Source organism: Hyaena hyaena, unplaced genomic scaffold (genome assembly GCF_003009895.1).
Source record: "Hyaena hyaena isolate Hyena2069 unplaced genomic scaffold, ASM300989v1 scaffold_234, whole genome shotgun sequence".
Classification (NCBI taxonomy): Eukaryota; Metazoa; Chordata; class Mammalia; order Carnivora; family Hyaenidae; genus Hyaena; species Hyaena hyaena.
In genome coordinates this window covers 18,725-89,967 of record NW_024080865.1, presented here as the reverse complement: position 1 = coordinate 89,967, position 71,243 = coordinate 18,725, and the positions used below count along the sequence as shown (strand labels likewise).

The 71,243-nt window shown below is 49.0% G+C and overlaps 1 protein-coding gene across 1 annotated transcript; it reads left to right on the top strand.

Moving 5' to 3' along the window:
* Positions 1-27,821: 27,821 nt before the first annotated feature.
* Positions 27,822-54,149, top strand: LOC120239530 (ephrin type-B receptor 1-like; the record flags this gene model as incomplete). The annotated part of the gene is made up of 2 exons (XM_039243855.1): positions 27,822-27,878; positions 53,468-54,149. Coding segments are annotated over exons 1-2 (739 nt in total), but the record flags the coding sequence as incomplete, so codon positions are not given.
* Positions 54,150-71,243: the final 17,094 nt, after the last annotated feature.

The following is a 71,243-nucleotide window of genomic DNA, read 5'->3' as shown; positions in this document are numbered from 1 at the left end:
TTTTTCTTCTGCATTTTGAAACGGATGGGCAGGGGGAGGGGGAGTGCGTACAATTCAAATCCAAAATGAAAGGTATGCAGGTCCTTCCGTATGGTCACCCTCTACCTTCCTTTCTCAGTTCTGGTTTCTGCAGCCTTTGCCAGTCATCGCTGGAACAGCCAACAGGCTTGGGGATGGGGTAGGGGGTGGGGAGAAGCAAGGAACTGGAATCTTCTCTTGGACTCTTCCAACTTTCTTCCATGTAGCCAGTAGCAGGGAGTTGTAGGAAGAGGGTGATGTGGACATGAAAGCCTTTTAAATGGCTCACCAGGTCAGGTGTATGGCACATCGAGGCCATGGGAGGCATCTCTGAGATACCACTCAGACTGCCCAGACCTCCAGACCATTCACGGTCCCCGAGGGTCCTCCGAGGCCTCCTTGTGGGAAATGCCCCGTCTGTGTTTGCTGTGTATTTGCTGGATGTCCAGCTTCTTCTTCAGCCAGTTTTCTTCAGTCTTGATGTCCTGCTTCTCCTAACCTGTCACATTGGATGCACATTATCCAATTATCCTGTCAGTGAAGGGGGACAATCCCTGGCCCCCCTCATGGGGTCATTGAAGACTGACAGAAGCACTGAGAGCCTGCTTTGAGCATCCAGTAAGAGTTGATGCCGTGGCGGTGGATATTGCTATCATTACTCTGACAGTCATTATCTCCACCCACAGTGGCATGCCGCTGCTCACTTTTTCTTGCTGAGTGACTTGATGGTTTCTTCCTGTCCAAGGCCTGCTCCCAAGCTGGTTGACCTGTGCTGTAGATCTTTACAGAGTTGACTTTCTCCAGCCCGTGTCCTTGGTCCAGAAGCCTCTTGGGTGCTTTGCCTATCAGTGGTTCCCTGCAGTGTCAGGCTCAGAGGGCAGCCCTACTCGGGCAGACTAGATAGAAAGCACCATGGCTTTGGTGTTGACAGAGGTGGCAAAATGGCTGGAAGCTGTAGTTGTCCTCGGACCCCTGTCCCAAGGCCCCACAAGAGCCTTCTGATTCATGGGGGCAGAGGTTGGTGAAGGGTCAGCCTGGTAGTTCAGCTTCATGATGGGGTGTGGGAAGAGCTCAATGGAGAGTTCCCTCCTGGCGAATGTCTCGCTGCTCATGTGGTGTCTGTCTCATCACCAGTAGGACAGTGTGAGGGTGGAGGCCTGGGCCCACACAGGGTGTATGTGGATGGGGGAGGCTTCAGCCCTTTGGTGAAATGACTGTGCCTTGGAGAGCTGTCTTGAAAAGGTGAGGGATGGTTTGCTCTCTGATTCTTTCTCACAACCAGGTTTAAGTCAGGGGATCCTCGGCATGCCCCAGCCCCCTCACTATATTCATTCCTAAAGAGAGATTTTCTTCTTGGTCAGCTCCTCACTCTTAGGAGTCTGGAAGATTCCACCTTCCTTTGGCCTGGAGAACCATGAGGGGCATCTTTAAAGGAGGGATGCTGCAATCCTAGGGCAAATTGATGCTGTCTCCTGTGTCAGGGGCATCGATTGGCATGTCGGCGGGTTGGGCTGCCATGAGAAGGACTGTACCCTAGTGGGTTAGTGTGCCTGGGCTGCTGGCAGTCTCCATCATGGGTGAGGGGAGAGGTGTGGCTGTGCAAAGCCCAAGTGTTTGGTCATCTCTGCTATCCACTTCATGCCCAGCCTCCTCTAAGTTACGTTTTAACAGCCAGCACCTCCAAGTATCCTGTAAAGGGGCTTCATTAGCAGCCCCGCCCTCAGATGGGAAAGATGACTTGATCAGAGTGGCACTGAGTGCTAACGGCAGGACCAGGTGGAGAAGCTGAGTCTGCAGGATTTCCAGCCCAGTCTCTACTGGTTCCTCCTTCCTGCTGACCCCGTGGTCTCCTTTAGTGGCACAGATTGGCTTTCTCTGTGTCGCTGGTGGCAGGCCAGCTCTGATGCCCCAAACCCCTGGGGGACTGCAGGCAAGGTTCGGCAATCAGCATGTTGGCAGGTGATACGGCGCTTCAGCACAGTGTGTGGTTTGGAAGCGAGTGTGTGTTTTCTAGGCGCCCATCTGTGGAGGAGAGCAGTGTCTGTGCCGGTCTGTCTGCTTGCTGAGGAAACAGCTGATGCTCAGGAGTGGAACTGTTTGCCCTCTGCACGTGTCATTTCATTTCCAGGCTGAGAAGCTCCAGGCTTTCTCAGGAGGTGGGGCCGGCCTTCGGGAGCTCTACCTCCAGACCCCGGGAGCACCTGGTTTGGCTTCCTTGTGGGAATGAAATGTACGCAATGCCAGGTATGCAGCATCTGGCTGGGAGCTCAGCTCCAGTTTGCCTCCAGTTGTAATTCTGGCCACCCCTCTGAGGATAGTGTGCAGGGCAGCATGGCCTAGAGGGTGTCTTATGCCAGTTCTTAGTGGTCTCCTAACAGATGAGGTAGGTGCCCCTATGTAGTAGTTCCAATTTTCTTCATTTCCTAGTGTAGTGCTGATCAGTGGGGCGGAGAGCAAGAGGAGGGCTATGGGCTCTTCATACCATGGGCGTTTCCTGGGGGTTAGGAATAGAAAAGACACCTTGAACTCTTGATGCATGAAGGTCATTGTGATTGTCCTGGTCATCCTCTTTCTCATCATCCTCAGTCATAGGGACGTGGGGATTATGGAACATTGTTGCTGGATCTTCTAGGCAGAGAATGAGACAGCGCCTAACTGAGGTTGACCTCAGTGCTCATTTGTTCATGTCAGTGAGTCCAGGTCCTACACTGGGCAGCTTGCTGATCCCCCCAAACACATAGTGCTTGCATGCTTCGGTACTTTCACCCTTGCTCTTCCCTCTGCCTACAATTCCTTTCCGTGTTTCTTTGATTAGCACACTTGTACTCATGTGCTAAGCCCTTCCTGTCAGACAGAATAAATGTATTTCCAAGGATAATGCTTATCACATTCTAAAGTTTATCTCTTTCTTGTTTTCAAGTGCCCAGAACATACGTGGAACTTTGGGTTTTCTGAGGGGAGGGGCTTTCTAGGTAAGCACATGGCAGGGTAGTGGTAGGGAGTCATACCTGTACCTGGTGAGTTTGTGAGGTGATGGGGTGACTGATGGACCCAGAGCTCCTTTCCAGGCCCAGAGTGGCAGGATGCAGGCCAGGTGGGTCATGGATGTCATTGGCATATAAGCTGATAAAACCATCCTAGGAGAGTGGACTTCAGGGTTAGATAAGACCATGGGTGGAATCAGCCTCTGGTTGCAGTGTGTTCTGAGGCCTCATCTTTGAGCCCAGTTTCTCTTTCTGTAGAAATGGGATAATGTAGCCTGCCCCTTAGGCTTCTGTGAGAAGCATGGGGAGTGATGTAGGTAAAGCACACAGTAAGTACTCAGGCAGGGTGGCTGTAATTGTGACCATCTTGGCTGAGAAGCTGAGGCATTTAGGAGCAGGGATTTTAATCATGTACAACTTTAGATCTGCCAGTGGGCCTGGCATGGTGCATGTGCTTACTGGCAGCTCATTTTTTGTAATTGGTTGAGGAGCGATAACCCTAAGGAGGATTTTGAGCCAGGAGGAGGTTGGTGAAAGTGGCCGTTAAGGAAGAAGTCTCTGGCAATGGAGTGTGTGTAGGATGAGTTAGAGGTGAGCAGGGGTATTGGAAGGGAGAAGAAGAACCTTGAGCCTCAGAAGTGAGGAGATATCAAGCACACTCTGAAGGAGAAGACAGGTGGGTCATGGAGTCTCTTCTTCTGGTGTGGGTTCATTGGGCCCAGTGGGAAGGTAGCCTTGGCCAGAGAGGTGGGAGAGGCATGTGTGTGGGTAGAGGTGCTTGTGGGTGTGCTTAGGAGTTGGGGGGAATGTGTATGCGTGGGCGTACATGCATATGTGTCCAAAGGACCCAGCAGTGACCAAAAGACACATTTCTGCCCTCACATGGCTTACAGTTGCATGGGGAAGAATGATATTAATGAAATCGTTACTTGAAAGTGTGGTGATTGGTCTGACAGGAAAATTCAGGGATTCTTTGAGAATTCATACAAATACCTAATACTTGGGGACTTGGGGACAGCAACTTATTTTCAAAACAGCTTTTATCTTTTGGTCTTATTTATCATAATAAGCATAATGTAGTAATTTTTACATAGATAAATATGTTGATCTTTCTTTAACATAACCACAGTACCATTATCACATCTAAAAAGATTCACACTAACTTTTTTTGTGTTCTTCAGTGTCCAGTCAGTGTTGAAATTTCCCTGTGTGTCTCATAAAAGTTGTTATAGTTGGTTTATTCAGATCAGGATCTAGACAGGATCCACCTGTTACCTTTGACTGACTTGTCTCTTCTAATCCATAGGTTCTCCTGTACTATGTCTCAGTTTCCCACATAATTTGATTGTTGAATGACCAGGTTGTGTGTCCTGTAGAGGTTTGCGGAGTCTGGGTTTTGCTGATCACACCCCCATGGCATTGGTTAATTAGCATGCTGCTGGGGCTCTTGGACATCCCGTAACCTGAAAGTTAGAGCCGGAGGCTTGAGCAGGTTTGGCTTGACTTGGTTTCCCCACAGGCCTTTGACCTGCTTCAGCAGCTGTTGGTGGCTGTGGCCTAAGCGGGGAGACATGTCATTGATGCCAGCATCCATGCTAAAGCCAGCCGAGAAGTCACCCGGGGAAAGGGAAGGGGAGGGAGATAAGGCTTGGGTCTAGAGAGGACATGCCAGTGCTGAGAAGAGCTCTTGGTCACTGTTGTGAAAGAGGGCCAGGGTGGAGAGCAGAGGCAGCGCTGAGCTGTGGGAGCCTGGGAGGTCTTTTAAGCTCTTTAGGCCTCCTCTGCAGAGTGGGCAGAGCGCCTGTGATCATCTCTGAAAGGACTTGGAGATTCAGAAGGTAGCAGATGCAGGACATTTAGCAACGGTGCCTGGCAGTAGAAAGGGATTACTGGATGTTATTGGTGATGACGTTGATGATGATGATGACGTTGTGGAAGAAGAGGAGAAGGTAGCTTGGACTTTTCCCCCAGGTCCACGAAGCTGTTAAAAGCTTTTGGGCCAAAGGGTTATGATCAGATTTGCATTTTAGGGAGCCTGACCTGTCTGCAAGATGGAGGATGGGTTTGGGAGGGGGAAAAAGGGGTGAGACCGAAGTTAGATTGATGCCATTGTCCAGAAGGAGAAGGAGCTGGCATGGGTGGGTGATGGCAGTCGGGGTAGAGGCGAATGGACTTACTGGAAGGTACTCAGAGAGTAACACAGAGAAGAGGTGATAGACAAAACAGGTACGAGGAGGGAGCCGGGAATCCATGAGTGGGTAGAGCGCTTTGGCTTGAGTCACTGGCTGGAGCATGGTGGCAGCCCTCTGGGACTCTGGGTCTTGCGTGCACTGCGGTACTTGTACATTTCTGTGTTGTGTGAATGTGTGTGTGCTACTATACTAATATAGTCTGTGCATTTTAATATATACAGTAAAATAAAAATTATTTAAAAATCAGATAAAGATGAAAGAGACAATATTTTAAAATATCTTGCAATGATTAAAATGCCTCCTTAATTTCATTAGCCAGGAGAGCAAGGCAAAATATACACTCAGGGAAAGGTTCATCATTAGCAATAGCAGGTATATATCCACATCTCAAAGAGTCTTCTTGATTATTTGATGTTTTTTGGGCAATTTCTTTTCAGATCTGATGAGACTCGCATGGCTCTTAGCTCCTTGTGTGGCTGATGAAGAGCAATTACTAGATGTAGGGCAAGTGTCAGCAACCTCAGGCTCACTGGCTTTATTTACGCTTGCAGTGTGGAATGGTTCAGCTTGTGAGTTCTTTGCAGGAATCTTTTCGAGCCACTTAATTCTATTTTTATAAGGGTTCGTTTGGTCTAAACCAGATTATACGCTCTTTGCCGGGCATCTGTAAGCTGCGGTGTCACACTGAAAAAAACACAGGGTTAGGGCACTCTGGTCACCCTTCTGCACACTGCCCTTGCATGCTTCTCTCAGGACACCTCGGAAGCTGTTCCTGATGCATGACCTCTACCACAGCTGCAGGGGGGGGCACCAGGGGCTATCTGTACATGCAGTATGACTCGGCTTAACCTCTTCCTTTTATTGTCCTTTATGTATAAGGAAGAAATAGAAAAGGAAATGCCAGCACCATACTTAGAGCCCTGGGTTGCTCTGTGACAAGCCAAGGATGGCAGAGTGTCTTGTGCAAGGTGGTTAAGGCAGATGAGGCCCTGAGCAACCTGTTAGTATGTGGCTCCAGCCTGGGCTCTTGCATTCCAGGTACCCCTGCAGCTCGTGGAGCCTGGCTGTTGAAGGGGGGTCCCCTTTGTGCTGGACAAACCAGGGTGGACAGAGGAAGGAGGGTGCAGGGAGGAGCTGGAGTTTCACATGTACCATCTCTGGCCTCTTCAGCAGTCTGCCCAGGAGCGAAGCCTCAGCTTGCCCCAAGGCCCAGTGTGTGGGCATGCACAGGGAAACTGGCACACTTAACGGCATCACTTGTCATTAAAAATGAATTTGCATAGGATCACCTTCTTAGCGGGTCCTGGGGGCTGGGGTCCAGGGTCCTCTCCCTCACTACCTGCATAGACATTCCCTTCCCACCCAGCCAGAGCCATGTGTATGTTTCTAGGCATGGCAGTGGTGAGGCCTCTGCAAAGGGATGGGCCCGGGTAGCCACCAGATAATGGATTAACCAGGCAGAGTTGGCAGAAAAGAGTTTTGTGAGATTGTTTAAAAACATTCAGTGTTCTACAGGCTGGTTGTTACTCTGTTGCTGCTAATCCTGGATCCTGATGAATCCACAGGAGACCGATGGACTCGGATGTCATTCCTGTGATGAGCAGTTACGCCGCAGCCCCACTGCAGCCAAATGTGCCTGGGAGGGAAAGTGGCTGGAGGAACGTGGGCCCTGGTTGGTTGCTGCTGTAACATGGCTTCCTGAGCATGTGCAGAGGCAGTTCAGGCATCTACCCTGGCCCCAGAGCCCCTGCGATTCTTGGGAGAGGGGCAGGCACATGGGCACTTGGAAGAGAGTGCCTCCACCTCACTGGGACTGGCCGCTGCCTCTGAAGGGAGCTGATTGGAGTCAGCTCCATAGTCACCCTGTGGTGTTCCCAGCCCTGGAAAGGAGCCCCGGTGTGAGAAGGCAGTGTTCCTGACCAATTAGGAGCCCAGGCGCTTTCCTCCACTGAATGATCATTTCCTTCTGAGGCTTGGTTCTGCCCTCTGATTATCGCAACGCGTTGCCTGTTTGGTTTTTCTCTGCTCAACTCCCACACTCATTTTGTGCATGAATGAGTACAATGAAACCAGTTTAATTTGCTGTTAATTCTCTGTTCAAAATATTCTCTTGTGTTTAAGGGACATAGTCACTTTCATCTTTCTGCAGCAGTTCTGGAAAGAAGGCAGATGCTGGGCTGGCAGAAGGAGTGGTGGGAGTGAGGGGCTGTGGGAGACAGGTGCAGTTCTTTGGCAGGCAGGTGAGCACCGTGGAGTGGGACATCCCTCACAGCCTAGGAGAGGGGGAGAGAGCTAGGGGTTAGTTTGGCTCCTCATCGTGGGGAAAAGTTCATGACTGGGAGAAACGCCTCCCAGCGGAGGGGCCATGGCAAGGGATAGGAGGGTGCAAACCCAAGTTGGCTTCTGTGGATCCCACATGTTGGCATGAGGAAAATAATTCTGCAGCTGGTTATAGTTGTGAGGTGGTCAGGGGGGACATCTGATGTAATTTAGAGAAGACAAACCTTAACACTTGCTTTAAAGTGTCTAAGTATGGTGTTTATACAGTGTTCAAACTTAGCTAGTCTGAAAGAGATCTATTTTTTGGCAGAAGTGACTTGTTTTGGTCAACCATGCCTAGCTGTAGCTCTGCCACCTCTCTGCTTTAATCAGAGGACCTTGGGGGGGCGGGGAGCTTTGCACCTGGTGACAGGTATCTAGTCCCCGGTGGCAGGGCTGTATTCTGAGTGACAAATGATCTACATAGGAGCTGGTTCTGCCAAGCAAAAGTAATGAGTGGGGCGGCAGCTTTGTTGCTGGTCACCTGACAGTACCTCAGGCCATGTGGGAGCAGAGGCAGCTGGGTGGTGGGTGGGTGAGGCTGACCCATCCTGAGGGTCTGCCTCATTCTCCAGTAATTGCTGAAAGACCCCATCCCTGGGGGAGACTGTTCTTTTGGATGCTTTATGTCAGTTGTAGATAGAGGATGTTGAGAAACCACCAGGGATCAACTTCCCTCAATGTTCCTGCCTGGAGCTATCAACAGTATGGGTTGAGGGAGCCCAGAAGCCTCCCAGAGCCTGTCAAGCATTTTTTTTGGTGACCTATGTGGGCATTCTTAATTCCCAGCCACTGCCAACCTAGGTAGAAGGGTGGAGTTCTGCTTTGGGAAACACAGCGTGCTTGATCCATCAGTTCAGTGCATCTGTAGAGGATGCCCGCTAGAAAAGGTGCAAAGGAAAGGGAGAAGAGCAAAGGCAGCCTGTGGAGGTTGGATTTACAGGCGGCGGCTAGTATGGCCCGTGGGGCTTACCACACTATAGTGCCTGGAGTTCTGTCTGGCAGAAGTGGGGAGAGAATTCCAGAGGCCCAGGGAAGCAGGGATCTCTGGAGCAGATGGTGCTCTGAAGATGAGGTTGAGGTGAGCTGGGCTGGGTTCTGCTCAGGGAGTAGTGAAGACCTCCCTCCCCTGCACCAGGCATGGGGCTCCTTCCTACCTGCTTCACTTCCCACGGCCCCCTCTTGACACGAGCACAGTTTGGAGAGCTAGGGCAGAAATTCCCAGCAAAGAGTGAGCTGAGAATGGACCAAATCAGGATCCATATGCTGTTTGGGGGCACTGTAGTAGTACCAATGTGGAGCACTGTCGTTAAGCTCCTCTTAAAGGATATGAAATGAAGATAAACACAGCGTGTGCCCTTTCATCTTGCTGCCTTCTTTTTAAATTAAGAAATCTTCCTCCTCAGCAGAGAAGACATAGTGACACTCATGTTCATGTGTCTTACTAGGTGTGTCTCTACCACAGCCTGGGCCCTCCTCGAGGACCTCTGGCTTCACACGAGCTCCTAAGCTGTATGGATGAAAGGCTGAGAATGGTGGGGACAGGTCCCATGTTCTGCAAGCTGACATGAGCTTGACCCTGCCATGGCCACCCTCTGCCACCTATTTTCCATTTACCATCCCTCTCCTTGGCAGCCAGAATACCTTTCCAGTGTTAGCTCCTGAGGATGTTCTGTTCCTGGAGCCCCACTTTGCAACCCATCCGTTTATCCTTACTCCAAAGAGTCTCCCAGTAAGGACACTGGTTTAACTTCTAACTCATTGGACCGCATAACCTTTTTTCCCTGGAGCATATTTTCTTGTTTCCCAGTTCCTTGTATTACACTTGGAGAAACACTGCTCCCAACCTTCCAGTCCCTTATGTCTTCCCCCATCCAAATCCTTTGCAGAATCTAAGGTGTGCCTGTAGTCTGCCTCTTGCTGGAAATCTTCCCTGACCACCTCTGTCCTCCTCAGGGCCCTGATAGTTTATACCACTTAGCTCCAAGGATTCTTTGAGAGACTGAGGTGATGAAAGTAGTTTTTCAGGATAGTTACAAGCCCCGGGGTCATGGTTTTCTTTTTTCTTTCTTTCTTTTTTTTTTTAATGTTTTTATTTATTTTTTTGAGAGAGAGAGATAGAGAGAGGGTGAGCAGGGAAGGGTCAGAGACAGAGGGAGACACAGAATATGATACAGGCTCCAGGTTCTGAGCTAGCCATCAGCACAAAGCCCGACATGGGGCTCGAACCAACAAACCGGATCATGACCTGAGCCGAAGTTGGACACTCAACAGACTGAGCCAGTACCCCGGTCATGGTTTTCTCAAGAACCAGGTTACTACTTCCTACTGGCCTTCCAATCTCTGCTGTCACTTGCTACACTTCTTCACCCCACTGCTCCAGTGCACTTGAACTCAGGACTTCCTAAGTCAGAGACTGCCACAGCCTTCGGGCCAGCTAACCTGCACCCCTTGTCTCACTGTCAAGCCCAGGGGCCAACCATCAGCCAGCTTAGGGCTTGCAGCAGTCCTGGCCATCCATGCACTGAGCAAGTGGTGAGTATTTACAGTGTACTTGGACCTGAGTGAGAATATAGGTATAGACAAGACAGACCATGCCCCTGGGGTCATAGGGGGAAGATGCCATTCCTGGCTGGATTAGCTTCCTAGGGCTACCATAAAAACTTGCCACAAGCTAGTTGCTTAGAACAACAGAGATTTATTCTCTCACTGTTTCGGAGGCCATAAGTCTGAAATCGAGGTGTTGGCCATGTCGATTCCTTCTGGAAGCTCCAAGGTATAATCTGTTCCATGACTCTCTCCTAGCTTTTAGTGGCTGCTGGCACTCCTTGGTACTCTTTGGTTGTAGTAGCATAAATTCAGTATTGGTGGTGACAGGAGCCTTGCTGTGTCCATTATCCCCCAGCTGCCCTCTAGGCTGTGGAGGGTAGGCAGAGCCTTGACATTTCTCCATGATTCCTGGATAGGCCTTGGCTTGTGCAGATTGAGCATCGTGCTCTTGGCTTCCCTTCTGAAGCCCCCTGTGCCCATCTGCTGACTCCTCTCCTTCTGCCACCTGGTTTTGCTATGTTGCATTTGCTCTCAACTGATCTCCTTCATTGTGCCTCTGATTATGGCACCTCAGATCAAAGTGGGGGGGGGAACTCTTCCCTAAGTGTGGCTGCATGTTGCTATTGATGTGCCAAATTTATGGACCCCCAGCTGACAGGAACAGTAGTTACCCATGTGTCTCTGAAAATTCAGTAGTGGGGAGTTCGACTTGTGCTCCCCATGTTTCTTCCATTTCCCTTCAGACTTTCTAGGAAGGACTTAAACTCCCTCCTGAAGCTGGTGGAAACCAGTTAGCCTGACAGGATGGCATCATAGACCAGAGTTAGGCCAGTCATCTTCCATGGATATACTTTGCTTAGAGTGCTCATTATAAACTGTATTTAATTTTGTTTTTGTTCACTAAATATCCCCAGGGACTTAGGTGGTGTCTTTCTGGTGTTCTGAAGGGTCACAAAGACTTCTATAGAAGTTTGTAGGTGATGGCTAGAAGGCTATTTTATCATTGTATGCTAAAATAATGAGTTAGTTGATTAAAAATTACATGAAAAAATTTAAATCTTACTCAACAAATTATGTCAGCACATTTGTCCAGGCCAGAGCCTGTGCCTGTCTGGATTGTGGGTGGGCAGATGGTAGGTCATGGGCACGATGAAGCCTGTAGCCTGTTTTCATGCTATAATGGCAATGGCAGATTTACATAGGTGTAGCAGAAACCTTATGACTCACAAAGCCTAAAATATTTACTGTTTTTTCCTTGACAGGAAGTTTTCCAACTGCCAGCGTAGACTATTGTAGCAGACTTCAGTCAGCCCAGCTTCTAGGTTGTAAACTAAGGCCACTTGGGAGGGTGTGCTCTTGAGCAGGCTGGAAGACTTCCTCCAGAGCTGTATTCTTTCCCAGCCGAGATGGTGTGTCCCCTGCGGAGGTCCAGGGAATGCAAGCTAAGACCCATTCGACTGATGGCATTATGGCTAGTGGGTGTAATAAGATATCAAGCAGTAGGGCACATGCTTAGCTCTCTATTGTCTTTTGAAGATGTGATAATGTTTGTGAAAACATTTTATAAATTCTAAGGGCTATTTATTAAAAGCATATGTTAGCATTCCCTCAAAAATAAAATACTTAGGTATAAATCTGACAGATTTGGGCGAGATCTTTATGAAATGAACAGCAAATCTCTGATGAACAAAATTAAAGAAGCACTAAATCGGAAGATATTCCATGTTCATTGACAGGAAGATTCAATATTGTCAAGATGTCAGTTCTTCCCAACTTGAGCTATAGATTCAATGCAATCATAATGAAAATTCCAGAAAATTATTTTATGGACACAGACAAAATGATTCTAAGGTCTACGTGGAGAGACAAAAGACCTCAAATAGCCAAAGCAATATTGAAGAATAGAGTTGGAGAACTGACACTACCCAGCTTAAAGACTTACTATAAAGCTGCAGTAATCAAGACAGTGAGGTATTCCAAAAGAATACCTGATCAGTGGAACAGAATAGAGAGCCAGAAAAAGACCCCTGCCAATATAGTCAAATTCTCTTTCACAAAGGAGCAAAGGCAGTAAAATGGAGCAAAGCCAGTTTCTTCAACAATTGGAGGTCCACATGCAAAAAACGGAGGGATATGAGGCCCCTGTCTAGAAACAGACCTCACACTTTTCATAAATGACATATATCGGGGCACCTGGGTGGCTCAGTCAGTTAAGCATCAGACTTTGGCTTAGGTCATTATCTCACAGTTTGGGGTTTTGAGCCCTGCATCGGGCTCTGTGCTGACAGCCCAGAACCTGGAGCCTGCTTCTGATTTTGTGTCTCCTCCTTTCTCTGCCCCTCCCCCTGCTTGTGCTAGCTTTCTTTCTCTCTCTCAAAAAAAGGTTAAAAAACATTTTTTAAAAAGCGTATATCTTAACTTTTTATCCAACTGTTTATAAATAATAATAGATGAGTGATTATTATGGGCTAAGTACCATAATAAACACTTTACGGTCATTAGATCTTCATATTACCTTGAGAAACAGGTATAGTTTAGCCATATTACCAGTGAGAAATCTGGGGCTCAGAAAGGTTGTGTGGGTTGCCCTAGGTCACACCGTTATTATTTAGCTGGATTGGAACCCAGGTCTTCCCACTTCACCTCCAGTGCTCTCTTAGCTGCACCGTAACTGGCTAGGTAGGGGTCCTCTGGAGGAGGCAGGTGTATATTTTCCTCTGTTGATATATAAAGCTCTGCATTTTTTAAAAGGAAGGGCAGGTGTGCCTAAGGAACATGGTGAAACATAAAACAAAGCTCAACTGCCTCTGACCATTTCTAGATTTAACACCGAATTTTGGCTGTTGTAGAGTAAAGCTCCATGTTGTTTTGCTGAGATGTGAACCCAGAATGTGAAGCACCAAGGGAGCCTCCAGGAGGGACACAGTTTGCTGTGTGCCATTTATCATCACATCATTCATTAGGGCAATTCTTATGATGTGGGGAAATGGTGACCCCCTCCTGTCCAAGAAAGCTGGCCTGTAGTACTGGTGATGGAAATCAGGAGGAAGCAAAGAGAATTGACACCTTACCTACCAGAAGGGGTGTACACTTGATTGTATTACTCAGTTTAAAAATTCATCGCAGTCTTGGAACATGCCCACATTTAGATATTACCAATTGAGTGTCCTTGGGAGGTTGAGGAATAACCATCCATGCCCCTGCCTACTGCATATGCACTCTCTCCTCCCACATTCTAGAACTTGGCCTTCCATCTCCAGGTCTCCAGCATATTGCTGCCTTAAAATTCAGGGTCTTTTGGTACAGAGTTAGGGACCAATACATTGCAGATAAGCTTCCTCCCCTGTGAAAACTGTAGGCTGATGGCCTCACTAGTGTCTTGTTCCCTCACTGATTCGGTCACTGGCCCATTCACCCAAACCTGAAAGAGCCCTGGTGCTCTTATCCACATCCTGGGCACACTCTTGCCCTCAGCTCACAGTGCCCTAAGCTGTGTATTCCATCTTCCCTTTTAAGCTCTCACCCCTCATATTCTAAACACAGGATGTAGGGCCTTCTGCACATGTATCTAGATACTTCCATGTGTTAGGCATGGAGGTGCTAATATTCCCAGTGAACACATGGCGTGGGGGCCTTGCCAAACCTCTGGGAGCTCTGACTAGAGAGAGGCTGGCCCTTGTCACCAGCTTTCCTGGGTCCAGGACCTAAGGCTCTAGCCTTGCGGCATGGGGGCCCCATGCCCCCACAGTATCCCATGTAGGCAGTGTGCAGAGAAGGGGAGTTGTTTCCTGTGCCTGTCACTCCACACTGCGTGGAGGGAAATGGGGCTTTTGTGAATTCTTAAGTGAATCTGCTGGCCCATTGTCTGTGCTGGCTCTCCGTAGAACTCCACCAGTGCCCATGAGGACAGGGCAGGGCTGGGAAAGGCCGGATGTATTTCCAGCCAGAGCTGAAAACACTATTCATCCCAGAAACACCCTATTAAGCAGCAACAGTGGCACAAAGAACAAGAGAGGAGAGTGGGAACAAGGAGGGAGAAGACAGGAGAGGTGAGGGAAGAGGAGGGAGAAAGAGGGGCCAGGAGAAGGGGGGAGTGCAAGGAGAAAAAGCACCCACACCCGGAAGCGGGGAGCCACTCGTCAGGTCCTTGGGGTCCTGAGGAATGATTCAGAGCTGTAAGGAGGAACAGAACTGCAGGTATCATTTTCCCTGAAGCCTGTTCTTTTGGCCAGAAAACCAAGAGAGAGAGTTGAGAGGCACAAGCCTCTTAGGGAAACCTCTGCCCCAACCTAGAAGGGAAATTCAAGGCCAAGTTGATGAATGAAGCTCACCTTGAGTTTCCAGCATTGAAGAAGAGGTGACTCTCAGGTGCCCCCCCTCAGGCAAGAGCCTCAGTCCAGAAAGGCCTAGAGTGATCATCTGTCTACCTGGGGGACTAGGCAGAGAGAGAGATCCAGGCTCACGGCCCGTGCTGATGGCAGAACCAGACCTAGACCCCAGGTCTCCTCTGTAGTTGAGAGTGCTCTCCTGAGCCTGGGGCATTCAGGTTATGATGTTGAATTTATCCAGTTCCAATGCCCTGGCAGCTGTGGGAGTGTGACAGCCTCTGCCCTGGGAGGTCTCAGGCCCTAGACTTCCCCCTTCCCTCCCTTCCTACCGCAGAGGGCAGATCAGGTGCTCAGAGCCAGAGCAGGAGCTGGACCCTGCGGCCACCAGGCCAGTTTGCCTCCAGTTGTGAAAATCCAGCAGGCTGCTTCGCAGGCCACGAAGGGAACTTTGCCTGGAGCTTCAAATCCCTCTGGAGACATTTCTGCACAAAGGCATGCATTGCAGGAGTTTTACAAGGCTCAGAGAGGGCATTTGTGGCACTGAAACCATTTGGGACCTCAGGAAATGCTGAATGTCAGGGGCCAGTCAATGCTATTGATTGGGAAACACAGAAGTCTTCCAAGGGCCCTCTCCAGACACCTTGGTGGTGAGAGGCCTTTGGGCATGAGTGACAGGCAGTGCTGGACAGGCTCTCCCTGACAAGGAGAAATAGAGTGGCAAGAGGTCCATTCCTGGGAGTAGGGGACATTCGTGGAGTTCAAGGGGCAGTACTGGAGAGGCTTTGGGCATCACCCCATGAGCCCCCCACAACCACACAGCTCAAAGAGGCCAGAACTGTGATCCCACACCTAAGACTGAGCAGTTCCCAGGCAGGCTCCTGCTGGGGTCTGCCCTTGGCGTTCCATTGCTTCCATCACTACTTGCCTCCCTTTGCCCCTCTGTGTGCTAACAGTGGTCATGTGATACAACAGACAGGGTTAGACCTAGATGGACAGCACCTTGCAAGCAGTTCAGAATCAGTCCTCCCAGACAGGGTGAAATGATGAAAACAGACAGCGATTGAGCCCTTCACTGAGTGGTGGCTCTGTACGGAGGTGAAGGTGGGGCAGACTCGGTGGCTTGAGTCATAAGGGAGGCCTTCTGGAGGAAGAATGACCTCTGCCTTGCCACTTATAGCCTTTGAACCCAGGCCTGAGTCACCCAGCTGAGCCCATGGGTCAGCTTTCCAATGGCTGTGCATTGCCACTGCTGGGTGACCTACAAGGTGCCTGTGGAGGAGAGTGGTGCCACTTGGTCCTCCTCTCCCAGAACCCGTGGGACACTGGGCCAGGAAACCACAGAGAAGATGACATGGAACGTAGGCCCTACAAAGCTGAGGTGCTAGTGGGGATGGGCTACATCTTCAGGCGTAGGAGGAGAGTAAAGCCTGGGTGGTCAGGCAGGCTTCCTGAAGGGGGTGAGAGGGACCGTGGCTGGAGGAGTTTGCAGGGTGGACAACTAGGGAGTGATGCGGACAGACAGGGGAACCTGGGTAGTGGGTCTGGGGGCTGCCTCTCTGGAGAGGGAGTGGGAGGCCTCGGTGTGGGAGTGGGGTGGGCAGTAAGGAGGCACGGGGCTATGTGCGGAGAGAGTGGTAGCATGGGCACAGCAGCCCCAGCACGGTGGTACTGAGGACAGGGGATACTTGGATATCAGCATTGCGTGTTAGCACCTGGTGGCGGGTGTGCTTTGGAGCAGCCCTAAGGGTGCCCTGGTGGCTCCTGGACACTCGGCACCCTGCATCTGGTCCATGATGTGTCCAGGAGAACATGAAAGCCTGCCTGGGCAGCCTCACTCCTTCCTTTTCTGACTGGTGGCCCCTCACCTGGCAGGCACCTTAAGCCCCTGCTCCCCCACCCTCCCAGGGACACCTGCTTTTCTCTGACTGCTGCCAGTGTACTTCAGAGACAGTTCCCAGTGCCAGCAAGTTCAGACACTTATGTGCCACAGATCAATCCAGGATGAGGGCACAGGAGGGCCTGGAAGGGGAGGCAGACGGCAGCATGTTCCTTCTGATTAATGAGCTCTGGCCACCATCCATCGCTGGCCTTCATTAGGGCTGCAGAGAGTCATTTCGCATGGGCGTGTAGACTCTCCTCCCTCCTCTTCTCCAGGGTGATTGAGGTCTCTGGGTGCCTCTGCCCCCCAAGAAGGGACAGGCCTTCTTTCCTGTGCCTATGACAGACAGGAGGCAGCAGGCTTATCATGCATGGTTCTTTCTTGCTGCTGCTGGTGCCGACTCACGAGTATGTTCGAGTGGCTGGGGCACAGCTTTAATCTCCATCAGAACTCATGGTGCTAGAAGACTGGAAAATGCCAACCTCCTCAATTTTAATAGTTCTTTGACATCGCTCACAAAAACGCAAACAGGTGAAGCACTGAGCGGCGTTGGGCTCCTGGCCAGGCCTGCACCATCACTGGGGGTGTTGATTTAAATGAATGGCCTCAGACCATTGCATCCCTGTGTGGTTTCCTTTTCTCTCCCTGTGTCTCGAATCTCTCTCTCTGTCTTTGCTGCTGCTGGATTGGACAGAAAGGTGTGCCCCCTATGGTTGTCAGGGAGGAATCTGGGCTAGGAGGAGGGGAGGGCCTGAGAGCCGGCTCAGCTGCAGGTCTGGTTAAAGGGCCCCCGGGATGCCTGATGGCCTGTGAGTGGACGGGGCAGCCAGCAGTCATGCCTGGGCCAGAGACAACCTCAGAAGTCTGCTTTGCCTCTGCCTACTCACACGATCTGGCCGGTTTGGCTTGTGCTCATGATGTTTGATGTGAGAGGTGTCTGGAGATCCGTGGCCAGGGCTAGTGACCCCCTCAGTTCTCTTCTTGGTTCTCTGTGGCATATTTTCAGGCACAGAAGGGCATATGGATCTGAGTGGGTGTCTGGCCATCTTAAAGGATGAGGGAATACCAATATTAGAATGGGGAAGGGAACTGAGACAGAAGGAAAAGAAGGCAGAAGAAGGAATTTGGCAAAAGAAAGACTGTTGGGGATTTTTGTACCCCAAATGGAAGGCTTCCGGTCTCCCTGTTTCCTTGTTCCTGTGTTAGTCTCACGTGTGCAGAGCTCCTCCTGTGTTGGAGAGCAGCCGTCAGTCCTTGCATGCCCAGGGCCCCTGTCCATCAGTGAGCCACGTGGATACAAGGAGCTGTGCTCAGGGTGGGGAGGCCAAGGTGAGGGGGGCCTGGGGAGCACACAGAATGAGTGCAGGTGTGGTGTGTGGGTGCATGGAGGGTCCTGGGTGGCCAGCCCTTCATGAGAACGGTCTCCCATGAGCAGGGCCTGGCACCGAACTTCCCTCTCCAGTTAGACAAGAATGCTGTTGACACTGTAAGGAGTGAGCCCTGCAGGCCTGAAACCTCTGGAAGACTAGTAGCATGTTGTCTGGGAGGGTAACGAGACAGACACCACTGTTACCCTGCCTTTGTTCTGAAGAACTACCCCAGATTTTGACCCTTGAGAAACCTCCAAGGGTAGTGGAGTTGCTTGCTGACCCCCTTCCCAAGGGCTGTGGATGCAAGTAGAGACTCTTGTCCTGGGTTCTTGGTGGCCTTCCCCGAGAGAGCCCTCTCTGGTGGCACATGAAATAGTAGATGGGAGAGGAACCCACTGCCTGGCACTGTCATGGGGAGGGGAGCAGGGTGCAGAGGAAGGCAATATGGGGAGCACTGGGTTTGGGGTGTGGCCTGTTCATGCAGAACAGAGCCAGTGATGAATGCCTGGAATGCCACCTTGTGTGCTCTGTTCAGCTCCAGGGCACTAAGGGGAACACTGGACTCAGGAAAGCCCAGCACTGTGGGTGAGGTGAGTGGGGAACCACTCGCCTATTTAGGTTCCTTCTTGTTGGCCTTCCCCATTTCTTTAGATCTGACGGAGCCACACAGGGTCTGGCTGGTCCTCACGTCATATAGTGAGCTCTTGCTGGGCTTCCCGTGCCACCCCAGATCTCTGATGCACAGTGTGTGTGGCAGAGAATGAGGCTGCAGCGAGGGCCCTGTTTGTAGTTGGGCAGGGGCAGCTGAGGAGAAGCTAGTGTGGCGTCTCCATCAGCTGAGTCTGCCAGGGCCAGGTGGAGCCAAAGCCCATCCTTCAGAAGGGCCTTCGGGTGGGAGACTGGCATCTGGCCCAGTCCCACTGGGCACAGCTGAAGACCTGGGGCCGTGAGAGGCTCTGCCCCACACCAGAACCAAACCTGGAACATAACAACTGCTGTTTGAAGGCTTACGACAGCCCGTCCGTGGCCGTGAGAAGTGCCTGGTGAATATGATCTCATTGGCCCCCACCAAAGCCTTGTACAAAGTGTGGGAGCTATTATCTTCATTTAGTGGATGGCTGAGCAGGAGCTGTGGGGTTAGAGCACCTTGCTCAAGGTCGGACAAGGGCCCAGTTGATGCCCCTATACAGGTCTATAAAGGTGGCCAGTGGATCTGGAGGAGAGCAAATGAAGACTGTCCCTTACCTGCTGGAAAAGATGTCTGAAGGAAACACCAGCCTTGTCTGTGTCTATATTTACCAAGCTCCCCATGCAAGGCCTGAGTATTTGTTAGAGGAAAGTGTACAGCTTTATTTCCTCGTACCTCACCCTCCTGTTATGGGTTGCACGGTGCCCCTCCCCTTCGCCAAAAGAAAGGCGTGTGGAAATCCTGATGCCCAGCACTCACACTGTGACTTTACTTGGAAATAGGGTTACTGTGCATATAGTTGGCTAAGATGAAGTCACGTTGACGTGGGATGGGCCCCTCATCTAACGTGACTGGTGTCCTTGTGAGGCAGTCATGTGAAGACAGAGACACACAGGGAATGGTGTGCGCCACAAAAGCAGAGATATGATGCAGCTGCAAGCCAGAGAGCACCCAAGTTTTCCAGGAAACTGCCAGAAGCTAGGAAGGAGTCTCCCCTATAAGTTACAGAGGGAACATGGCCCTCCTGACCCCTGATCTTGGACTTTGAGCTTCCAGAACTGAGATAATACATGTCTGTAGTGTCAGGCCACCCAGGCTGTGGTACTTGGTTGCAGCCCCAGGAAACCAGTTTCCATATTTTATTAATAAAAAGCATGTGCGAGGTACTAGTATATGTACTGCTAAGTCATCAGAGAACCAAGTCAGACATGGGATTGAGGGGGCAGAGGGTATGCTCAGGCCCCAGAGTATCCCTTTGGTGTCTTACCAGGTTTCTTAGAGACCACTCTAAGGACTAGGACCAGAAGCGCCCCTCCGAGGCCGGAGAGGAGAGGAAATGCAAGTATGAGGCCAGGCTGGGCAGAGAAGGCAGCCCATGTGAGGCTTAGCTCCAGCCCTGTCCAGGTCCCCAGCTGAACAGTTTGTGTCCTGTCCCCATGTTCGGGTTTGTTGCCCTATGAGCCTCGGCAGAGCCCTTGGAGAGAGGGAGAGAGATCAGAAGCGGGGCTCTGGGCCTCACACTTGTTCTCAGGCTGTGCCCCGTATGGACCAAGTGCAGATGGAGACCTGTCCCAACTCCTTGAGGCACATTGCTACGCTGTGTCCCACCTTCCTTCTGTTTACGGTAATTAATTGCACCTTGGAAAAGAGAGTGAGAAGGGTGTGTGTTATGGGTGGAGGGGTACCGCACTGATCTGTGCATTCCTTAAAAGAGCAAATTTCGCAGTTTGTATTTATCATTTAAATGCCTGTTCTGACTCATTCAGTCCGTCAGTCAGCAGATGGGTAGGATTGGATCATCTGTTTACTCAGGCTTATTTCTCGTCCCCACCGGCCACTACGACACATCCAACAGTGGAGACTTCTCTAATAATAGCTTCTCTTACCTAGCATTTTATACTTGGCAAAGACAGTAAATAAGTATTAGTCCAATGGGCGTCATTAAGGATGTGCAGAGCCTCTCTCTGGGCCTGGGCTGACTGGCTGACTTGGGGATGCAGGCGGGAATGCCTCTACTTGTGACAATCAGGCTTTGACACTCACACGAGATTTGCTTTGCTTGTCAGTTGGTAATCCGGGGTTCAGAGTTGACTGAACATTTTGCTTAGTGTGGCCGTATTGCTTCTGAACCATTTACATTGGCACCAGATGGCTGAGATGGGAGCTTCTGCTGAGATGTCATTGAGGAGGCGGTTGCTGTGGTCCCAGTGTGCAGGGTCAAAGCCCGGATCAGACAGGTTGCTGAGAACGGGAAGGGATGCACACATCAGTGCTGCAGAAGGTGCTGGAGAGAAAGAGTCTCCGTGGTATGGCGAATGATTTGACGAGACCAAGAGGGGGACAGGGAATCAAAGCTAAATGCCTCTGAGCTTCTCTCCTGGGCTCTGGAGAAGGGTGGTAGGAAAGTTTGGGCAGGAACTGTGTGCACAAGAGGAGACGTGGTGTGGAGAGAAGATGTATGTGGGCTGGACACGTGGGATGGAATGTGATGTGAAGGGCTTCCTTGGAATACTTTCTCGCTTTTATCTTTTGTGTCCATGCTGGGCCGGGGCCAGTCGTGCCAGAATGTGGGTCCTTGAGGCTGGTTTTTGCCCTCAACAGTTCATACTCAACCAGTTTGCCCCAAACCCAGAGCTGGCAAAGCCTCTCTCTCCCGTGGTCCAAGGAGGCAGCTTGAGGCCGAGCCAGAGGCATGGGGATGAGATTGCAGGGAGGCTGGCCTGCATTGACAGCAGGGTTATGAGTGTGGTGTGAAGCCGGGGGTTAGAGGCTATTGGTTCTGGGACCCTGTCTCAGAGACTGAGGACAGGGAGGGGAGCCACTGAGGCATCGTTCAGGAGTTCTGTGCCAACATGCTGGCTTACCCAGTGAGCATAGGCTGTGGAGACAGGACACAGCCCGGAGGAAGGTCAGGAAACAGAGCTGTACCAGGGAGGCTAGGCTGAGTCCTTGGCAGGCTGCTGTGATGGATGGAGCAGGGCCAGGGCGGGGGCACTGTAGGAGCCTGGGGTGGTGGCTGGAGGGTGCGAGCTCCAGGTGATGCTTAGGCTCCCCTGCCGAGTCCAGGTCTGGAGGGCAGCACAGGCATTCCCGGAAAGGCAGAGGGCCTCGCTGTGGTCAGCGGTGCCCAGCACATTCTGGTCCCTCCACACTCGGGATGTGGGAGTGAGGGTGACTGTGTGACACATACCCTATTCCTGCCAGGATGAACTCAGGGCAGGTGTGTGTGTATGCGTGTGTGCGTGTGTGTGCGTGTGTGTGTGTGTAGGTGTAAGTATATGAGGTGGTGATCTCTGTGCTTTCGTCAGCCAGGGCATGGGGAAGGAAGGAGGAAGTGCCAGCTATGTGCCAGGCTCCAGTACCCCTGTCATTTTGTTCAGTGCTCACAACTGTCCCTGCAGTTCCCCTTTCCTGCCCTTCACTGAGGCTGTAAATGCAGAATGATCTGCATGGCTATTTGATTAATTTCTGTTTTCCTACGTACCTGCAAGCTCCCTGAGGGTGGTGTGTCCGTCTAGCCCCCTTTCTGTCTCGATGCCTGTGCAGAGCTCATTCTGCCTGCCAGAGTTGCTCATACAGCCTTTGCTGGATGGATACCAGAGCCACGTGATACGACCCTGTTTCAGACCTCTTCCAACCATCCTGAGCCCTTGGGCAGGCTCGGGGAGGGAGTGGGGGCTGCCACGAGTGGCCCCTCGGCTCCGTGCATTTACATAACATCTTGGTCCTTGTAACTACACCTGGTGTGACGTCTAGCTTCCGGAGTTCTGTGGGCCCCGGAGGGCAGCACAGGGCAAGGGCTGCATGGTTGTGCAGGCCCTCCTCTGCTTGGAAGGTCCGCAGACTCGTCTTATCAGATGCACACGAGGCGCTGCTCCGAGAAGGCCTGGACGGCCCGCTTCCATCTGTATATGTTGTCGTATATTGTTACACCACGGAAGGATGTAAATATTTTCAGCCGGATGTCTGATTAATGTCTCTCCAAAAAGAATGGCAGAGCTGTAAGGAGAGGGTTTATTTATCTCTCTTTCACCATGATGGGTATCTAATTCTTCCCAAATGTCAATACATCCCAAGGTGCCAATCCAGACAGAGACAGGAGCCGCCTGTAGAGCCAGGTGGCAGCTGCCTCTTCCTCCTGGCAGGGGCCTCTGACCTGGCCCCTCACCCGGGCCTCCAGGCACTGGCCCCACAGTTGGAGGGGGGACCCTGAGGGTTCCCGTATCAAAGCCACTGCAAGGAAATTGTTCCCTGGGAAACTGGGGTCTCTCTGCCAGGCTGCTCATGTGCCTGGGTTCTCGGGTTCTTGCCAGTCCTGCCAGCTCTTGCCAGAGGCCCCCTTCTGTCTCCCTTCATGGCCTCCCCTCTCCTCTTGCTCAGTCTTCCCCACCCTCTCGTATGTTTGGGGTTGCTCCCACTTCATTCCCATCCACCTCTTTCTGCCGCTGCCCTTGTTGCCCCTGGGGAGTCACTCCGTTATCTCTGTCCTAAGGGCCAGGTGGAGATCTCCATCCTCCCTCCCCACCACCGCTCCCCACCGTCCGTCCAGAAGACTACAGGGTCTCCTATTGCCTCCCCTCCCTGTGAGTCTCCCATTCTCCCTGTTGGGATGGGCCCCTCAGTCCCCATGTGCAGAAGAACCTCATCCGTTGCCATGAATTTCTGTCTCCTTCTCAGGGGCTCGGCCAGAATGGAATGTCAAGTATGACTCTTTGCTTCTTGTCCGTCCCATCCCTGGACTAGACCATGAGTCTTTCCAGGGCACCCACCCCTCAGATTTGCTGCTGTATCCTCAGCGTGTTACCCCTTGGTCTTTACAATAGTGCAAGGAAGAAGATAGATGAGATATTATTAGATATTTAATATCGTTGAGTCTTATAGATCTCTTATAGGTGTCTTACTCATAGCGCCATTAGGGTTTTTGCATAGCTAAGGAGACTGCAGCTTGGAGCGATTAAGTGGTAATAATAATAATAGCATATGAAGTGCAGTGCTTTATCTCTCCCTACCCCCCCCCCCCATCAGTCCTGTGTATTGGCAAGCTCTAGCCCCATTCTGCGGATGAGGAAGGAAGGAGGGAGTGACGACAGAGTGAGAAATGTTGGGGAGATGGAGGGAAAGAGCGAGAGAAAGGAGGGAGGGAATGGGACAGAGAGAGAGTCTTGGAGGTGGGAACCAGACCCAGTCTGCCCAAAGCATCGCCGCCGCCTCCTCTCTGTGTGTGCCCTCGCCAGGATTCCTCCCTGCCGTGGGCAGTTGGGGACACACTCCCAGAGGGCAGAGGCCAGGCGGTGGGTGTGGGTTCCAGAGTTGCATCCCCTGTAGGCATCAGATCTGACAGCAACACATGCACCTCCAGCTGGTTGGTCCCCACGCCACTGTTTGAGAGCAGAAGTGATGGTAAATATTTAATTGTGCTTCCACCATAACTTTCTGCCAGAGCTCTCAATATGCTTTATAAATGCAAATGAGTGCTCTTTTCCTCTCCAGGGAGATGTAAACCTCCTCAAATCACTTTTATTCAGCCCCCACCAGAATGTAATGCCATAATCAGGAGCGTTCTGTGCCAGTAAAGAAACTGCCCTTAATCATATCGAGTGGATGGTTTATGGTTTTGTGGTCTTCTGTCTCCACGGCAGTCAGGATGCAGAGAAATGGATTCCTCTTGCTGCAACTTCTGTCCAGTAGGGTGGATGGAAGACATTATTTAGAAATAGTTTCAATTATAGCCATGGAGCAGGCGACTATGAATATAATGAAGTCTTAGATTATATTAATGGGACTAACAGAACAAAGTAGTCCTTGGAAGGTTTAGGAATGAAGGCTAATTCTTATTTTTATTCTGGACTCTATTTCCTTTGCTGCCTGCATCCTCTGCCTGTCCATTGCTACTTCAACTTGATCCTGAACTTAAGGTGGGGTGATGCATTATTCTGGGGGCTGCTGAAGCTTCTTGGCTTTATGAGGAAGGCCCCCACCCTTACCCCAGGGCCACAGTAGAGGCCCTGGAAACCCAGATCTGCCTGGTAGGTGGCATGCTGAGGTTTGAAGCTATGACGTCAGGATGGGAGGCTGTGTGACCTTGTAGAAAGCACTGCTCCTTTCTGTGCCCTGGTCCCCAACTCTGTCAAATGGGTTCACTGGCCCCTGCTTCCGGGCCACCTGGCGGAAGCATTTTAATCACAGAGATAGATTTCTCCAGAGCCTCATGCAGTGTCTTCTGAGAAGTGTATTATGTAAATTTGGTGTGTCATTATGCTCATTATTAGCGCTGTGAGTGGAGATGAGGGGGAGAGGGAGGGTTGCTTCTGGAAGGGACCGGCCTCCCCAGCTGTCAGAAGAATCGAATCCGAGGAGAAAACAAACTTGAGAAGTCTGTGCCAGTGCTTACTTCCTGCAGATAAACACGGTATGACTCTCAGTGCAAACCCCAGCTCAGACGGGCAAGAAAATACAGCTTGCTTTCTCTACCTCATCCCCTCGATTTGCTCTTTGGGCCCCCATTCCCCTGGGGTAGCAGAAGTGTAACTTGGGTTATAGGAAGGCTGTCTGGTGCCAAGTTGTAGAGGAGGCTTCCTCGCTGGCTCTTTTAGCTCCTGTCCACTCTGGCACACATTGAGATACCCCACACCCTATGTGACCCTTGCTTATAGCCCATGCAGGTCACCACTGGGTGGTTCCTGGTCCCCGTCATTAGTACCGATGGGACCTACGGCTTCTTCTGCTCTGTCCAAGCCATGTCAGCCTGGGGGGTAACCCACTGCTGCGTCCCACACTGGAATGAATGCTGAATGTCCAAGCCCTGTGACCTCCACACACTCCCACCATCCCTTCTCTGGGGTGGGACACCAGGAGACAAGAGCATGGGGAACGCGTTTTCTCAACCAACACAGCCCCTTACTTATCACTTCGATTTTCATTCCTTCTACCTGCCGGTAGGGGGGTTTCTTCCCAAACCATTGGTTTATGCCAGGAGTCCCGTTTCTTAAGGGATCCACCATTTTATAACTGTGCATTCTGCATTCATATCTCCCATCTTCTCCTGAAGCAGTGAACACAGAACGGTTGTTCACATGGGGGATAGAAGTGTTCAGGAAAAAAAAGGAAACCAAGGAGGGGAAAGCCAAAACACCTGATGTTTACTTCTCCCTCCTCTGTCTTTTGAGCACCTTTGCCCTGTGCCTGTTCCTTTGATACATGCCCTGGGAAATCCACATGGGTAGGACACTTCCGCCAGCCTAGGCAGCACCGTGGTGTGAATTTAAGAAGGTGCCCCTCTGGAACAACTGGATGTGCACATGACAGAAACACTTGATTCAACCTTCCACCTTATGCAAAAATTAACTCCATAGATCACAGACCTAGGTAGGAGAGAAAAATCCTTGTGACCTTGGGTTAGGCAAAGCTTTCTCAGTGTGACACCAGACCATAAAAGAAAAGCTTGATGAACTGGATTTCATAAAAATTTAGAACTTCTGTGTTTTGAAACAGATTGGTAACAGAAAGAACATACATGCTGCAGTGTGGGAGAAAATATTTACAGAACATTTATCTGCTAGAGGACTTGCATCCAGAATATATAAAGAACTCTCCAAATTCAATAATAAGAAATTTAAAAATTATAAAATATTGAACACACTTCACTAAGATATGCTGATGCAAATAAACACGTGAAAGGATTTTTCAACATCATTCATCATGAAGGAAATGAAAATTAAAACCACAGTGAGCTACTGCTACATACTTGTGAAAATGGCCCAAATTAGAAATGACCCACCAGGCCAAGTTGGTGAGAATGTGGAGGAACTGGAATGCTCATGCACTGTCATATATAGCCCCAAACTGGAAACAACAGGTGAATGGGTAGGCAAACTGAATGTGACCATTACAGTGGAATATTACTCAGCAATAAAAAGGGATGAATTGTTGAGGTACACAACATGATCAGTCTTTTTAAAACAGGTTTTATTTATTTTTGAGAGAGAGAGAGAGATAGAGCAGGGGAGGGGCAGAGAGAGAGGAAGATAGAATCCCATGCAGGCTCCACACTGTCCCTATAGAGCCTCATGCGTTTCTAGAACTCACGGACTGTGAGATTATGACCTGACCCAAAAATCAAGAGCCAGATGCTCAACCGACTGAGCCACCCAGGCGCCCCTACAACATGATCAGTCTAAAATAGTTATGCTAAGTGAAAGAAGCCAGATAAAAAAATAGTACATGCTATATGATTCCATTTACATAAAATTCTAGAGCATGCCAGTTAACTAACCTATAAAAAGCAAAGTCAGTCATTGCCTAGGGGTAGGCAATGGGTGGGGCAGGGACAGAGGGAAGGAGGGTTTACAATGGGACAAGGACACTTCTGGAATGATGGGTATGTTTATTATCTCGATTGTGGTGATGGTATCCTGTGTAAATATAGGTCAGAATTTATCAAATTGTATCCCTTAACTAAGTGTACTTTATCGTACGTCATTTCTACCTCCATAAAACTTTTCAAAAAAATCCAAAGGGGCTTTTGGCTTTGCTGATCAGGAGCTTATGAGCAGTTTTTGGTTCCAAAAGTTTTGCTTTTGGGAGCAGTTTCCATTGAGAAGTGGGGGCTGACGGCGGTCAATAATGGACTAAGAGGAAAAAAAAGAGAAAGGTGCCTTGTTCTCAGGACATTTTACTGCTATCTGCCAGAAAACGGTTCTCATAATAGTAAGTCTGTGGTCACTCTGTGCCTGGTGATCTTGGTGTGTGCACTGTAGCTACTGCAATGGCTCCTAGGAGCCCACAGCTAGAGTCTGGGTGTCTCTTTTCCTTACCAGCCACAGGGATCGATGACCAGGGAGCAGGCCTCAGGGATCTGACAGGTGCATTCATGTGAGCGCCTAGTAGAGTCTTAGAGAAGGGGGTAACATGTATCTGGGCCCAGAGTCAAAGAGACCTACAGGGAGGCTGAGTCTTGGGAGAATGCTTGGGGGGCAGGGGTGTTTATCAGAAATCATTGAAGGGTGTCAACTTAGATGCCTGAAAGGGAGGCAGAGCAGAGTGGGGGGGGGGTAGAGAAATGGGTGCAGACAGATGAGGTTGGAGATGCAACCCAGTGGGGAGGAAGAGGGAAGAAAGACATGGCTCAGAAAGGCCAAGAAGGAAGTAAATTTGGCTACTGAGTTGGTGTGGCCCTAGAAGAGCCCATGGACTATACGGTGAGAAGAAGCCACGTCTGGGAGTAAAGCAGCGGGTGGACAAATGACTTGATCCTGCACAGGTGGCTTTCAGTCTTTCAGGGAGAGACGGATGAATGTAGCATCAGGACACCTGAGGTCTGAGCTGTGGTATCCTGACAGACTTCTTCCCTTCTCTGAGCCTTAGGCTTCACAGAGGGGCCCAAGGCTCCGAACATTAACATTTACAGTTATAAGTAACTTCATGAACATAAGGGCCACTGCCTAGCAATCCTTCTGACTCATCAGATTTTCTCTTTTGACCCACAGAAACCTTAATGGACACCAGAACGGCTACCGCAGAACTGGGCTGGACAGCCAATCCCACATCAGGGGTGAGTGTCAACCATCCATCCTTCAGTCCTGCTGGGCAGTCTAGGGCCTATGGGATGACTGAGGGAAGAGAGCCTGCCTGCAGCAGAACCTTTGTGGGGGGAATATAGGTGTGAATGGCTGTGTCTCCTGCCCATCCACAAAGAGGCAGCACTGAGGATCGTAGGCCTGAGCTGCTCCCTGGTGAGGTGATCAGACCATCTCCTGACACAGTCCTTCAGGGAGCTGGCTCTTAGGTAACTAGAGCTGTGCCTGTGTGGGAACAGGGGCAGTGGCTGCCAAGAGCTGGGCACTCAGGCCAGTGGCGCTGGGGTAGATCAGAGATCTGTGATGCCCACAGGGCTGCCGAGAGACAAGGCCATGAGGAACTAGAAGTCAGAAGGGCTGAAGCTCTCTTTCAGCTGGAGCTTGCCTTTGAGAGATGTTCTGGACTCATTTGCTCAGTGTTCGTGTCCTTGGCCAGACCCTGTAGCTACAAGAACGGAACAGTTCTGAGGACCTCATGGCCTCCCATGGGTGCGGGGACCCCCAGGTTCATGAATAGGCTGAAGTACATGTCTTCTTTGTGGCAGTGGAGAAATCAACAGGCAGGTGTGGCCCAGAACTTGGGATGAGGCACCTGGCAGGGACACAGAAGCCTTTGGAGAGAGGGTGCATGCTAGTTGGGGTTTGCAGAGTGACTAGGAGTTTAATAGGTTGGAGAGTCTGCAAAAATATTCCAAATAAGAGGAATAGTTGACTGGAGGCATGGGGCCATAAAAGACATGAGAGAGGAGAGTCTGTATTTCTGGAACACAGCAGGGTGTGGACAGTGCTGAGATGGGGTTGGGGTTTGGGTTGGAGCTGGGTATGGTGGCAGAGGACTATGCCTGCCATGGTGGCAGAGGACTATGCCTGCCATGCTGAGGGAGCATTATGGATTTTATCCTGTAGGTAATGGACAGATCCTGGGCAGGAGAATCACATGGCTTCACTTGCTGACAGGATTATAGGGAAGAGTTGAGAGAAAGCACATATTAGGCTCTTCCAGCTGTGTTGGGTGGGTGGGAAGAGTGGGATGAAAATGCAATACTTGGAGGGCAGTTGGAGCAAAGCAAAGGAAGAAGCATTGGCAGCATTGGCAATGGATGGACTGCAGGGGAAGGGAGGGGGAGACGGAGGAGGGGAGATGACGTTCAGAAGCCTGGCACGGGTGACTGATCACTGAGGGAGAGGGCTGGGGAGTGAGTGGGCTCTTCATCCCAGCAGGGGGGCCAAGTCATTGGGAGAGGAGGCAGCCCACACCTCCTGTGTCCTTCCCTGCCTTTGGTGGCCTCTACCCCAGGGCCTCTGTACACCCTGTGGTGCATATCACGACCAGGCCTTTCACCCACTTTTACTGTCGGGACAGTTCAAAATGGGCCACTCAGGTCCCAGTGGCTGTGCATCTTCCCCAGCTCTCACTGTTCCCCCTCCAGCCCCAACACTTGGAGAAACACACCCCCTGGGAACAGGCATCCCATGCCTTGGAGCAGGAAAGCAAGGATTAGGATGGGTTGGTGTTCTCCAAAGCAGAGCCCAGAGCAGGGCCAGTCCTGCCCACAGTGACCAAGTCCCAGTCCTGCTGGGAGCATTGTGGGCAACTAGGGAAACTCCCCTACTTCTATGAGGGACTTATGTAAAGCATGTGAGGCAGCAACTCTTCATGTTGCTGGATATTAAGAACCTGCCACTCTTTTACAAATTACGTTATTGTTTGAAGGCCTGTGTTTTCACAAGGTATCAATATGATTTATGGTTAATTTTCCCCTTGATTTTTGTACACACCACCTGTGTTCTTGAAGCTTCTGCTCTCCTTTCCCAAGGAGGATTGTCCTTTAGGAAAACACTCAAAGTCAAGTGATGCCCTTTAGAGACAGCAGCTGCCGGGCCGCTCTGTGCTTGCCCTCCCACTGATGAGCAGCCACGGCTCAGCTGCCTCCCTCCACGCCCTTCTCTCAAGAACTTACCCCCAGGTATCTCTGCTCTTGGTGCCCTGAGCAGCCTCAGAGCCCACCTGGTTTATAGTGAGTGGTAGGAGGGTCAGGCTGACCCTCAGCCTCGGTCCTGAGGGAAGAGCAAGGACCATTCTTCCATCCCAAACCTCTTCCCCTCTCCCTCTGTTCTCATCTGGGACAGTTGTGGCTCCCAAGTGTGTGTCCCCAGACCATTCTCCATTGGATGCTCATGAGCATGGCAGCCTAAGCCTGGCCCGAGCAGAATTCGGCCCCTCCCCTACCAAACATGTGGGCTCCATTTTAGTACACTGTAAAGACCAGACACTGGAGCAATCCTTTACCGTCTCCAGGCCCAACCAAATGGGCACCTTTTCTGCACCCCTGACGACACTGGGTTCCCATCACAGATCCTTTGAGGGCCAGGGAGTTTTCCTCAAAAACAGTTTTCCCACTTGCAGATTTTGCATCTTTATGTGTTAGTGTGGGATTAATTTTTATCTCTCTAATTCTAGCTCCCCTTTGGCCATACCCTCACCTCCAAGGTAGCTGGGATTCTGCCTATTTGTTCACCAATGGAAACTGGCACCTAATTCACTGCCTGACTCAGCTATGTGCTGAAAGTTTCTGACCTGGGCAGGTGGGTGGATGACATGGTGCCATTCTTGGAGATGGGGGAGCAGGAGGAGCAGCATGCTTGGGCAGGAGGAGGTGGAGTTCAGCATTGGACCTGTTGAGTTTGAAGGGCACCCATGGAAACAGGCTCTGCCAGCATTTGACTCAGGGCAGTGGAATCAGAAGGCAGGCAGCCTCACTGGGAGGGGAGCCTGGGACGTGGCCACAGTGTCCCAGGGAGAAGAGGTGAAGCTTTGGATGGGTAATCGGCATTGGAATGTCAAATATAGAAAGAGGAACCTAGAAAGGAGACTGAGAAGGTATGTCTCAAGAGGCAGTAGAAATATAAGAGGTCCTTTCACAGGAGCCAAGAATGTGTCAAGGAGAAAGAGGGGACAAAAGTGGCAAATGGTGCTGGGGGCTGGATGGGCTCAGTTACAAGGACCCACTTGGTGACCTGTGTGGAGGGTTTCACAGGGCACAGGTGTAGAAGCCAGAAAGCAAGAGTCAAAGGTCAGTGGGAGGTGAGACAATGGAAACAGCACTTTGTGAAGAGGTGGAAAGACCAAACATGGGGACAGAAAGAATGGGGCTGTGGGCACATTGGCTCTTCAGGAGAAGAGGTCCTGTTGAAATGGCAGGACAGAGATAAGGTGGCTACAGGGAGATGTGGGCACTCAGGTTTTGTGACAGAAGCCATAAAAAGGAAAATTATTTTCAACGTTCTATCTTCTCACTGAGGTTGGAGACCAGGTTCAGGCCCCAAGGATGGGGGAGTCTTAGTCAGCAAGTTTTGGGGGGGGGTGGAGAAGGTCTGAAGGTACTGTGTTGGAGAGGTGGAGAGAGGCTGGTGTGTATAGAAGGAATGTGGCCTAGCTGTGGCCACAGGGCATGCATCCGTGGCTCCCTGGTCTGCAGACCCCTTCAGTGGTCTGACCTCACAGGAAGACGTGTGCTGGTGGATCGTCCTGAGGTGTGCGTGTGCAAGTACGGTGGGCCTGGAGGGGTAAGGGGCTGAGCACATTGGTGAGAGGAGGTTGGCATCTTGTATCATGGCATCTACTCAGCAGGAAGAAGTGGGATGCCAGGAGGGATTGACCACTGTGACAAAGTGCAGGGGGCCAGGTGGAGGTCTCAGTGAGACTGGAGGAGGACCACAGGCTGTGGCCTGGAGTCAGGGCTTGGATATAAGACATGCGGGGAGCTTCTGGGTGGTAAAGAGGTCCAGGGAGGGAGCTGAGGTCAGGCATTTGAGAAGCCAGAGTGCTGGGTGGGTGACCGCATCTTCTTGGGACCCACGGGGGGATGAGATGCTCCCCACCCCCATCCCCAAAAGGGAGCAGAGGCCTCACATCTTCTCTGCAGTCCGGATACCACGCACACATGCCTAAAATGGAGAAGGGCGGGCTGGCATTGTTCTGGTAGCCTGGGGGTTCCCAGGGAACTGACAGAAGAAGCCTAATTCTGCCAGGGGGCCCAACTGGCATTGTAATGAACCCTACCCACAGTGCACGGACTGTGAGGTGGCTCCCCAGAGAGAGGCCATGGGACTCTTCCTTTTATGGGGCTCACTGGGTGTCTTCACTGCTGTGCTTGAGAACTGCCAGTTGTGGGAAGGCATTGGACCGCCCACCCACACGTAGCCCACAGATTGTTTTCAGTTCTATTGCTGGAAAGTGAATCATAATATTCCATGTCAAACACAGAAAGTATTTGTGCCCAAATGAAAACTGTTGCTTTATGATCTAATTGCAGCTTTAATTCAAAACCTTTAGATTTAACCTGAATAGAGGCCACCTGGTGAGTAGAGGGAGAAAGTAGCATTTATCCAGTAACAAATGTCAGGGAGGAGCTTAGCTGCCCACCAAAGGGCATCCCGAGGACCCTCACTGGTGGCACCTGTGACCTTGGGCTGGCTTCATTTATCTCTCCCAAACCTTTGCTTCCAACTCTGCTATAAAATGTCCCCTGATCTTCACATTTCAGGGCCTCTGGGCAGTAGGGGGGTTCAGGGAGGCTCCATGGCAGACGCTCAGTAAGTGGTGGACTCTATGGCTACATGGTCCCTCTCAGCAACCTGCCTCTGGTTTCTGGATGCTTCCTGGCCTTCCTTACTCTTTTCCTCCCCTCTCCCTTCCTGCAGAACTCTGTGCCCCTCACCCGTCAGCTCTGTGCTCACCCCCCTGGGGGGGCCTCCTGGGCCCTCCTCTCCACCAGGGCTCACTAGGTGCTCTCTTCCTGAAGCCCAGATGGCTTGGTGCTGACTTCTAACACACTGTCCATTGCTCTGTGAGTTAACCAGATGTTGGTGTGTGGTCTCCCTATTGACCAGAGGATGTTGCAGCTTTATCTCTGTATTCCTGGTGCCCAGCACCAGCCGGACAGGAGACAGGTGCCAGTAAATGTTTGTAGACCAAATAAGTGAGGAAGGTCCAGAGCATTCTTGATACTTCTTGCATCTCTAACCCAGGGTTCTGAAGTAGGAGGTGTTCAGTTTTGGTTTACTGCAGCCCAATAAAATGTTTGTTTTAGGCCTCTCAACACCCAGTTGATTGTCAATATCTTTTTAAAGAACTGACTTAGTGATGCAAATGGTGCCAGCCTCTCCTGAAATAAGCCTGATAAAGGAGACCTGGACACCTACCTACTGGAAGGTGCCACTTGCTTTTCAGGTGCTGGCTGTGATGGGTTAGAAAACAAGCCGAGGTCCCTCTGATAAGCGTATTCCACCTGCTTCTTGGAAATTCAGCCCCAGAGCTCTTTCACTTTCCAATTGTTTCACCAGGGCTCCTTGGCTCTGTGCAGCTGGCTGCCCATGGGCTCTGCGTGTGTAGGTTAACTGTGTCTTTGGGCCATACCGCCTAAGTGTAAACATCTACCTGGGTTATCTGCAAAGGGCATTCCCTGGGCTTCCAGGCTCTAAGTGTAAACATCTACCTGATTTATCTGCAAAGAATGCTCGCTGGGCTTCCAGACTCCAGCTCCGTCTGCGCTGCCCTTGGGAACCACCTTCCTGGCCTGTGATGTACTCTGTTCACTACTTCAGTATTGGCAGATCTTTATCATGGGAAGGGGAATTTGGTGGAGGCAAGATGGAAAAGGACTCCAGCGCCAAGCCTGATGAGCCTTGAGGATGAGCAAGCTGGGTGTGTGTGTGCCTGTGCTCCATGCATGTGTATGTGTGTAAATGTATATATGTGTGTCCATGTTCATATGTGTATGTATGTATATGTGTGTCTGTGCATGTATACGTGTGCATCTGTATATACGTGTGTATATGAATGTCTGTATGTTTATGTATATGTATGTGTGTATATGTATGACTATTCATGTTTATGTGTATATATATGTGTCCATATATATGTATATTTGTATATATATGGTCATGGTCACTTGTATATGTGTCTCTGTGGTCATCTGTGCAAATATGTGTATATATATTTGCATATATGTGCTTGCGTGTGTGTGTGTGTGTGTGAAGTTAAATGAGTTTATTTCATTTCATGCCCCTGTAGGCAGTTCCTAGAGTTCTGGAAATATCTTTTTTTTTTTTTTTTTTATTTTTTTTTTTTTTTTTTTTAATATTTTTATTTATTTCTAGGAGAGAGAGAGAGAGACAGCGTGAGCAGGGGAGGGTTAGAGAGAGGGGGAGATACAGACTCCGAAATAGGCTCCAGGTTCTGAGCTGGCAGTCAGCACAGAGCCCGACGCGGGCCTCGAACCCACGAACCGCGAGATCATGACCTAAGCGAAAGTCGGACGCTTAACCGACTAAGCCACCCAGGCGCCCCAAGTTCTGGAAATATCTTAAATGATGGGAGGGTTGGACTTAGTGGCTCCCAGAGGAGGCCACTGTGAAGGGGGCACCACACATTTGAATGGCTGTGTCTGATAAACTGACTCACCAGCTCCCAACACCAGATGCATGTCCATGAGAACAGCCACACATGGGCCTTACCGCCACTACTTACTGTCCACATGTGGACCTTCCTGGACACTTGGCAGTCCCTGCCTGCCTCCCTGCTTGCTGTCTGTCTGTCAGTCCTCCAGGCACCCCTGTCAGCTGCCCTTATCATGGGAATAAGGAAAGCATGGTCAGGAGAGAAATTCACTCTGATAATACTCCATTCATTCCAAGAGCATGCAAAACCAGTTGAAATGTATCTGTCTGATGGATGAGAAGTTGCAGAGGAGCCCTGGAGGCACCAGGCCTTGGCATCAAATAAACTGGTTCCCATGCAGCTCTGCAGCTCCCTGGCTGTGTAGTCTTGGGCTGGGCATCTAGACTCTCTCAGCCCCAGTGTCCCCCTCTCCTTGTTGGGGCAAGGATGTCACCCTCTCCATATATGAAACAAGTCAGTAGAACGTTTTCCTCTGTAAACATCCAAGAAGTGTTAGCATAGTACTAGCCCTTCAGAGGGCTGGATTTTCTTTTTTCTTTATTTGATGACTCAATCATGTTAATGAAGACAGAAAAGCCTGAGCTAAATTAGGCAAATCCAAGAGAAATTTAGCTCTGGGCAAAATGAATTTATGAATGGAGCTTTATGGCATTTGCATTTCAGGCCATGCAAGGGGGCAGGCCTGCAAAGGGGGTTGGGATTGGTCATCCTTTCCTAGACTGGTACCACCACCTGGGACTTGGGAGCTTTTGGCCTGCTCGCTGATTGCTGTAAGCCACACTTTTGTATCAGTCGGGTTCTCTGGTGGCCAATGACAGAAAAGCCCAACTCAGTCTTTTTTTTTTTTTTTTAATGTTTATTTAATTTTTGAGAGAGGAAGAGAGAGAGAGCACGAGTATGGGAGAGGCAGAGAGAGAGGGAGACACAGAATCTGAAGCAGGATCTGGGCTCTGAGCTGTCAGCACAGAGTCCTATGTGGGGCTTGAACTCATGAACTGCAAGATCATGACCTGAGCCGAAGTTGGACACTTAACCGACTGAGCCACCAGGGTGCCTCAAGCCCAACTCGGTGTTAAAGCAAGTGCCCTGGCTCATATAATTGAATGGTATAGGGGCTGATGTGGCTTCATGGGCGGGGGGGGGGGTTGCTCCAGAGGCTAAGGATCTCTCTCTCTCTTTCTCCACCTCTGCGCATTCTCTTTCCCCATCTGCTTTCGCCTCTCTCTACTCTCATGGTGCTGGCTCCGTGCTGGGCCTCCTCTTGGTCCCAAGAAGTCCAGCTCCTACAACTTCGTTCATTCATATCCCCTGGGGAAGAGTACACCCGTCTTCATGGTTCTCCCAGGAAAAACTTTGGAATTAGCTCCAAATGGGCCTGAGTGGCTTGGCTCGAATCCCATGCCCGCCTTAACTAGTCTTGCAGCCAGCAAAGGCCACAGATCCTCCCAAATTCTGTGTTCTACCTCTGTGTTGTGCTGAGCCTACCAGAACCCAGGGATGAAGGGAGAGAGGGAGTAATTCCCCAGAAGGAATTCGGATAGAGGTACCAGAAAGTTGAATAGTTGCTAGGTAGGGAAAAATTAAATCTCATAGTGTATCACAGGCTCAGAGTGCGTTATAGCAGTGCACACGTGATTCTGCAACAGCACTGTTTTACAGATGAGGAAACTAAGGCACAGAATCAGCTGTGAAATTACTGCCAGTCACATGGCTAGAAAGAGCCAATGCTCACATCCCACCACCCACAGGCTGCTCTCCTGCTGACAACCATCTTTCCCAATGAAACTCTGCCCACCTTGGTCTCTTCAGAGGGCGGCCCCAGAAGGAACTCCCAGGTCACATTGTGGTGGGCTCCTCAAACTCAGACTCGGCACGTAAAAGGTTTTCTCTTACAGCAGGAGAGAGACAGAGACGGGTGGTATCCCTTCCCTAAGCTGTTACCAGGAATGAATATTGCTTTCTCCACCTAGGGAGAGGCCCTGCCTCCCAGGGAGGAGGCCTCTGACCTCCCTGCTCCCTCCCTCCTTTTCTCCCCTCCCCCCACCCCCTCAGGTAAACCGCTGAGATAAGTCAGAACTCCCCACCCTGGGCCTCCCACCCACTCTTTATCTTTTTCTCTCGCTACCAAAAGGCCTGTAATTAGGAAACATTAGCAGGCTCCAAACAGCTTTCATACCTGAAACATCCTCTGTAATTGCACTCAGCAGTGCTCTTCCCTGGCTATTAATGTCACTTTTATGAAGCAATGAGGAACAAAACACCCCGAGGCACTTAAAACATTTTTTTATATAATATGCGTCTTTTAGGAATGGAAGTTTAAAATCACCTGCCTGACAGAGACAGTGATAGACAAAGGCCCAAGAGCCACGGAGGTGGGGCCCTGGAGAGAGGAAGAGAGTCCATGAGGTGCTGGGGGCCCCCAGGCTACTCTGGGAAGAGTGTGACAGCCAGGGGATGCTGGGCTGAAGACCGTGGGTCCCCACGGGAGGAGAGGTGGGCCAGATGAGCAGCAAGGGCACCGTTCTGCCTCGCTTCATCGTCTGTGCTTGCTCTCTCACAGGGCTTTTATAGGAGAGCTTCGTGGGCTTCTGTGGGCCTTTAACAGAGAGGGGAAGTGAATGTTACAGATGACCAGTGTCACTGAGTAGAATGGTAATTAATATATTTGTTGCAGAAAGAAATGGAGTATGACTGCGTATACATGGGGTGGGGGTAAGGTAGGGGCAGAGCCGGGAGAGAGATTGGAAAGAGGCTTCTTTAGCTTACTGGATTCAAGGACTTTGGGAGTTTGTGATGGGTCACCAGAACCTTACTGCCTGGCAGATTTATCTTCTTGCTCTTGGAAGGAGCTCACAGCCCCATTCTTCAGCACAGCAGGAGATGTTTCTGTCTGCAGACTCTGAGAAGGATCCCCAGAGGTCACCAAGTCCCCCTTCCCCTTTGTGGAGGCAGGCTTAACCTTTGTTTGCTGGGACAGTTGGGTGTTTTTCCTCTTCTCTAAAACCTTCCCCAGAAAGGCAGTGGCCCCCACCATATCCCTTGTACCAGTGCTCAAAGTCTTCTGCCACTGATGTGTGAGCCTGAGGACCAAATGCCTGATGGTAGCTCTCCTTAAATTGCTCTCAGGCCTATGGAAGGAAACAGGCACCAGGACAGAGCTGAGGTGGGTCATCAGGGACTCACTGCCCCGAGGGAGCCTGAATTCAGGGCTCCCTCACATTGGCCACCTTGGTGAAGAAAAGAAATTGGGGAAGCAAAACTTTAGAAGAAGAAAGGTGAGACAGAGTTCAGAAGCCTAGGAAAGATGAATTGGGAGCAAATGGAAGAAGAAGGGAGGGTCAGGGTGGGCAGACGCAAGTGTGGACCCTGAGTCTGGGTCTGAAGGGACGAGCCTGGCCTCTGTGGGAACCAGGCAGCCCTCTAATGACGACTTTGGCCTTGCCTCCCCTAACAGCTAAAAACATTGGAATTTTGGCCCCAACCCTGGTGTATAATAGTCTCCCGTTATCCACAGTTTTACTTCCATGGTTTTAGTTACAGTCAATGGTGGTCTGAAAGCAGATGATCCTCCTGATGTAGCGTTGGGAGGTCAGTAGTAGCCTAACGCTTGTCACGGTGCCTGCGTCCTGCATCTCACTCCGTCTCATCACGTGGACATTTTATCATCTCCCATCACCACAGCCTGGGTGAGCGCAGTACAGTAGGCTCTGTCGAGAGAGAGATCACACTCACGTAAGTTTTATTACAGTAGGTTATTATAATAGCTCTATTTTATTATCAGTTCTTTTTGTGCTAACAACATTTACAAATTTATAATTTAACATTTATAATTTATATTTAATTTATAAATTAAACCTTTTCCTTGGTCTGTATGCATTGGAGAAAACAATATAGGGTTCGGAACTATTCGCAGTTTCAGGCCCCCACTGAGAGTACTGGATACATGCCCCCCGTGGGTAATGGGGACTGCTGTATTTCTGGAAGTATAAAGGAGCAGGCCCAGCATTTGGAATCTGATGTCCTGGTCTTATTTCCATTTTCTTTCAAGTTCTTTAATTGTTTTGAGCCCATTTTCTGCCCCGTCACATGGGTAATGTGACATTTTATTTATACAGGGGATGGCAGGATTAAATAGTGTTTACCTTCTTTGTAAACTCTGAAGCTCAGTCAATACCACTTGCCCTGACTAGTACTAGTAGTTGCAGTGACTCTTTTTTGAAGGACTTAACTTGCATGGAATTAATTGGAGTTCGGGGGGCAGGGTGCTGAGATACAAGAGCAGCATTCTAGCATTTCTGTTAAGTCATGGCTTATGCATGAATGCCATCAGAGGGTGCACCTTGTTATTAATTACAATGCTATTATTAAGAATAGTGATAACCACTGTTACTGCTAGTCACCCATAATTAAGTACCAGCTGCATACCAGGCACTGAAAATTAACTTTGTATGACTTCACTGCATTTTCACCAGGACCCTTGCAAGCCAGGTGGTAGTTCTCCCATTTGACAGAGCGGACATTGAGGCTGTAGGCAGTTATCTAGAGTCAAAGGACTGCTTAGGGGTTTCGCTAAGACTGATCCAAGGGCAGTCTGGTTACAAAGCTTATTCTTTGTTTGTTTGTTTATGTATTTATTTTGAGAGAGAGAGAGAATCCCAAGCAGGCTCCACGTTGTCATCGGGGAGCCTGACATGGGGGCTCCATCTCACAAACTGTGAGATCATGACCTAAGCTGACATCAAGGGTCAGATGCTCAACCGACTGAGCCACCAGGCACCTCCACAAAGCTTAGCTTACTCTTGTACCTCTGCTCCTTAAGACATGTGAGGAAGGGATCTCAGAGTCATTTATCATTGAGAAACTGGAGAATAGGGGTGAGGAAAGGCAAAAGTTTCCTTGTTTTCTTCAAAGGGAAAGGGCAGGTGTGCTAGTGAGTAGTTCACATTTTAAGCACCCCTTGAATTTTTTTAAATGTTTATTTATTTTTGAGTGAGAGAGATCGCCAGTGGTGGAGGTGCAGAAAGAAAGAGGGACAGGGGATCCAAAGTGGGCTCTGCGCTGATAGCAGCCAGATGTGGGGCTCAAACTAACTAAACATGAGACCATGATCTGAGCTGAAGTCAGATGCTCAACCTACTGAGCCACCCAGGCCTCCCCCTGCCATGAATTCTTTTCTAAAGCAAGCTGTGTGGGAAGAGGTGGAGTAGACACTTTGTGACGTGTGGGTCTTGGGGGCAGGGAGCAGTGGGTCCAGGAGGACCTGGAGGGGACCAGGTAAGGGCTGGCGGGGATCCAGAGGAGGGCACAGGTTGTCTCTGGGGATAGCTGGCTCCAGGCGGGGATGGAGGACCCTGGGAGTCAGCTTCCACCCCCAGGTCTTGGCGAGTGTTCAGGAAGTGAGGACTGGACTCGTAGGAAGGGAGACACTTGAGGGGATGGGCCCCAGTGGGTTGCTTTGTCTCATCCAGCGTCCTTACTGGCACTTCAGTAGAAGCAACCCCACTCCCCTTGAGGTGCTATTCTGCCGCTCTCGTGGCGGGCAGTTCTAGTCATGGCACATCCTCCCCTCCGAGGACACTGTCCCACTCACCACTCTGGTGGTGACAGGCATGTCCGACACGCTCCCCAGTGTCACAAAGGACAGCCAACCTGAAAGATGTTGGAGTCAAGACTTGCAGATGGAGAGCTCTGCTGTCAACTGACATGGTTGACGGTACCGGGCTGTATTTGCATTTACGTGTGAACAGTTCATTATGCAGCAAACAAGCCCCAGGGTGACCCAGGTGGGTAGCGCCTCAGGTGGTGAGGACTTGCGTGTGGCTGGTCACATATTCATGGGGACTGACCACAGGATGCAGAGGCAGGAGAGGCCAGACTAAGCTGGTGGTATTTGGACTAACCTAGGTCACAGGTGATGGTGGCCACACTGTGTGCTGTGCTGGCCTGAGCACATCTGCCACAATGGGCTCGTTCTGGGAGCTGAGTTTTAAAAGAAATACGGGAAAATCTGGAGCATGCCTAGTAGAAGGTGTGACCAGAATGTTTGTGGACCTGGGAAACCTCAGCCCAAAGACAATCTGTAGCAAAGTCCGCGAGGCAAAGGAGTGAGATCAGAGTGCTCCCCAGGCTTCCCAGAGCCACACACTAGCAGCCTCGGTCCCAGGGAAAAACTCCCCTGAAGTGGGTCCCACACGGTGACCACATTCTCACAACTGGGAGGGAGTAGGCAGGTTGGAGGCAGTGTGTTCTCTTTCCAGGCTCAATTTGACTTTATCGTACCCTGAGAATGGGAATTCTCCCCCACTCTGAAAATGGAACGAAGCCGAGAACTTTAGGAAGGCCTGCCTCTTCCTCCCCCCATGGCTTGCTCTCCCGTTTCTGGGACGGCTCCAGCTGGCCATAGCCAGCCTGGTCCTCATGCGGTCAAACCTCTGTGGACTCATGCAGTGAGGAGCCCATTCCCCCAGCCTCTAGCCCAGGGTGGTGACCCGGCTCCAGCCCGGCCTCCGCTGTGCGTTCTGAGCCGAGATGGCTCCGAGCTGCAGGAAAAGTCATCGGTTTCTCCCAGTGGTAACTCTCCTCCTCGGCAGTGGAACCCAGATCTGGGCAGAGCAGGATTAGGCAGCTGGGGCCTGGGGCCCTGCAGCTCCCGCCCCTGCCTTGTTCGACAAGGCCTTGTTGGACAGCAGCGAGGACCACATTCAATCGACAGCTTAAGATAATCACATGTGTGAGGCACTGGGATAATGACAGCTGAATACCCTGCCACGGTTGCCATAGTGACCAGCCAAGCACTGGTTCCCTCCTTTTTTTTTTTTTCTTTCTTGTTTTCTGGGCCTCGTTGTTATAGGGCTGACTGGTGGGGTGGGGGCTGAGTTTGGGAAATGGGAAAGAGGAGGAAAGGGGGAGGGGAGCCCCAAGAGGGGCAGCCCATTATACTCTCTTTAAATACCCCAGCTGGAGGTGTTTTAAATCCCAACAGAGACAGAGAGAAACAGTGTCTTAATCCCTAGCTCCCTGTGAATTATTGAAAGGGATCTTGTCAGAAGGATGAATTTGTCACTGTTGCAGTGTCAACAGCAGCAGCAGCAGCTGTCATAATGGCTGAGGACCCCACTCCAGGCAGAGCTTGGTACGAAATGCTGCTGCCTGGTGGAAGTTCCAGTAGCCTGGGGGCTGTGGACAAGGAGCCCCCTCCCGAGGCACAAGCCTGCAGTGTTTCTCCTGGCATGCTGGCAGAGACTGGGGTGTTAAATGTGCCAGGATGCAAAGAGATGCATGCCATCTGGACCTTGGGCCCAGCCAGCCTCGCTCTCTGTTGGTGTGGTTCCCACAGCCCATAGCCATGGGATCTCTGAGCAGTGAGAGGTACTCACACTGGTTGAGGGAGTGCAGAGCCAACCAGTGCACATGAAACAGTTGGTGGGTAGGCATACCCAAGGCAGGGCACACAGGCCCCACCCGGGCCACAGCCGGCACGCCCAGCCACATACGGGCACATATATACACATCTGCACATGTGCACGTGCCGAAGATGATGCACAGGTACAAAAAACCAGACAGACAGGGAAGAGTCCTAGATAATACACACCACAGAAGGAGAACCAGGACTTTAAGGAAAAATAACAGAACTGTGCTCAGAGAGAGGCTCAGCATGTGTCCCTGGACGACTGACGTCCATAATAACTGAATTGCAGGGGTCTCTTACTCAGATTTAAGTGCTTTTCGTGAATTGTCATATTTCATCCTCACAGCCCTAACAGTAGGTACTGTTAGTGCCCCGTGATAGAGGAGCAGCCGAGGCTAAGAGAGATGGAAAGACTTGACTGTGGTCACACCGATGGGCTTGGCTGACTCCAGAGTCTGTGAAATTGAACTCTTGTGCTAAACTAGGAGTCACTGTGACTTCTGGGGTCCAGTGTTGGGCAGGGTGACAGCAGTGCTTCTTAATTCCAGCCCTTTTTTGGTAAGCACAGAGATATCCTTCCCAAGGACCCGGATGGTTCCACTTAAGGCTGGTTCTCCTGCTTTTGCCTCATTAATATTTCTTACACTTTCCGATCTAAGTTTTTAAATGAATTTTGTAGAGACCCTTAGAGCCTGCATTGGAAACAATGAGCATGTTTTCCATATTCTAATTATTTCCCTACCTAACTGGGTCCCTCTCCCGGCTCCCAGTGCTCTTCTGAATTGCAGAGAGTAAGGAAACCCTTGAGGGAATGTGTGGCTTTGTACTACTGCTGTATGAGAGCTTTTCCAGGCAGTCCTTGCCTCAAGGCAGCCAGTACAGTTCTTTGGGACACTACATGGGGCCATGGTCATGAGTGGAGGGCTGAGTGGAGGGCCCTTCCAGCACATCTGGGAGGTAAATTAAGCCTATTGGGAGGTAAACTGGTACTCCCAGCCCTCAGGGGGGCCATTGAGTAAATAGCTACTGTGGTTGGTTGGTGTACTAAATGGTAGATCCCTCAGGGCTTGTAGGAATTTATGCCCCATCGACCACATTTTACATTTTAATTAGCCCTCTAGCTTGTCTAATATCCCAGCTCTTTTCAGGCCTAGTCTACTGTCTCTACAGGAGCCACATCCTTGGGGCCCAGGCTGATGGGTGGCAGCTCCAGCCCAGTGCAAGCTGTCTGCTGCCCCAAAGAATCGGTGGCCTCCTGTGGGCTCTGTGAAGTTGTGTGCTGTCTGGGTCTCAGTGGGCTTCCTGTGCAGAAGGCAGCCATCTCTAACTGGGGTCCGAAAGTGGGTCTTTGGGTTTCCTCTGACTGGCAGTGACAGGTGAGTTCCATGTGGTTCTATGGGGCATGATGGCAACAACTGTTTGTAAAGTGACAGGTTCCCTCAAACAGCAGTTCGTGTCCCAGTACAGACTGATGACTGGGACCAAAGCCTATGTGTGGTGTCAAATTTCATCTCCTTGTGGTTTGAGCTGGTAGCTGATTGCGCTCCAGGGATTGATTGCCTGGTTGAGAGAAGGGAGTCCATACTGAAACCTGCCCAGAGGATTCTAGGAGGGGCAAGAAAGTGGGATGCTGACTGTATTGGGAGCCATATTTTGGCCCTTTAGTCTAGCATTCTGCTGACCAGAGGCGGGATTATTTATCCAAGACAGAGGAGACAATTCCCACACCCTGATGTGTCAGTCAGAGGTGGATCTTGAGGTTAACATAACAATGGCGATGCTGCTGATGATAGTAGAAATGATAATTGGTACTTAGTGAATGGAGAGTATTTGCAGGCATAATGCAAGATGAATTTCTTATGTGATCTTTCAGTCTTTACGGCACCCACCAAGATAAATAGTCTTTGCATATGAGGAAACTAAAACCCAGAAAGTCATCTGTGGTCACAGAGCTGTAATGGGCGGGGGGTGGGCCCCCTTTGGCCTCTGGCAACCTCTTCTGCCTCCCCTCCTCCCTTTTCCCCTTGTGCCATGCCATTTGGCAGCCACCCTGGCTTCCAGGCTTTCCTGGCAATGTGCTGGACACACTCCTCCAGAGAGAGTTCATTCCTCTTCTCTGAGCCTGAAATGCCCCTCTCCAGTGCAACCTCCAGGCTGGTGGCTTCTGTGTGTCACCTAGAGCTCTGTTAAAAGGGGACCTTCCCTGATGAACCCACTACCAGCTGTCACTCTGTCCCCTTACCTGTTTCTCAAGAGTATTTGATACTGTCTGACTTTATATTATTCATTTGTTTGCTTGTTCATCCTCTGGTTTGCTCTATTAGAATATGAGGCCCATGGGGGCAGGGACTTTGTCTCTGACTCACTGCCGGGCCACCAAAACCCAGAACGCTGCTTGGGGATGTAGTAGATGCTCAATTCTTTATTTAAAAAGTGAGTTAAATGAGCGGGGCTTCATACAAATCAGAATAGCTGGGGTCTTTTTAGGCTAATAGAGGCCAAAAAGCCAACTTCGATCATATCTTTCTCCTAAAAAGCAGTGTCCAGAGGAAGTATCCTTCCTGGCGAGGTGTGAGGGAAACGGCTTAGTCAGGGCAGTTCTTAGGATGCAGCACTGTGGTAGCTGGTGGGCATTCAGGAGGGGCAAGGTCTACCCAGGCATGTCACCACAGTCCAGAGAGCGGCCACCTCTCACAGATCGTTCTAGAACTCCATGCCTGGAACTAGTCAGAGGCATATAGTGGAATCATCTCGCTTCTCTTAAGTTCATTTTATAGTGGCTCTTCATTTTTGAGCAAGAAATATTTCTTAGCTTGTTCATTCATCTGATTCATCAGATTTGGCTCCAAATGACTTTTGCCTATTTCTAAACTCCAGATCCACTCTTGGAGGAAAACTATTGTGTTAGAGTTTCTGATGGTTGTTTTGGAAGACAGTGTGGATGGACAGGTAGATAGAATTCATGGCAGTGGTTTTGAAGGGGAATAGCCTCTTTTGTACGTGTGTGCATGTGTGTGTGCACAGGCACACACACACACACACACACACACACAGCGAGGCTGCAGATAGTTAAAATGTACCCAGTATGCACTGTTCAAGTGTCATCAGGCATTGCTGGCCACTCCGGAGCACAGACCTGCAAGATTTGACTTCCAGAAAGCTAGTGTTACAAACCTAGATCTTGGACGAATCTAGTGGTGTCTTTCTCATACATCAAAGTCATGGTCTCAAAGCCTGAACAAGTACTTTCTAATGGATGTCATTGTTTTCTTTACTATGCTTATCCCAAGGACAGGTGGTCCATTTGCATTAATAATAGAGCCTTTTCAAAGGCTGTTAATATTCTCCTAGATGTGCAAAGCTGCTTTGTTTCTTCTTTTCCTAGGGACAAGGTAGCCTGGTGTCACCTTCAGTAAGTCCCCAGCAAAGGACCAGGGGCTAAAGAGGCAGAGAAGTTAAGGAATAGAGCAGAGCCTTGTTCGTTCTCTCAGTCTTTCAGTATTTATTTATGTATTTGTATATTTATTTATTTATAAATGTTTATTTTTGAGAGAGAGAGAGAGCACAAGCAAGGGGCAGAGAGAGAAGGAAACAGAGGATCTAAAGCAGACTCTGTGGTGTCAGCACAGAACCTGATGCAGAGTTTGAACCCACAAAATGTGAGATCATGACCTGAACTGAAGTCAGACACTTAACTGTCTGGGCCACCAAGATACCCCTTTCCAATATTTACTGGGAGCTAGGCGCTGGACCTATGAAGAGGCAACCCCAGGGGGAAGATGGATTTCTGTTTTAGAAAACTCACTGGGGCAAGGGAGTTAAAGAGGATGACTGACTGGCAGAGTGACTAGGAAAGGAAGGGAGGTCAGTGGGAAAAGGGACAGGCCTCATGGATGAGCTGTGGAGGAGAAGGGAGATGTGGGTTTGGTGCCTAAACCCGGGATGGGGAACAGGAATGGAGAGGGCAGAGTCCAGAGAGCTTCCTGGACATCTGGAACAGGGACTGGCTGGTCGAGGTGCCACCCGGGCGCAGGAGGACCTCAGAGAGCATGGGTGAGCACCAGGTGTTCATCAGGACGTGTCTGGCAGACAGCTGGGGAAGAGTCTGGGCACTGCGGAGAGCTTGAGTTTGGCGATGTACGCTGTGGTGGTTGCCTTGTGTGGGGGCTACATCTCCCAGGGTAAATTGTGAAAGAAGAAAGGAGCCTTGAGAAGCCAGTGGATTTCACTGTTTCCAGACATTACTGAATAAAAACGCAGTTGTGTCATATCAGTGCTACAAAGCTAAATACGTGAAATTATTTTGCTTGTCGAAGTCAACTAATAAATTAGTCAAAACATAATTCCCTGTCCTCAAGGAGCTCACAGCCTGGTTGCAGAATCCAAAGTCATAAACAAAGCAATTAATAAATAGTTCAAAATCTTGTACTATGAAATGCTAAATTGTGTGGAATAAGCTCAGTCATGCTGTAAGCATTTGGAAAAATGGTAGCTGAATACAAGCTAGGAAGGCCTCCTCGAGGAAAGAATACCCAAGCCCCCTCACAGGAGGGAGCTACACAGAGAGCCTGGCTCTGCCCCCATCAGCTGCCTGCCTTCAGGCCAACTATTGAATGTGTCTGGGCTTCAGTGTGCCCATTTGTCAACGAAAGGTTTTGATGAACATGATCTACAGTGGTTTCCAGCCAGATCTGTTATTCTCTGGCTCTGTGTCTTAGAAGAATTGAGATGGGATGAAGGTGGGGGAATGGTGCTTGGGCCGATCAGAGCATCCACAACAACATCAAAAGGCAGGGATGGGCTCTGTCTCAGTGTTCAGAGTGAGAGAGGACATGGCCCTGCTTTGAACCCTTGCCATCTCTTGCCTGGTCTGTTGTCATTACTTTCTTACAGACAGCAAGCCAGGGCATAAGTCCAGGCATTAAGTAATGCCAGCTCTAACTCATGGTCATGGGAGTGCAAGAGAGAGGCCAAATAAGTGGAACGTTGTTCTGGAAGAAATGGCAAATTATGGTGACAAAGTGGGTGTGTGTTGGACATGGAGGGCGCTTTTGGCCTGATACCTGGAAAATCAAGTGGTCCTTGAACAGGGTTCTGAGCCCAAGATTCTGATCCCATCTTAGGACCACCCTTGTGATTCTACGTAGGCTCCTGGCATCAGGGGTCGGGATTCCACTTCCTTGGGCACCTATTCCATCTCTAGATGCCATCTTTGCCTTGACTTAGACATCACTTGTTCATCCACAAGTCAACTTGGTCAAGCACATACTAGTCACTTGAGATATAGGGATAAAGGAGTGAGAAGGGTATCCCTAGCTCAGTGCAATGAGCATGACTTTTGTGGAAGAAAGAGACCAAACCTGCACTGTTGGGGTGTAGAGGTGAGGCTGGACTAGATAACAAAGAGTTGTTTTTTTTTTTTTAAACTGGATTGAAGTATTAGTTACATGTCATAAAATTTATTCATTTGAATTGTACAGTTCAATAATTTTTAGTAAGTTTACAGAATTGTGTAATTGTTTACAGAATTGTGTAATTATCACCAGAGTCCCATTTTAGAATATTTCCATCACCTCCAAAAAAGATTCTTCATGCCCATTTGCAGTTATTCCCCATTCCCATCTCCAGTGCCAGGGAAATATGGATACTAATAGTTTTCTATTTATAGATTTGCCTTATGGACAGTTCATGTATATGGAAGCATGCAACTTACAGTCTCTTGAGTCAAGTTTATTTCATTTAGCATAATGTTTTAGAGGTTTGTTCATGTTGTTGCATGTACCAGCACTTCATTCTTTTTTAGTTCTGAATAGTATTCTATAGTATGGCCATACCACATTTTGTTTATGCGTTCACTAGTTGATGGACGTTAACAAAGGATCTTGGGTGTCATATTGGAGTGCAGTTGAGAGTTCCAAGAAGGGAACATTTAAGTCAGATTGGCATGCAGCATTACAAATCTTACTCCACAAACAAAGAGGCACAAGAAATAACCTAGCCTTATTTTGTTTTAGTAAAATTATTTCAAACTCGAGCACCCTCTATCCTACTGATTGGTGAGAATTTCAGTCTTAGTTAATGGTTCTTTCCACCGTGCTCATGTAGAGGTCTCACTCAGAGCAAATCTGAGAAGGCTGCTACATTCTGCATAGGCCCACAGTCTTCTGAGTCCTGGCCACCTCCAGGTGTCCTGGGCATGCATAAAACTCTGGAGGTGATGGTGGTTGCAGGTAATAACTGTTCATACCTAATTTTACATATATATAAAAGTATATCTGGGGCTTGACCTAGAAGTGAGTGGCTGGGCTAAAGAGTAAAGAGAGCTATAATTTTAATAAATAAAACCACAATTTTTATAGAGGTTGTACCAATTTGCTCTTCATCTAGCTTTGTATGAGAATGATTACTTTGCACACCCCCTGCAACACCCCCTAAAATTTCTGTCTGACCCCTCCCCCCCAAATAGTATCACAACATGGTTAATTACCATTTTGGTTATATTGAATGATGTTCAACATTTCTTCACATACTTATGAGCTATCTCCCTCGCCTATTTTGTATTTTATTATTGATATATAGATTATATATCAGGGGAAATTAATGTGTTATCTGTGATAAAGTAGAAGTGATTTCTTCCCAGGATATTTCCTTTTTTTTTTATTTTACTTCTGGCCATTTCTGTTATGTCTCTTTATATATATATATTTATTTATTTTTAGGAGAGAGAGAGAGAGAGACAGCGTGAGCAGGGGAGAGTCAGAGAGAGAGAGGGAGATACAGACTCTGAAATAGGCTCCAGGCTCTGAGCTGGCAGTCAGCACAGAGCCCGACCCGGGCCTCGAACCCACGAACCGCGAGATCATGACCTAAGCGAAAGTCGGACGCTTAACTGACTAAGCCACCCAGGCGCCCCTCTGTTATGTCTCTTAAGAAAAAACTTTATAGAGCTGAACTGATCAAGCTGTTCATTTGTGGCTTCTGAGTTTCATGTCATAATTACTATACATAAATTATCTCTAGGGTTTCTTTTAGTATTTTTCCGGTTTCACTTTTAATGTTTAAATCTTTGGTTCACTGGGAATTTATCCTGAAGTAAGAAACAAGGTATGGATGCAAAACTATGTTTTTTTCCCCCAGATGGCTACTTATCACAATGATTTTTAAAAATCATGTACCTTTTCTCTACTTATTTGAGTTGTGGCCAACATTTGAAATGTTGAGAGAAACTGTTGGTGTGACTTCTAAACAATTCCACCAGTCACACTGTTACCAGTAGACTTGCTAGTACCTTCGCTCCAGAATCCTACCAAGACTTTATATTTTATCTTTTTAATTGTTTGCCAAGCTGATAAGCAAATCATGGTGCTTTGTTCTTCATTTTAATGGGAAAAGATAATCCTAGAAAGGAACATGGAAGGCAGTATGTCAGGTGCCTAGAAGGAGGAGCTGAGAAGCTGCCCCTGAACCTTTAGGAAATCAGCTTGGGGACAGGCAGTGAGAGTGTGTCACAGAGCCCAGGGCTGTTGCAGGCCTTGAGTGAAAGAATCTGAGTTCTGCATATCCACGGGGTAGGACATCCACTCTGGTAGGAAACTGGGAGCAGGGACACAATGAAGTTCAAAGCCTGATGGGTGGAAGGGTGTGAAGGGATGCATGAGCCTTGGCTCTGGTCAAGTCTGTCTCTGTCCTTCACCCCACACTCAGCTCAGAAAAACCTAGAGGTTCTACCCCAGGTTATCTTTTCAGTTTCCATTGGCCTAGTCCAAACTACTGTCCTCTGTTGCCTATATGACCGTACCTGTGTCCAGTTGTCCCCACCATGCATTGGGGTGACCGTCCAACCCAATATCTACTTTACATTAGATAAATCTTTTAAGAACTCAGCTCTGATCACCTGTACTTTTCCTCACTAAAATTCATCAATGATTTCCAGTTACCCTCAGGATGAAATTCAGAGTTCTTGACCAGACTCACCCTTCCCTCAGTCTTATTCCTGCATCTTCAGCTTTTTATGACCCTTCAGTCATGCAGGCAGCATTACTCAATGGTGCCAGGCCACATTTTCCCACCACAGGGCCTTTGCACTTGCTGTTTCTGGGCCTAGATGCCCCCCTCCTTCTCTGTCCCTCTTGGCCCCAGCAAGGACACACTTCTCCTGACTAACATCTATCCATCCATCACCTCTCAGTTTGGTGGTTCTTCCTGACACTCCTCTCTGTATCAGGTACATCCCCTCTCTAGGCACCCTGTAATTTTCCCTCACAGCAGCTAGCACAATTGTAATTATTTAGTTATTTTAATCATCGTTTGTCTAATTTCTGTTTCTCTCACTAGATTATAAGCGTCATATTGTTGTATCCCCAGTGGTTAATAGAATGCCTGGCATAAAGTTGGCATTCAGTAAACATTTTTTTCATTGATGAATGAATGAGGTGTAACTATAAAGCAATGAGGTTGATTCCAAATATCACAAACAAATCACAGTGTTTGTCCCTTCCTGCTGGGAATGCCATTCCACCTCTCCACTTGCCAAAATAATTCTCTTTCTTCAAGGCCTCTGGTCCTAATTGCTGCTTGCCCAGAAGGCATTCATACCTCCTCTAGCCCACTCTGTAAGCATATTTTTCTGACCCCTGTCGTACCTGCTGACAATAGAATGAAAGAGAGAAAGAAATGAGTGTGAGGCTCCGTGATGGCCTTTCCCCAAACAACAGGGAAGTTATTTCCCTTTCTCTCAATTCCTCTCTACTCTTTCCCTTTGAATATACAGCTGTATTCCTCCTAATTTGCTTTGATCGCTCCCTTAGGAGCTGTCATGAAATCAATTAAATCTGTGTAGATTTTATAACTTGAGGTCACCCAGTATGATTCCTCATTTTACAGATGAGAAAACTGAGGCCCAGAGAGGTTAATGTTTGAAACGATTACCTCTGTTGGGTCTTATAATACCAATCAGTGTCATTTTCTAAGATAAATGTTCTTAATATCCCAGCTCCGCAAGAGTATAAATGCCTCATTCTGTCTGTTTAAGACCTGCTAGTGGTGACAGTCTCATGGCTAAGGTGAGCCCTGAAAGACGGGCTTCCTGTCCTGCTCCCATACAGCGAAGCCACAGTAGTCTTGAGTGGCTCTATTACTCTGGCTGGGACAGGTCCCTGCCCTAAATGGGGCCATGGGCTTCACCTGTGCATTGACAGAGGGGCCCTGTGTTTGTGCTGAGACTTCACACAGGCCAAGTGAAGTCATGCACTAAAAGCCTGCTTGTTTAAGCACCTACAGAACAGCAAAAGAAAGCTGTCCTTCCCTCAGAAGTCATATAGGGTCAACTGGGGAAATGTTATTTCAAAACGGCCATGAAAAGGAGAGAGGTCTGAAAATTGAAACTAAAATAGCTGTCAGCGACTTCTCCCTAATATATTTGCTTCTGGTCCCAAAAACCCAGGCAAGCAGCACATAACTTTAACAAACACATTTAAATAGAACATAACACAATCTTTAAGAGGAATAAAAAGTGGTTCCTTGACATCTAGAAAATCGGTAAGATATTAAACAAAGTCCAGGTGACGTTTGGCAACGTGAAAGGATCTGCAAAGAGCTCACCAAAGACTCTAGACTGAGGAAGGGGCTGATTCCTGGGGGTGCAGGAAAGGGATAGAGGAGAAGGGCCTTAGATAGACTGCTACTCAGGTGCCTTCGTGGCAGGGTTCCAGGCAGCAGGAGTGGCTATGAGGTCACTCTATAGACCTGGATGAGCAGGGCCAGCTCTCCATGTACCTATTTGTTTTACACACCATGCCTGGTCTTCAGATGCTCTGGCACAAGCTTGAAGGACAGCCTGGCCATCCTGCTTCTACAGGGGGCTTAATTCTGTGCAAGAAGCAACTATGTGTATTCCCCATGCACAGAAGATTGACTTCAACTTAAAAAAAATTTTTTTTAATGTTTATTTATTTTTGAGAGAGAGAGGGAGACAGTACAAGTGGAGGAAGGTAAGACACACACACACACACACACACACACACACACACACACACACACACAAAATATGAAATAGGTTCCATTCTTTGAGCTGTCAGCACAGAGCCCGACATGACCTGAGCTGACATTGGACACTTAACCAACTCAGCCACCCAGGTGCCCTGACTTCAGCATTTTAAATGAAGAATTCTATTTTATATATTTCAGCTCCACACTGTGAAAAATAAGTGACTAGCACAATATTTAAAGAAATAGATACTATTTTGTATTTTTACTTTTTGCCACTGCTAAATATTAAAGTCAAGGATCTTCACCTCCTTTTTCTCTTCATTTAAGAAGTTTAATTTCTTGGGGCACCTGGTTGACTCGGTTGAGCGTCCAACTTGTGATTTCTACTCATGTCATGATCTCATGGTCTGTGGGATTGAGCCCCTCATAAGGCTCTGTGCTGACAGCTCAGAGCTGGCTTGGGATTCTCTCTCTCTTTCTCTGCCCCTCCCCTGCTCACACATGCAATCTCTCTCTTGCTCTCAAAATAAATAACCGTTAAAAAAAGTTTAATTTCTCTAGTCCCTTATTTGTTTCTGGCAAGCAGAACAGAATTTAATGAACACACTGAAATGTCCTGGGAATACTCCCAGTTCTTGAGGTCGGGGTCCTGAGAGCTCACAGTACAGGCACCTGCTTCCTGTCCCAGCCCAAGGAAGAGAGGATGCCCCATGACTCTTCTCTACCCCTGCTGCAGGTGCATTTCGTTGGCCATTGAAAGTACTTCTTTCTGTCTCCTCTATCCTGTCTTTTATGGCCATGTGACTGTGGGTGAATTGCATGGTATCTTTTCATCTGTAAACTGGGGGGGGGGGGTGATACTATCTAGTTTCAGTGTTATAGGGAAGATCAAGAGACACCACTTAGTAAATGTGTCATTTCCTCTTCTCCTTCCCACCAACAGGGCTGCTAAAAATGAGTTTTCTTTTCCAGTGTGAATCATGTAGTCTCGCCTCTGTTAAGAAGCTCTCCTTCCCTGTGTGACATTCTCCAGCATTTTCTTCCATTATATCCCTGCTTTCAGTTTGCACCCAATGAAGCTTGATTTGCGTCCTTAAGGATCTCACTTAGCAGCCCCTACTCCTTACAGTTTTATGGTTTAGCTCTTTCAAACGGATTGATGTTATAAAACAAAAGTTTATGAGAATCTAAATTTGTTGAGAGGTTGTGAAAGCCTTAGATTCATATGCTTTTCACAACTCAAAAGGAACCACAGTAAAGAATTAGGTTTGGAAATGAAGATGTCCAAGGTGAGGAGTGTCCTATAATCAGACACCTAATCCACAGGCTGTGGAGAGGAGAGGCTGTGGCACTCAGGAATCAAGTACCTACCATCACATAGGGCTGATAGCTGCAGTCTTGTCCTGTGGATGTGATGAGTCATCGTCACAGCAGGAGTGCTGCTGTTGGTTAGATGAAAGAAGGCTTTCTAAAGTGAAGTGTGTTCTATTTCAGGGTGGCCAGCAGAGTAGTATCTGAAGTCTCCATGAAAGGAGATCTTTAAAAACAAGTTAGGGTCGGTGTGTTTATTTTTCAAGTCAAGTGGCTGGACTGGTGAGCTCGTAAGGCCCCCTCCAGCACCAGGCTTCTCTGCTCTGCCTCTCTTTGTCTTCTTACTCTCTATTTTGTGTTTTTGCATGTGTGCATCTGTGGCTTGCTTGGTACAGTGGGAAGAAGTCAGTGGCTACGATGAAAACCTGAACACCATCCGCACCTACCAGGTGTGCAACGTCTTTGAGCCCAACCAGAACAACTGGCTGCTCACCACCTTCATCAACCGGCGGGGGGCTCATCGCATCTACACAGAGATGCGCTTCACTGTGAGAGACTGCAGCAGCCTCCCAAACGTCCCAGGTTCCTGCAAGGAGACCTTCAACTTGTATTATTATGAGACGGACTCAGTTATTGCCACCAAGAAGTCAGCCTTCTGGTCTGAGGCCCCCTACCTCAAAGTTGACACCATTGCTGCAGATGAGAGCTTCTCCCAAGTAGACTTTGGAGGAAGGTTGATGAAGGTCAATACAGAAGTCAGGAGCTTTGGGCCTCTTACTCGGAATGGTTTTTACCTTGCTTTCCAGGATTATGGAGCCTGCATGTCTCTCCTTTCTGTTCGTGTCTTCTTCAAGAAGTGTCCCAGCATTGTGCAAAATTTTGCCGTGTTTCCCGAGACCATGACTGGGGCAGAGAGCACGTCTCTGGTGATTGCTCGGGGGACATGCATCCCCAACGCAGAGGAAGTGGACGTGCCCATCAAACTCTACTGCAATGGGGATGGCGAGTGGATGGTGCCCATTGGGCGCTGCACCTGCAAGCCTGGCTATGAGCCTGAGAACAGCGTGGCCTGCAAGGGTAAGTCCTAGGGCCTCTTAAGGCCTCTGCTTCCTGCCCACCTGGGGCAGAGCCCAATCTTCAAATTATCCCTACCTCCAACTCTGGGTCATATAGGAACAGAAAAGCCTAATGGCTTATTACAAAGCTCTGCAGGAGTCAGGTGGTTCCTGGGTGGCTCAGTCAGTTAAGCATCTGACTTTTGCAGCTCAGGTCATGATCTCATGGCTCTTGGGTTCAAGCCCTGCATCAGGCTCTGTGCTGACAGCACAGACCCTGCTTGAGATTCTCTCTCTGCCTCTCTCTTTGCTTCCGTCCGCCGCCCCCCCCCTCCCCGCCGCCCTCAAAAATAAATTAAAAAAAAAAAACTTAAAAAAACACAACACAAAAGCTCTGGAGAATCTACATCCCCAGTGGTAGGTATGATGATTTTTCATCTGTGTCCAACCAGAATGCAGTGTTCATGATGGGGGAAGAGATAGGGAGAATTCCAAATGATAGATAATCACATAATAACCATGGACATTCACATTCTGTCTTGCATGTGTATGCACTCTCTTCCCCATGCACACACCCCTGCATTATGTCCCGATCATGCTCTGTGGCATGGAGAATTTGAGTTGACATGGGTAGTTCACTCAAGGGTAGTTGAGAAGTGACTGAATTTGGACAATATTTTAGGTCATTTCAATTCAGCTCCCCCAGCACCCAACTTGGTCCTGAACCCATGTAGTTCATTAACTCAAAGCCCTCTGCTTGGCTGTCTTCCTCCAGGGGCTCAATGCCAGGTTCTGGGGCAGAGATGGGGCCTAGTTTTGGTGTTTCCTAGAAGGGGATGAGCTAATTGAATGGGGGAAGGTGGTTCAGGTATCGTATTATCATTGCTTCTGAAGGATACAGAATGATACGAACTTGGCAGTTTGGAAGTGTCAGGGAACTATATGCTCATATTGGCTCTTCTCAGTCCAGGAGAGCACATGTCCAATATGTGGCAATAATGGGCTGAACTGGCTTGAGATTCTTCTCTGAGAATGAATAGGATGGTGTAGTGAATCCATGACTCCTTTCTTTAGTAAGTGCATGGAGGCTCCATATGGGAAGGGGTATCCAGAATTGGGGAAGACAAGACTTTGTTCCTTGGTTAACTTTTGCCCGTGGCATTCAAAGTTTCAGACTCTTTCAGTGACAAGGCTTCCCACATAGACCTCAGAAATGACCACCTTGACCCTGACTCATCATTTAGGTTGCCCCAGACCTCTGGGGGAAAGTTGGAATTGGAGATGTATTACCTCTCTCTGCTCTCTCGGGAGCTTCCTGTCCATCATTCTCCCTGTTGCCACCCCCAACACTCCACCTGAGCACCAGATTGTCCTTGCCTGTCCCCTTCCTCCCTTACCCTGACCCTGCTCCTGAAACGCCTGCAGCCAAGCACCAGGCACAGGATTGCTAGTGCCCATCAGCTCTGCGATCCTTTGAACTCAGCTAATTTTCTGGGCTGGGGCACTTATGCAGCCTTTCTGAGGCCTGCTGAGAGTGGAGAGCTAAGGCCTTTGTGTCTTCATTGGATTTCTTGGTTATGGTGCCCATGATGGATGGTGTGGAAACAGGGGAGAGAGTGCCAGATCAATTGATGAATCAAGGCAGACAATTTTAAAACCAGCCTACCCTGGCCCCACAGTGCTCCTCTTTTTCCCCTTGGTTGGAGGTGGGGCGGGAGGCATCCTCGTTGGCATTTGTCAGGGTCTGAGTGGGGACCCGGGCACTAGGCTGAGTTCTTTAAGGTGCCGGTGCGGCAGCTGCCAGGCACGCTTGCAAGAGTGCTGGTGATTTCTTCAGGCTTCAAAGAGCTGCCGTGCTGCACTTGCTGGCTGGGGCCCTCTCACTTTTCTCATTATTTCCTGAGCAGAATGGCAGGAACCAAAGCAAGCATTGATTGGTTCTGATTTAATTGGAACTCTGAGAATAGGCTCTCATTTCTTTGGGCTAATTGGAACTTTTCTCTTTTGGAGGGTTCTGCTGTCTGTGCTGTTTGTCATGTCACCTCCTGTGGTTGTTGTGGGAGGGCCTATGGAGACAAATACATAAATCCAAGTGGTTTCTTTCCATTCTCCCTACCCCGTTCCACCCCCTTCTGACTTTCAGTGGACGTTCCTCATCTAGAGTTATTATGGAACTGGCTTGATTTCACAGATTGCTTATCGCAAACGCGCTGGAGAGTGGAGGGAAAGGGGAGGCCAGGGCATCACTTTGCCGTTTTAGAAGCACAGGCAGCCACGTTTTGGTGGCATATCTGAGAGTAGAGAGTGGCAAGCCAGGTGCTGTCATGGGTCTTACAGCCAGCAGCCTGGCTGACTTTGTGTCCTAGCAGGAAATCAAAGCCCTCCCCCCGCCCCCGCCTTTTTCTGTGTCAAGAACTTTAAGATGCATCCTCCAAATCGTAACCATTGGCTCTGCTAGTCATCTGTCTTTGATGGATGAGCCGGCATCGAGGACTCCCTTTCCAGAGCTAAGCAGTCTGCCCCAGGGAGGTTAAGAGGCCTTGGCTGTTGATGGTTGTCTTGGGAGGACTCTCCACCCTTCAGATGGAGATGGGCAATGCATGTGAAAGGATTTGTGACTGGTCCTCGTTGTGTGTCTCCCAGGTCAGGGTACTGGGGTGTTTTTCTGTACTGTCAGGTGGGCACCATAGCCCTTCACCACAATTCTGGGGTGGCCCACCCAGTGTAGCCAGTTTTCATGGGGCCAGAGGCATGCAGAATGGGGGAGGCCAGAGAATTGTGGGTGAGGCACAATGAGCCCCTCTCAGCTGTCCTGGTAGGACTGGAGAAGGCAGGAAAGCTACCCTCCCCCAACACGGCCCTGAGAATCAATGCCCTGGAGCCTGGCTAGGCCAAACCTGGATGATTCTGGGCTTGATGCAGTTATACTGACCTGATAGTTTCTTCTGGATATTTGAATCTGGGCCTTTGAATGTGTCAAGTCTATGGAATATCCTCTATATTATTTTCTGGCAAGGCAGACTTTCATCATGGACCGGAACCTTATTCTGACTTTCACTTTGTGCCTGCTAAACCCTTAAACCCTCTCCTGTCAAAGTCATGGTGAATAGTTGCTCAGCTGTGCCGAAGTACTTGGAGACCAGTTAGGCAGCCCAGCCAGTAAAGAGTGGTCCTGGCCTAGAGCTCTCCTGTCCTGAGGAGGGTGGTGGCAAGATGGGGGCAAGCAGAGGAAGCTGTTGGGGGGACCTTATACATTAGGAGGTACCACAAGAGGCAGATACACTTTCTAGAGGGTTCCATGGCCCACGGCCTCTTCTGGACTCATCCTTTATGCTTACACAGATTGGACCGATCAGTCAGAGTCATAGTAGCCTGCTGACCCCACCAGTGACTCTGTCCCATCTATAAAATTGTTAATTACTGGGAAAATGGCCTGTCTGCCCCAACTTCAAACCTTATGCTCATAGTATAGTTGATTAATGAGCACTCATGGCTTTGTCTTTACCTGCCCTGTACCTTCCCTACTCAGGTTGATGGCTAAGTTCATTTTCTGTGTGAGTCCCTGCAGTCTGTCCATCCCTGGGGCCAGGGGCACTGAGAGCTGGCAGTTAGCAAGCTCTCTCTGTGCCATCGGGCCTGAATACTGTGCCAGCTGAAGTCAGTCTCAGGGAGGAGGACTGGGCTGAGACTGACAGTTGCTAGGGGGAACCTGGCACAGGCAGGCCTCTTAGCTGTCTGTTAGAAGCTTGTGGGCTATGGTATCCCATTTAGGTGCCCAGAGAGGGGTCTCAGGTGCTAGAACAGCCTGTGGCAGCCAGATAGAGCTGGAGCAATGTCCCTTTGAGGCTTAATTCTGTTTCTGCTCCTGAGTACTCCTTGAGGGCCTGGCTTTCCCTCCCAGGCATAGTCATTGGATTTTCCAAAAGGAGCTGTCTCATTATCCTGCATCTCCAGCTGTACTCAGGACTCTGGGAATGACGATGCTATGTATGACCTTCCCTGCCATCCTCCCTTATTCCTGCTCCTGTGGTGTTTAGGCCAGCCTTGGCTCACCACTGTAGAAGGCATGCACTGATCCATTGGTCCTAGACCTTTGCTCTTGGTGCTGTCACTTGAGGAGAGAGGGGGATGCAGGGAGATCAAAGGGGAAAAAGGGGTGGATCCAGGTGGAAGAGGTCTAACCTAGAGATAGGAACTGGTTTTAGTCCTTGCTCTGCTGTGAGCTTCTGGGTGGTTTTAAGATAAGTCCTTTCTCATGAGAGCTCTGTCTTCTCTGCCTACTTCTCAGGGTGTATGAAAATCAAGTGGATAATTCATATGAGAATGCTCTGGAAGCCATGTGATGCTGTGTCATTGCTCTTAAGCCCTAAAACACACCATCTAACTCTGGCTTCTAAGGGGATAAAATTCTGGAATGAAGGTGGCATGTAGTGCCCCCAGTCAGAGACCCAGGTCACCCGGAGACCTGACTATTCAGTCATCACCTGCCAGCACCTGTGTGGCCCCAGCTCCATGAGTGTCCAGCAGTGACCAGTGATCAGCATATAGGCATGGTTCACTGTCCCCCAACAAGTCAATGGGTCAGTTAACACACATTTGAAAGGTGTACCTCATGCCTTGAGGCAGGTCATGTAGGCAGCTGGTCTTTGTGAGCTGAGGTCTGAGTGGTGGACAGAAGACTCCCTAAGCCTGAGGATGAGGGTCATCTGAAGCAGCAATTCTTGATCCCAGGGTGGGCATGAGAACACACAGGAGAGGTTTTTTAAAATGGCATCTCTTGGTGACCCCTTCTGAGATTGTCTTGGGTAGGTAAAGTGGAGCCCAGGCCAAGGACCCCAGATCTAAGCTCTAGACCAGAACCATCTATGTTGCTGGAGTATAGAAGAAGGGGGCTCAGGGGAGGTCACTGAAAGCATCTTGGGCTTAAGGGATTTGTAGAAAGGGTGGCCCTGAATGGCATAGAAGGAGTCTGGGAAAAGGGACTGTAAGAGTGGGCTGGAAGCTGGGTAGCCTGAGCACAAGGCCTTTGAGCAGGGCCCTGACAAGCTGAGCTGCTAGAAAGCCTGAGAAGGGCTATGGGTGGAGGAGTGAGGGCCAGAAAGCTGAGGGAGGACTGTGTGGGGGTTACAGAAAAAAGCAGCCTTTCCTGCAGTCGGCCAGTCCCAGCTAGATCACTCGGGGCTGTCGTTCGCACAAACATCGGGGGTGGATTACTGTCCTCAAGGGCAGTCAAGCCTGTAGGACTCCTGTGACTTGCTCAGGGCCTGACAATCAAGGTTTGGGCTGAGGATGCATATCCCGTAACCAGGAGTCACATGGCTTTTCCAGGGAACTCTCAGGTTAGCTGAGACCATCCCAATCCCATATGTTGGCAGGTTCTGGAGAAGATCAGAGTAGTTCTTGGTTCATCCATCTCCCTGTCTCATGTCTCTCCTACTTCCCAGGTGTCTGTCAAAACCCTGAGCTAGGGCCTGCACCCTCTCTGGCACTTGTCTTGTGTAGCCCTTGCAGGAGCTCCTCAAGCTAGCCACTCCCCTGCCACTGCCTCACGGCTGCCTGTCCTTCGCCAGCTGCTTCGGCACTCCCCTCTCTCCAAATGGGGCCTTTTTTCTTGGTAATTTTCCACCTACATGTAAATTCCTTCATGCCTGGAAACCCAAGGGACATTTTGAACCTTTCAACAGTTTCAGTGCCTTTGTCAACTTGAGTGGCTGAGATGAGCCAATTTATAAGCCTGGGGGAGTTGAAACGAAAAATCTGCAGGATTTGAAAGTGGAGAAAAGTATGTCTAATTTCACTCCTCTTGGAAAAAAAAAGTTCTGGTACCTATTTCCATCTCCTTTGGGGTTGCTGGTCCTAGCTTTGGGTCACCACTGCATCCTCATCCTGGGTGCTAAAAGAGAAAGTGGGTCCCAAGGGGAGGGTGTGTGTGTGTGTGTGTATGCAGGTGTGTGCACAGGCACAGCCCAGCCTGGCAGCTGCATCCGGGGCACTGGGGAACCCTGTCTTCTAGCTCCAGCCCATCAGCTCTTGGCTGGTGAGTGAGAGGAAGCCTCCAGCCCAGATAGCCTCTTCTCAAGCCCCAGGGAGACCAGCTCTGCTCAGGGCTCAGGGAGGCCAGGTCATTAACACCACAGCCTTGTCAGATGAGTTTCTTAATAGGATTTCCCAACAGGATACTTCATTTAGAAGTCTCTTGGGCTTCCTCTGCTCCCTACGGTGGCCCTGCCCAGTGCCCTCCAGAGGGGAATCTAATGTAATTGGCTGGATGTAATGGGCTGTGACACCAGCATGAGCAACAGCAAACAGAGCTGGAAGGATGCCACACTGCCTCCATGACTCCAGCATATGAGGCGGGAGCACTCGGTCCTGGGTCCTGGTGGCAGTGGAGGACAGCAAGAGGGGGAAAGAGAGCAGAGGGGGAAAGAGAGCAGAGGGGGAGCTACGGCTTTCAAGTCCCCTTGTGATATGTGCTTTCCATCTGCCTTTGAAAGACAGGGGTAGAAGCACTGAGTTCCACCGGTTGTGACTCTCCCAGGTCAGCAGTGCTGGAGTGACTGGAGATGATTTGGCAGCGTTCTGTGCATGAGAGCTGCCCTGCATGGGAATCCATGACTTAATAAATGTGTGCTCTCAAAGATGCCGACAGAGACACCATGTAGCCATTACTCAGACAGTGTGGGTAGTGGAAATGTTACTGGCGAGCAGTCCAGTTGAGGCCCTAAGGCCACCACTTATTGCACCATCATTGGCCTGTGCAGAACTCAAACTACTGAAGCTGGGCAGGCGTGTGGGATGTTGAGAGGCCACCACATGATCCACAGAGAGAAGGAAGGCAGGGAGCATTTCTGGGTACCAGTCTGGAGAGCCCTGGCAGGCTAATGTCAGAGCAGGGGTCAGAATCCTGGTCTGGGGAGGCTGCCATATCCCCTTGCATCTGAGACTGGGTTTTGTTAAAACTAACCATCCTTAAACATACAACGTGTGTCTTCAGGACTATCAGGCTTCCCTCAGCTGTTTTCTCATAGATACCCTCTCTTGTGTGTGTTGTCCCTTGTTTTTTCTTGGGTCAGGACTTCTTGGCATCATGTTCTGTGGCCATACATTTCCCTACTGTACTGCACGGAGCTCCACATTGACTATTGCTGGCTTCTTTTTAACCTCTCTGGGTGCAGCACTGTCCCTCCAGATACTCTGACATATTCATCTGCTTATGAGCCACCCAGAGGTTGCACGGCATCTCGGGGGGAGGGGGGGGGGATGACCCCAAGCTCCCTGGGAAGGATGAGGTCTAAGGCTTTGTGCCTACAGAAGGGGAGAGAGGAAAGATGGTGGGGCTGCTGGCTGGAGGCCTGGTGGTGGCTCTCTAACAGGCCTAAAGAACCAGCATGGGCCCCCAGGGCGGAGTTCCAGATCACGGAGGGTGGTGGTCAGACTTTCCCTCTTTGCTTCCTGTCCTCATCTCGCTCTGGAGCCAGGCGGTCCCGGTCCCTGCCTGGAGAACTTGAGGATGAACATCCACACAAACTTCCTTGTCTGGGTGAGGAATCACTACATTTGATTTTGAAGCATGCAAATGAAAATCATACTGAATCTGAGCCTGCTTGGAAAGGTGTTCTTCAGTTCTGGGCCCCAGAGGGCTCTGACAGTCTAAATTCTTTTCCCACTGCTTTTGGCCATTGACAAGCTCTGTTGACAGTGCCCTGATGCTCCTGGGCCTCATTTCTCCCTGAAGGAAGTGGAGTGGAAAAGACTGAGAAGAGTCAGCCTAGGATATTTGCAAACAGAGAAGGGATGTGTCCTAGACATGGGCAAGCCACCAGGAGCAAGCCTTAGTTTTCCAAGAGGGATTGACGGGCAGGAAGAGGGGCACTCTTGGTCTTTTCCTAGGGGAGGGGTCTCCGCCTGTAGATGTAGTATCTATACTCTCTTTGCTGGCTGAGCTAAGAGCTTGAGTACCAGTTACATGATGTGGCAGCTGGGCCTTCCATTTTTGTCTCAAGGGCCAGCTAATGAGAGTGAGGCAGATCATTCCTGTAGAGATGAGGCTTAGTATACAGGAGTATATATGGGTTGGCTCTGGCCCTGGGAGTTATCCTCTATGATGAAGAGCATCCGACCTTCCTGTATGTCCTCCCAGCCTGTTGCAGAATGAGTCTGTGCAGCTGCAGATATGCTGGGCTTATCGTGTGTGTGCTCCTGGCCAGGGAGGTCAAGAGGAAATCAGGAGAAATGAGGGTGAGGGTAATGAGGCACTGTGGAGAGTCTCAGGAGGCTTCTTAGAATCATGGGACAGAAATTCAGGGTTAGGGAGGGCCAAACCCATCCCTAACAGAGGTTTTCATTGAGGGCCCAGTTCAGGGGAAGAGCTGGACAAGGAAACAGGTCCTTTGGTTTCTGGCTTATCCCCGGCCTCTGTCTGGAATAGCCCACCAACATGAGGAATGGGAACACATTCCTAGTGGGGACTGGAGTTACTTGCTCTTTGGGTGTGACCCTTGGGGACCCGCTCTGGTCTCCTCCTTGCAGTTCTGGGCAGTCTGGCCTTCCATTCTTCAATCAAGTTGGATTCCACTCATGAGCTCATGTGGATTGAGTGTACCTGTGCTCATTCTTTCTTTAAGTACTTACTGGGCACCTACCGATGCCAGGCCCTTTATACTTCTACACTCAGATTGAGCACTTTTACTTCTAAGAATCTGCTACATTTTTAGCTCTTGGAATTGGTTACAATGTCCAGAGTAGAGTGGCTCTATTGCCCTGGTGGTACCTGGTGGAGGAGCTAGGTAAGACCTCTAAGGAGAGTGAATCCAGGCCACCAGATGACACACTGCTTTACTACAGTGGTCCCCCACCCTGCTTTTCAACACCTCCAGTGATGGGATGCATGGACTTCCTGGAACGGCCTGGTTCATTGGAGCCCTTCTTCCTAATATTGAATTGGGCTCACCGATCCAATCCCTGGGGTAGAACTTTTATGCAAATCTCTCTTCTGCCAAGTTACCTTTTGTTGTTATTTTAAAAACGTTTTGCGGGTGCCTGGGTGTTTTGGGTGGCTCAGTTGGTTAAGCATCTGACTTCAGCTCAGGTCATGATCTCGCAGTCCATGGTTTTGAGCCTCGCGTCAGTCTCTGTGCTGACAGCTCAGAGCCTGGAGCCTGCTTCAGATTCTCTTCTCCCTCCCTGTCTTCCCCTACCTGACTCATGCTCTGTCTCTATCTCTCAAAAATGAATAAATGTTAAAAAAAATAAAATAAAATATAAAAATGTTTTGAATAGGTAGTACATACAAGAAAAGGTTTCCCTCCCATTCTGGTCCTCACCAAGGGCCATTGCTGTTAAAGTTTCTAGTGTGCAAAGAAAGTTTGTGCATTTGCACACCCAGAATATAGCTGTATCTTTTTCCCACCTACATAGGGACATATTACACAGGTCTTTTCATCTAGTCGCGCCCCCCCCCTCCCCCACTTATTTAACAATGAAGGTTTAAACAATGAAGTACTTTGGCTGTATTACCCAGAAATCTGCCTTATTTTTTCAAATGATTCTATAGTATTGTATTGAATGGGTGTGCCTTCATTGTTCATTTATATACAGGTAGGTTGCTTCCTGTTTTGTTTGTTTTTTTTTTGTTATTCATAACAATGTTTCAACAAAGATCCTTGCATTTATCTTTGTACTTGTGTACCAGCATATCTGCGAGTCAAATTCCTTAATTAATTTATTCAATGAATATTTATTCAGGACTTTGTATGTGCCAAGCACTTTTTTAAGAACTAAAGGTGCAGGAAATTCTTAGAAAAAAACTTGCTGAATCAGAGTATATACATTTTTAATTTTGATAGATGTTCCCAGATAGTCCTCTGGAAAAAAAGGTGTTTTCTACCAATTTTGCTACCTCTGACAGTGTAAAAGAATTCCTATTCCCCACAGCTTTGCCAGGAGAATAAAATGTCAATCATTTTTACCTTTGCCAATCTGATAGATGAAAACTGGCAGCCCACTGTGGTTTCAGTTTACATTTTTCTTGCTACGTGGGGCATTGAACATGGCAAAGGTCCACAAGTAGCCCTGTTCAGTTGTTCAGGACTTGACAAGCATTCCTGTATAACACGTCATTAAATCAGGTGAGGTTGCTTGTTGCAGACCTTTTGGAGTTTGCTGCCTCCATGGTGTGGTCTATTTTTCGCTTTCCTCTGTCCCATTCCCTCCTGCCGTGTATCTGCCCTTGATCTACTGTGTGTTCATCTATAGCATCTGGACACATCGGCCCGTGCCACTCACCCATTTTAGTGTTCCTCACTTGGTGGCAGGTGACTGGTCTGCAGACGGGACAGGACAGGAGCAGATGCTGGTGCTCCAGGGCCAGGCCGTTCTCCTGGTCCAGTCCCAGAAAAGCCGCCCAGCCTGGTTTTGGGGGAAATACATCTCGCTTTTCCCATCCTTCCTCTCCTGCCTGGAGCTGGTTCTGAGCTCCTTGCTCACCCTGGGTAGCCCTGCAGACGTCTATACCCCAGGCCGAGCTCAGTCCTCCTGCAGCCCTGCTGAAGGCCAGGCCCTGCTTCTGCCAGCGAGCCTGGTCTTAGCCCTGGGTGGCTGCTCACTGCCTCCTTCTCTTTGTGGCTTTTGTCTTCCAACTCTGAGGGTTTTCTTTCCCTCTGAGGCCAGGGACTTCCTCTCTCCCTTCCTTATTGCAGTCCTCCTCCCCTCTTGTGTGCTCCCCTCCCCACCTCTGCTCTCCTCCCCCCTCCTTGCCCCTCTCTTTCCCCTACCCTGCTTCCTTCCTCACTTTTCAATTATTTTCTGTTAAAATAAATATATTCAGGTTAAAAAATGAGTCAACTTAAAGAAAAATAACAAATTTACTAATACACTAAAAACTTGATGCATAGATAAGGCAAAAAGCAATGAGGATGACATGTAGAATGACTAATGTGTGGAAAGAAGGCTGATTTGCCCTGTGTACCTGGGCTAAGGAAGCAGCTTGTATACTCTTCTGGGCAGTCCCACCATTCATTGTCACATCATGGTGATGGCTATAATTTGAGTAGGGAGCAAACCTTTCTGGATTGGCTTCCAGCTTGCCTGAAGCCCTAATACAGCAGGGCTATTATTTGCAAAGCACTCGCTATGTACCAGATGCTCTGCCTAATTCTTTTCGTGCATTATCTCTTAAATCCTTACAATAGCCCTATGAGGTACATATGATTATCAACCTCATTTTTCAGTTGAAGATACCGAGGCACAAAGAAGCTGAGTAACTTTACCAAGGTCATACAATGTAGGACTCTGGGGCCTGGCTGATAACTGCTATTCTCTACTCCTTCTCTCCCCACCCCCTGCCCCCAGCAGGAGGAGAGAGAGATTCCCTTAGGGACAGACCTGTGATTTGTGGTGGGGGTTGGGGCTTCAGCATCCCATTTGGACTGTGATAATCCTTCATTAAGGGACCCAAGGAAAAGCCATCAATTTGATTTGCATTTCCCATTGACTAGGGATGACCCAGGAGGTCCATGGAGTGACCATGCTTGAAGCTGAACCCATCCACCTCTGTCTTCTGCCTAGCCTTCAGTCTCTGTCTTCTACTCCGCAGGCTCCTCATGGGTAGGACCTTGTGTGCTGTGTCTCTGCATCCCAAATGCCCATTCTGTGTCATCTGTTAAATGAGAACAAAACAAAATGCATTAAAAATAAAATTTGTGGAAGCAGGGTGAGAGCCGAGGAGGAAGAAAGGCTTTGCATTGGGATGTATGAGAACATACCCCAGCTGTACTGAGTAGCATCAGCTCCATACAAACCAGGCAGGAACCACGTGGAGTCGCTGACGAGGCATGTGCTTATAGAGGTGATGATGGCAGAACCAGATGGAGGAAGTAACCAGGGATGGCAGAGGCCTTGTCTGACTGTTGTCCAATATAGTGACACACTGTGCACACACACACACAGAACAAAATCAACAGAATGGCCGAAAGCCCATACGTTATGAAACCCTTTCACTAAAAGTTGGTGATAACGTCTCAGTTTGACAGAGGACATAAGGTCAGTGCAACGTGTGTATTTCAAGTGGAAAATGGCAATCTGCTCTTAGAACAAGATGGGTACAGCTTCTCATTGAAATTGTATGGAATATGCAAGAGCTCTGCCAAATCATGAACTTGGCAAAAATTTGCCTGTTCTGGGAATTAGGCAATTTGAGGGTTTCTGTTTGGTTTTTGGGTCTGTCATACACATGCCTGCGTTGATCTGAATGTGGAGGTCCTTGTGATGTGGGGCATTTCTTTTCCTGCTCGTTCTGTTTGTCTTTCTCTCTGCATCTTTGGCCAACTTGGTCTCCCTGTTTTCTTTTCTTTTTCTCCATTTACTCTATTCTCTTGTCTGTCTTCTCTCTGGACTTGATTCAAAAAGGAAGAAAAGAAAAACGCATTTCATTGGTAGAAGTTTAATGAATGGTTGGTTATTTCCATTCACTGTTTTTATTTTTTTCCTTTGGAAACTGTATAGATGCAAATTGCAATAAAAACAGGTTCTTTCTTATAGTAAAATACGGAAAATCAATGTTTATCATTGAAGTTGATTGCAGATATTACAAGAGTGACTTTTGTCATCAAAATTAATGATATATAATCACACATGCTGATAATGAGACCATTCATTAAAAAGAACAATAACTTTCTTTTTAAGGGTCTTTGTAGAATGCCCTGCTTCTCTGTGTTCATTTCTGTATTTTTCTGGGGCATATTCTGATTTTTTAAAGTTTCTTCTACCCCATTTTTACTCTTCTCCCTTTTCGAGAATTCTTTCAAGCTTCCTTTTTTTGCCCTAACATTTTAAAAATCCTTTAATCCAACTACAGTTAAAAACCAGTGACCAAAGCTATGCCTTATTGAATTTAACTTTCCCAATCAGAATGATTGATTTTAGCCGTTGAGGTTGACGATGTTGCTCCCCCTTTGTGGGTACCTCTGCCCACTCACCTAAGAATTTCCTCTAATGGAAAGTCAGTTATTTGGGACTGACAACACAGGAGTGAGCAGTAGATCCCCCTTTCCCCCCAGGACCTTCTGCAGCCCTGGGGGCAAAGGCTTTGCTATCTAGAGAACTGACAGCACCTCACTGCACAAGCCAACTAAATATCGATACAGCCACTTCCTTCTGGGCCAGGAGGAGGTGGCAGAGGTGACTGGTCCTGGACATCCATCCCATGGGCTGACAGCCTCTATCCCCTTCCTACCCTGACTTCCCCCCAGGGGCCAGGCCTTTTCAGGCCTTTTCTCCACAGACTCCTTTCCTGCCGGTAGCTGTGTGCTGGCCCCTCCTTCATAGCCCACAAAGAGCTCTGTAGACAGACATTGTGTGCTGTTTGCCAACACAGGGGCCTGGGTACACAGAGGGGGCGAGGGAGAAGCCATCTGCTCTCTCCTTTTACAGAGACCTTTGCTTTCTCCCTTTCACTCTCCTCCTTGCTCTGTCTTTTAACGTGCATACAAAAATAAAAAAAGCAGTTGCTAAATTAGAGCAAGAGAATGAGTGCGAGCCTGGAAGGGGGCACAGTGGAGAGGCAGTCCCCGTGCAAATCAGCCCGCTGGTAAGAGCCAGTCAGAAGGGATGACAGGGCACTGAGGGGGTTTGGAGGGGTATTTTGACAAAATAAGCATCAAAGCTGCTTCTTTAGAGTGGCAGAGGAGCTTTGTCTTAACTTCTCACCAAAGAAGGGGAAGAAATAAGAAATGACAGAGTTTCTTGTAAACCCCCACTGCTGGTGTCCACTGACCTTTGCTCTGATATTTTCACTCCTTCAATAGCTCAGTAAACAATAGTCTCCACTGGGGGGACATTTAAGTGTATCCTTTTATTGGTAATTTTTGTTCTGGCTGATAGCTAGTGGGAAATCTCTGGCTTCATTTCCCAGGCAGTGCTGGCTGAGGGAGAGCCTCCCCACGCAGGAGCAGCTGAGTCATCAGGAAGCCGGGGCTGGGAAAATATCCGCCGACAAATCAAGACTTTCTGTCAAGGCTTGTTTTTCCCACTTCACTCTTTCCTAGTCTTGGTTCATCAGGTGACATCTTTTCCCAGCCCCACGTAGTTAAACTGGAGGGGGCAGGCCTGATGTGTGGTGCTGATGTGTTGGCCACCTGAGCGTGGCTACAGGACCACAGTGGGTGTTAGAACAGGATGCTGCTCTGACCCTGAGCTCTGGGAATCTACCCAATGCTCATGGAAGGTTCTGGAAACATCACCTCAGCCAGGCCCAGGGCCATCTGCCTGGAAGTTTTGCCATGGCTTAGAAGGGACTCTTCCCATCTTTGCTTACTTCGCTGGGCTCACTCTGAAGGTCTCAAGGCCCCAGGAGGCCCGCCTCTGGAGAGCCTTCAGTCCCTGGGAGGGTTACTGCGTGACTGGGCCTCTATACAGATGCAGTTCTTCTAGGAGTAAATTCAAAACGCTGATGATGCAGATAAGGAAAGATTTGGATGTAAGTGCCCTGTGTATTGAAAGAATGAGGCGATTTTCTGACTTCTTGTGAATGTGAGCAAGTGAGAACAAGAACATGGAAGTCTCATCAGGATACACACTGGTTACTAACTAGTCAGGAAGGAGGAGAGGAAAAGGCAATAGAACTTGGGAAGATGGATTATAATTAGTTCATTCTTCCTCCACTGGTCTGTTTAAGGTGATGGCTACACATGCAAAGACAGAATGACCTCTCTGGAACTTCTGGGAAAAGCCCCACACTCTTGGAATGACGTCCCCAAATGAACTTTTTAGGGGTACACACTCAGTGCACCTGTCTCTGGCACACAGGGGTGCTTCCCCGGAAGCACAGTGCAGCTGGTCTTTGCTCTGCCGAGGACCCCTCTGGGGAAAGGAGGGCAGGAGTCCACACACCACGCAACCCCGCCAGGCCACCAAAGCCACTGAGGAAGCAGCCGTGGATGGGTCCTTGTTAAGAGTCGGTGACAGGAAAGCTTGGGTGGTTCATCCTAGCTTTGTGTTTGTTAGCAGAGTGGCTTCTCTGGGTCTCAGTATTGCTCCACATTAAGTGATTGTGTAACACCAGGCTCAGTGTTGCTGTGAAGACTATGATAATCTGCCTGTGTGGAGCCCAGCAAAGAAAGACCTTGGCACATTGCAAGGGGTCAGAAACGGATGTTGATGTTACCAACATTTTTGCTATTAAATAAGCCAGAGGGTAATTTTCTGCCTGTATTTGGTGCTGGTTCCCTTGAGACATGAGAACTGTGGGAAGAATGTCAGAAGTGTACAGAGATGCAGTAAATACTAGGAAGGCTTAGATAACAGGATCTGGGTCCTGGGTACATAAAACAGTTTAAAGTAGAGTCGTTGAAGACAGTGGAAGCCACCCATGTAGTCATAAATGGATGTAGTTTGTCCAGTTTGCTGCTTGCAAGATTAAATCCTTTTTTAAAATTATTTCTTGTTATTTTCTGTGACTTAAAATTTCATTTAAAAATTATCATAGAGGGGCGCCTGGGTGGCTTAGTCAGTTAAGCGTCCGACTTTCGCTTAGGTCATGATCTCACGGTTCGTGGGTTCGAGCCCCGTGTCGGGCTCTGTGCTGACGGCCAGCTCAGAGCCTGGAGCCTGTTTCCAATTCTGTGTCTCCCTCTCTCTCTGACCCTCCCCTGCTCACGCTGTCTCTCTCTCTCTCCTAGAAATAAATAAAACATTTAAAAAAATTATCATAGAGAAAATTTGACTTCTTTTGGTGGCAAGTTTTATGAATTTTAATCCATGTACAAAGTTGTGTAACCACCCTAGAAATCAGAATACAGAGAGCTATCTTATGATGTTGCTTTATAGTCACTGCCTCCTTCCACCCCCTCCCAACCTGCTATCATCGTTCTACACGGACTGATATGGTAAACCTTTGAGCCTGGCTTCTTTCACTTAGCATAACGCCTGTGAGATTCATGAAAGCTGTTGCTTGTCACTGGTTTGTTGCTTTTTGCTGCTGAGTCGTATGCCATCCTGTGGATGCACCATAGTTTATTCATTCACCTGTTGAAAAACATTTGGATTGTTGCCAGTTTGGGGTGATCATGAATAGAGTTGCTGTAGACATTCATGGACAGGTTTTTGTGAGGACATATATTTTCATTGCTCGAGGTCAAATCCCCAAGAGAGGGATTGCTGGGCCACACAGAAATTATGTGTCCAACTGCCAGAGTGGTCTTCAGAGTGGCTGGTCCATTTTGCAATACCACACCAAGTTTTCTGCGTCTTTTGCAGCACTTGGTATGATCAGTATTTGTTATTTTAGCCATTCTATTAGGTGTGTCTTGGTATCTCATGGTGGTTTCTATTTGTGTTTCTCTAGTGAATAATGATGTTGAGTCTCTTTCATGTGCTTATTTGCCATTTGTTTATCCTCCTTGGTGAAGTATCTATTCAAGATGTTTGCCCTAGTTTTAATTAGGCTGTTTGTTTTCTTAGTATTGGGTTTCAAGATTTCTTTATATATTTTGGATACAAGTATTTTTGTTGAATATGTGAATATATTGTTTGCAAATAGTTTCTTCCATTCTTTAACTTCTCTTCTTTCTCTTAATGGTATCTTTCACAAAACATTTTCAATTTTGATGAAATCCAGTTTATCCATTATTTTTTTTATTGAAGACTTTGTTTTCGTAGAGAAGCTTTAGATTCATCATAGCTAGATTGAGGGGAAGGTACCAGGATTTTCCACATAACCCCTACCCCCGCACATGCATGGCCTTCCCCATTCAACACCCCCAACCATTGTGGTACACGGGTATGATCAGTGAGCTACACTGCTGCTTCCTAATCACGCAGAGTCCATGGTTTACATTAGTGTTCACTTTCAGTGTTAAACCTACTGTGAGTTTGGACAAATGTGCCATGACATGTATCCACCATTATGGTGTCACACAGAGTAGTTTCACTGCCCTAAAAGTACTCTGTGCTTCATGGATGCATCCTTCATTCTTCCTTAATCCTGGCAACCACTCATCTTTTTACTGTCTCCATAGTTTTGGCTTTTCCAGAAAGTTTTACAGGTATATACCGGATGTAGGTTTTTCAGGTTGGCTTCTTTCACTTAATAATATGTATTTAAGGTTTCCTTATGTCTTTT